Source organism: Bufo bufo, chromosome 6, assembly GCF_905171765.1.
Source record: "Bufo bufo chromosome 6, aBufBuf1.1, whole genome shotgun sequence".
Taxonomy (NCBI): Eukaryota; Metazoa; Chordata; class Amphibia; order Anura; family Bufonidae; genus Bufo; species Bufo bufo.
The window spans coordinates 405,821,797-405,890,048 of record NC_053394.1 but is presented as its reverse complement, the minus strand read 5'-3'; the positions used below and the strand labels follow the sequence as shown (position 1 = coordinate 405,890,048).

General features: G+C 44.2%; 1 protein-coding gene and 1 long non-coding RNA gene across 2 annotated transcripts; both read right to left on the bottom strand.

Moving 5' to 3' along the window:
- Window positions 1–31,925: 31,925 nt before the first annotated feature.
- On the bottom strand, window positions 31,926–33,810 carry LOC121005786 (zinc finger protein 271-like). Its single transcript, XM_040438551.1, has 4 exons — window positions 33,801–33,810; window positions 33,632–33,754; window positions 33,380–33,547; window positions 31,926–33,295 (listed from the first exon to the last, which is right to left on the bottom strand). Exons 1-4 carry the CDS (start codon window positions 33,808–33,810, stop codon window positions 32,550–32,552), a joined length of 1,047 nt encoding a protein of 348 aa, XP_040294485.1. The 3' UTR covers window positions 31,926–32,549.
- Window positions 33,811–33,837: 27 nt separating this feature from the next.
- LOC121004549 lies at window positions 33,838–50,266 on the bottom strand. Its single transcript, XR_005779745.1, has 3 exons — window positions 50,075–50,266; window positions 48,901–49,003; window positions 33,838–34,156 (listed from the first exon to the last, which is right to left on the bottom strand). It is a non-coding gene; the product is annotated as an uncharacterized LOC121004549 (long non-coding RNA).
- Between the last annotated feature and the right edge of the window lie 17,986 nt (window positions 50,267–68,252).

Genomic DNA, 68,252 nt, shown 5'->3' with positions numbered 1-68,252 from the left:
GCCGATTGTTGAGCAGATTATCAGGGACAGACGTTCCTACAAACACTTGTTCCCGATAGTCTACCTATCTAAAGGTGCAGCCAATGCATGAGATTATATTATTTAAAAATAATAAAATATGTTTTATTTCTGACAGATAACTGGACCAGGATCTCAGAGGAACATCTGATATCGCCATATTTTAAAGCAGTCGATCATGGTGTCACAGAGGATACATATGAAGAGCATGCCAATATTCGAAATGTGCCTTCGGCCTTTCACAGCAAAGATCTAACATCTGATCCTTTGGACCAAGTCCACTCTAATGATTCATTACGGACCATTAGGCAAAATAAAAGTCACAGAAGGAGTGTTCAACATCATAGAACTCACACAGGGAATAAACCATTTTCATATTCACAATGTAGGAAATATAGTGCTAAATCAACTCACACAGAGTTGACACATCAGAGTACTCACACAGGGGAGAAGCCATTTTCATGTTCAGAATGTGGAAAACGTTTCAACTATAAATCACATCTTGTTAAACATCAGAGAATTCACACAGGGGAGAAGCCTTTTTCCTGTTCAGAATGTAAAAAAAGTTTTATCCAGAAATCAGATCTCGTTAAGCATGAGAGAATTCACACAGGGGAGAAGCCATTTTCCTGTTCAGAATGTGGAAAATGTTTTAACCAGAATTCACATCTTGTTGTACATCAGAGAATTCACACAGGGAAGAAACTGTATTCATGTTCAGAATGTGACAAATCTTTTAACCGCAAATCAGATCTTGTTAAACATCAGAGAATTCACACAGGAGAGAAGCCATTTTCATGTTCAGAATGTGGAAAATGTTTCACAAATAAATCGCATCTTGTTACACATCACAGAATTCATACAGGGGAGAAGCCATTTTCCTGTTCAGAATGTAAGAAATGTTTTGCAACTAAATCACATCTTCTTAGACATGAGAGAATTCATACAGGTCCAAAACCATTTTCACGTTCATAATTGTGGCAAATGTTTTAAACGCAAATCAAATCTTGTTAAACATCAGGGAATTCCCTTATGTCCTCACCTGCAGCACAATTTCCACCCATGTGTTCTAGAAGTACAGATGGAATTTTTTATTTAATCAAATTAATTACTAGATAATCAGACCCCTGAGACTATTTAAGGATACCTAGCCCCTCCTACCCTATGTTTTTTTAATGTCTTTTGTGGATTTGGACAGATGATTAGCTTCTGGTTTTCTTGTCATGTTTCTGTTTTTATTCAGTATGCCGGACTTCCTAGATTCTGGGAGGTGTTTAAGGGGTTGCATTAACCTTATACTGGTTTCTGAACCTTGAGAGATGCAGCTGCCTGCTATTGAGTATTTAGTTTGTACTAATAATCTTACATTTCCTACCCTCTAGGCAGCCTGATTTAGCGTCCCTGTTGGGGTGAAAGCACCCTTCATTTTCAGCATTTCTCAGATAAACATTACTGAGAAGATCACTATGTGTCTGTATTGTTAAAAATGCCTATCAATCTGGGAACTCTGTTTTCTTTGGTGAGCATGCTACAAGTGAAGCTTCACCACTCTAGCTCATGTTCACACTGTCTTCAATACTTCTTTGAGGGCAGTTTATACTTAGTTTTATAATTTTATATGTAATTGAAGGCATCTTGCTGCAACGATTGATATATTTCTGTCTAATAGCTAATTTCTAAAGCCCCCCAATGTCACATTTGTGATCTTGCTATGGACCATCACTGCATTTTTGACTGATTTGAAAACCCAAAATGACAGGAGTCAGTCTCCATTCTTTCAGGAAAGAGGGGGATATTCATTCTGAGGGACGAAAACAAAAATAGAAAGTGTCAATGTCCATCAGATCAAGGGACCAGGAAGTTGACTAGAGGATGCTCAGATCTCCACCTCTATGGGCCTAGGGCCTTCAAAGTGATTGAAGCTTTGAAAAAAAGCTGTAATGGCAGAATGGAAATATCCTGGAAAAGATCATTACTAACCGATTTAGTCCAGATTCACTATGGACACCATCTTAATTCTTAACAGGTCTAGCTCTGCCTAATGTGGGAAGCCAAGCATAGAGGGCCTGTGTTCTGGTCTAGATAGGGGATCTAAACCTATATTAGGCAGATGTGGTACTTGAGAGAAAAGGCCAGAAAGTCATCTGCTCACTTTTCTGTGGTGTAAGTGTATACTTCATCAGATCTTTCTTCTGGCTAAAGTGAATCATCTATTGAGGTGAATGTGTCTGCCCTTATTGGAGTGCAAAGTACAAAGCTTGAGGCCTGTAAAGCACAACTTAGCGGGGTCCTCCCAATATTGATACATCTATAGCCAGATTATCCTGGAATTCTTTTGCACCTGCTGGGGTGGGGCTAAGAGTTTGATGCTTCTCTGTGGGTCGCTTCTCTGAGCTGAGAGTGCTCTTAGAGAACCCTACCTTCAGGTTCCTATGATTGCTTATAATGACTCCAAAGCCATAAGGGAATGAATCCTTCAGGTCTACAGTTCTAGCTATGATACATTTGCATTGACGAGCTGTCAGCAAAAACTAGATTACCATAGGTAACTTTCTCTCTGGCTTAGACCAGTTATAATTCTTCCAGGTAAACCTCTGTAGGTTAGAGTATGAGTCAAGTAGACACTCTGAACCAGGGTCAATTAGACTTTTTGGTTCAGAGCTGGATAAGATACTGTAATGGAGATCTTATCTGATATGAATTGAGAATCATACAGGGAGCATACAGTCAGCGGGCTTTTGGAGTCTCTTGAAAGGTCTTAAACCTTAAAGAATTTAATGCTATAGAATATGCTAACTCACCCCACAGACTCAAGGGAAGCAATCTGTGTGAGAATGGACAACATTACAAGCAGAAAAGCACAAGGTCAGAACTCCTTAAGGAAGTGGGAAGGATCATGGCATGGACAGATTTGAATCTGACTATCTGTCTACTATACTTATTTGAGGCTCCCTCAACATGGTTGCTGACCGACATGGTCAAGTTCTAACAGTTCCAGAAGAATGGTCTCTGAATCTAGAGATCTTCAAGCAAATTGCCAAGTTTTGGAGGTACCAGAGATTTATCTCAAGGCAATCAAGTTTCATGTCAAGATGGAAACATTCCTTTCCCTTTATAAGGAGGACAATCCCTTGGCAGCGGATCCCCTGTCCATTTCTTGGAGGTTCAGGCTGGCGTACATTTTTCCTCAGGTTTCCTTGATACCTAGGATACTGATAAAAATCAGGCTACACCAGGCCACTGTACAGCCATCATACCATTTTGGTCTGAAGAGGTCATGGTTCCCAAATCATTCAGATGAGTCAAGGGTGTTACTGAGACTTCCACAGTGCAGATCTTGGGTGTCTAGGGCACTTAACTATGCCAAGATCTAATAATTCAGTCCGACAGCCTGAAGGTTGACTAGACTCTCTTACTACATAGAAGCCTCTCTGATACAGTCATAAAGACCTTGCCACACTTTGGGTCTCAATATACCAAAAGTCTGATAAGTCAACGGTTCATCTGAAGACTTCTCCCAGTGCATATCGTGTGTGTCTAAAGAATTCAACTCTGCCAGGACCTGGTGAACTGGACAGCCTCTATAACAATGTATAGGCCTCTTGGACGTAGTCATAAAGAGCTTGTCATAGCCAGGTCTCAATGCACTTAAAATGCTTACACAAGAAGTGGATAGTTCCAAACCACAGATTAGCAGCCTCGTAGGCTTCCTACAGAAAGGACTTGGAAATAGCCTGTGTATTGACCTAAAAAGTCTGAATTGGTTAGGTTTATTCAAGTTTATCCTTGTCACAAAAGTCCTTGATTAAAGGGTTTCTGTCATCAGACAGCAGAACATAACTGTATGACTTATATCTTCCTGCCTGCCACCGTTCGCGCTAAATAATGACTTATAATATGCAAATTAGCATCTAGGTGTTAGTGGGGCGTTGCTGCAGTACCTAGAGGCTCTGTCCTCTCACCGTTTGGCACGCCCTTGTAAAGGTGATTGACATCCTCGGTCTCCTCCGTGCCCCGCAAATCTCGCGCCTGCGCCATCCATTTTAGTAATAGGCGCAGGCGCAGTGACTGAAGGATGCTCGCCTGCTTCCGTCCTTCACTCACTGCGCCTAATACTAAAATGGACGGCGGCAGGCAGGGAAATATTAATCATACAGTTATGTTCTGGTGACATTAGCACATCGCTAATGTCCGCCAGCTACATAACGATTTTTCTGATGACAGAAACCCTTTAAAGGTTCTTGAAAGGTTTGCTATGCTCAGATCTGTGTCAAAATAGGACTTGGCCTTAATCCTTAAAGATTTAACCTCATCTACCTTTGAAACTCTGGATGAAGACCCACATAAATACCTAGCCTAAAAAGGTTACCTCCATCTGGCTATGACATCGGTCATGAGAAGAGAAAGATCCTCAGTGGATCTGTCTTCAGATTTTTCTCTGACAAGGTTTCTGCCTCACCTACTAGCTGCAGAGACCCTAGCCTGATTCAGCCCTCACAGCTTGAGGAGTTGGCAAAAAAGTGGAGGGAATTCAGCCGAATATTCTCTGCCTTGTATAAAAAGCAAATGAAATTCCAGCTGCAATACCCGGCTAATCTGCGGGTGATCCACAAAGATGGTACAGCAACAACTTACCACGCAGAGCAGGAGGAACTGAGCAGTTTCATATACATTTTTGTGGGAAAAGATTCAGTAAAACTTGTAATTTATACATTTATCTCTCTGCTATTTCTGCCTTCATTGTTCAGGGGAGAAGTTTTAGACAGGTGTAAAAAATGCTTCTTCTAGGTACATTTACACACAGTTTTTAAGGAACTTAGCAGGGAGGTTTTTCCAAACATCTTGGAGAACTAACCACATATCTTCTGTGGATATAGGGTTGCTCAAATCTTTCTGTCTCTTCATGTAATCCCAGACATACTCAATGATATTAAAGTCTCAGCGCTCTGTGGTGATCATATCATCACTTCTAGGACTCCTTGTTCTTCTTTATAATGAATATAGTTCGTAATGACATTGGCTGTATGTTTGGGGTTGTTGTCTCGCTGCACAATAAATTTGGAGCCAATCAGACGCCTTTCTGATGATATTGCAGGATGGATAAGTTTCTGCTTGTGTTTCCTGAGGACACCGTTAATCATGATGAAATTCCCAACTCCACTTGCTGATATGCAGCCTTAGATATGCAAAGAACCTCCTCCATGCTGCACTGCTACCTTCAGACACTCATTATTGTAGCAGTTTCCAGCCCTTAAGTGAACAAACTGCTTTCTGTAATTTTGACTCATCAGTCCTTAGCACCTGCTGCCATTTATTTACACCCAAGTTCCTTTATTTGTATTCATTGGAAGCTGTCTAGCACCAGTAAGGGTATAGAGTGGGCTCAGCATGCATGTTGGTACCTGCATCCCTTGTAATGGAGGCCATTTTGGCACAAAAAATGGAAAAAGGCAGAGTGGATCCAACATGCATGTGGGTCCAACACTCCCTGAATTTTATGGCGGTCATTATGGCGCATAACAGGTAGTATTTAGTGTTAGGACCCGTCTAACAGAGATCGCCTTGACGTTCGGCAGACGGGCTTAGATGGTTTTGTACAAAATGCATTGTCCAAGCATCTCGCTTTTATAAATAAGCGTAGTATTAGCACCATAATTTTTGTAAGCATTGTTGTACTTGTCTGATTTGCAGAGTGCTGCTGCATTGTCTCTTTTTTTCCTATTTGTATGCATAGTTGAATCTCTCGAGCTTGTTTCCATGTCCATGTCATCCATGAAGACCACTCCTGATAAAACTTCTTGAATAAATAGATCCCACTGGTTTCTGCCATTTCTGAGCTAAGGTACTGCTGGAGATCTTCCAATTTCAAACGGAATTAAGCAGGATGTGCCTTTGATCTGTTTCCTTGGCATGTATAGTAATGAACATGTTCAAGTAGCGTACTCGATGCTGAGAAATACAGGCAGATAATTATCCATCATACAATGCCATCAGGGAGGTCTCTGATTGGGTCCAATTTTATTTTGCAGCTGGACGGCTCAAAACATCCAGCCAATGTCATAAAAAACATTCCTGGAAGTGATTAAATGGCCAACACAGAACCCTGATCTCAACTTTATCGAGTCTGTCTTGGATTACATGAAGAGACAAAAGGATTTGAGCAAATATCCTGCATCTGTTGTTAGTTCTCCACAATATTTGGAACTACTTCCCTTCTGAGTTTCTTCAAAAACTATGTGCAAATGTAACTAGAAGACCTGATGCTGTTGTGACGGCAAAGGGTGGTCACACCAAATATTGATTTGATTTAGATTTTTCTTTTGTTTATTCACTTTACATTTAGTTTTTGAATTGAAGCATCATTTGATTTAGGTGCACAAAAAGTTTTTACATCATCATCTGGTCTTTCACATGGGTCTTTCGCATTTCTAATGCGGTATGGTTTAATTATTTGATCAAAATACCATATTGTTATTGTATTCTTGGATACATACACAAGTGTGGTACTATGTTAGCCAGTAGAAAACAGGTTTATTTGTCTCATTAAAGGGAACCTGTCACGTTGAAGATGGTTTATGAGCTGAAGGCAGCATGGTATAGAGCAGGAGGAGCTGAGCAGATTGATATATAATTTTAGGGGAAAAGATTCAGTAAAACTTGTAATTTTATTCATTTTTTTCATGCTCATTCTGGGCTGTGATGTCAAGGAGGCGGTCCTATCAGTGATTGACAGATGTCTCTGTATACACAGTCATGGAGAGATCTGTCAATCACTGATAGGACCGCCTCCTTGACTTCAAAATCCATAATGATCAGGAACATAAATGACATGTTTTACTGTATCTTTTCTCTCTGAAAGTTTTTCCTACTGAAAACGATATATCAATCTGCTCAGCTCCTCCTGCTCTATAACATCCTCCCTGCAGATGAATTTGCATTTTGATGGCAACAGGTTCCCTTTAGGAGAAACAAAAAAGAGTCATGCAGGTCTGATACCAATTAATGGCTAACAAAAATAGGAGCAATGATGTTACATAGCGAGATTTCCAGACAGCTCAGGTCTGTTCCACAGGATTAATAGCATAGTCTGAAGAAATTTATATACAAAAAGTGCAGAGACATGGTGTAATGAATGAAAAAAAAAATGAATATAAAAAAGGCTTGAGTCCTTATCTTACACATAAGCAGTGTGGAAGTTTTATGGTCTGTAAATTCATTTTGTAGTGTGCCATTAATCCTTGGGACCAATTTAGTCCAGTTTGCCAGGTATAAAACAGTGTCATAAATTTGTATATCCAAATTCTTCTGACTCTTTGAGATTTGAAATTGCCTTTTTTATGACTACTTTCATGTGTTCTTCATTCTGTCCTGGGCTCCACAACATTGGGAATCTGTTGGGAATCTTGATCTAGTCTATAATTACTTGGGAGCAGGTTTTGTATTTCCTTTTGCTACAGGGATAAGTATCTGAAAAGTGCTAGCTTTTAGACTGTTTAACCAAAGAGTCTCACCCCCTAGTGGAATGTAGCCAGCATATGGAAACTATGAGGGTCACTGTGTATATCTTGTTAATCTGTTATTATTTTGGACCTTGGAGGTTGATTCTCAGATCCGCAGTAACTCACAATCCCAAGAAAACCTTGGCAGACAATGCTTAACTCTCTTGCACACATTTTAGACAAGTCTCTTTGTTCATTTACAGATCATAAGGATTCTAACAAATAAATTGGACAATACCTTGCACAAATATTTATTTGTTCATAAAAAGGACAAGGTCTCGCACAAACATTCATAGGTCAGGATAGTTTTCTCAGACAGAATGAAGTCCAAATGATGTTTAGATGACTGCATCTTAACATTTTATTACACCCTTGATCATTACGAATATGTTGAGTAACTAAAAGTTATCACTTTGGGATCTTTGGTCTAAAAGAAAAATATGAAGAGGGAATACACTGGATACAATAGCATATAGCTATCAATAAAACAATGACAATGAAAATCATCTATACTCCATATAGGTATCTACAAAAAAAGTAACCTATTCTACATAACCTATCAACACTGTTCATTAAAGAATTCTGCCCCTAATTGTTTAACTGGAAACCACTCTGGCACCACTGGACTGTCTTAGTGTCTATCACGTCCACCCTCACCTCTCCTCCCTCACCTCTTTTTTATTTTGGTCCAAGTTTGCAGTCCTCCCTCTTTTAATCATTTGCTTCTTATTCATATATGACTGTAAATTTTTACGGAACCCTACCACGAACCCGGTGATCAATAAATTGACGAACTTAGGGTCAGGGGCGTAACTAGAAGTGACTGGGCAAATATTTGTAAGGGTCCCTCCAGCGTGCTTCGCACCTCCCTCCTCCTGTGTAAACCCCACTCCTTTGGCACAGTGTAGCGGTATACAGTATATTGTGTGGCACAGTGTAGAGGTATACTGTACATTGTGTGGCACAGTGTAGAGGTATACTGTATATTGTGTGGCACAGTGTAGAGGTATACTGTATATTGTGTGGCACAGTGGATGCTATATGTGTATAACATAAACATATTTCACATGAAAACTTACAGTTACTTGGCTTGGCCCTTGGGGATCTCGGATGCCACTTCAACACTTGGCCGGGGGCTCGGCGGAGCTGATGTTGTGCTTTATCCTAATGAGAAAGATTTCATAATAAGGATTTGGAGAAGGGGCAGAGGGATAGCAGAGCAGGGAGAGGCTGGTGCTGCTACTAGGGGGTCATACCATGGGGGAGTAATAAAGCCCACTATAATGCCCCCCCCCCCCCCCCCAGTAGTAATAATTCTCCTTATAATGTGACAGTGCAAAAATACCCCCTTGTAATGCCCCCAGTTGAGCTAATGTCCCCATAGTGCCCCCATAATGTCCCAGTATAAAATACCCCTATATAGTGCCTCCAGTAAATTCCCCCATAGTGCTCCTCTCCCCCCTTCCTGCTAGTGCCCCCCATAATGTACCAGTATAAAATGCCCCATATATAGTGCCCCAGTAGATGCCCCTCAGTGTCCGGCCTCTGATAGGCTGCCGGTATAGTGTCCCCCATAATGCCCCCTAATAATGTGCCAGTAAGTGTCCCCATAGATGCCCCCCATCATGTGCCAGTATCAAGTGCCTCTCTCCTCCCCCCCACATGTCCCAGTATCATAGTGCCATCTCCCCCCCCCATGTGCCAGTATCAAGTGCCTCTCTCCTTCCCACCCCCCATGTGCCAGTATCGTAGTGCCAAACCCCCCCATATGCCAGTATCAAGTGCCTCTCTCTTCCCCCCCATGTCCCAGTATCATAGTTCCATCTCCCCCCCCCAAAAAAAGTGGCAGTATCAAGTGCCTCTCCCCCCATGTGCCAATATCATAGTGCCAAACCCACACATGTGCCAGTATCAAGTGCCAACCCCCCCATGCCAGTATCAAGTGCCTCTCTCCTCCCCCCCCATGTCCCAGTATCATAGTGCCATCTCCCCCCCCATGTGCCAGTATCAGGTGCCAACCCCCTCCCCCCCAGGTGCCAGTATCGGGTGCCTCTCTCCCCCCCATGTGCCAGTATCAGGTGCCAACCCCCCCTCCCCCAGGTGTCAGTATCAAGTGCCTCTCCCCCCCCTATGTGCCAGTATCAGGTGCCAACCCCCCTCCCCCCCAGGTGCCAGTATCAGGTGTCTCTCTCCCCCCCATGTGCCAGTATCAGGTGCCAACCCCCCCTCCCCCCAGGTGTCAGTATCAAGTGCCTCTCTCCTCCCCCCCCCCATGTCCCAGTATCATAGTGCCATCTCCCCCCCCCACAAAAAAAGTGCCAGTATCAATGCCTCTCTCTCTCCCCCCCCCCCCATGTGCCAGTATCAGGTGCCTCTCTCTCCCCCCATGTGCCAGTATCAGGTGCCAACCCCCCCCTCCCCCCCAGGTGCCAGTATCAGGTGCCAACCCCTCTCCCCCCCATGTGCCAGTATCAGGTGCCTCCCCCCCCCCCATGTGCCAATATCAGGTGCCAACCCCCCAGGTCCCAGTATCAGGTGCCAACCCCCTTCCCCCCATGTGCCAGTATCAAGTGCCTCCCACTCCCCCCATGGCAGTAACAGTCGGGTATTAAAAAAATAAAATAAACACTTCTACTTACCTCCATGTCAGCGATGCAGCCTCTTCCTGTGTCCCGCCCTGTATGTCCATATATGGAGTCAGTGCTTGTATTTCAGAAAAGTTTCTGCTGGGATTCGAACACACGACCTTCTGTATCAGAGGCAAAGCACCTAACCACAAGACCATAAGAGCTGCCTTGCTGCTGACAGAAAAAATATGAGACTTCTACTGTTATAGCTGGCTAAGTGTACATCTATACACATGACAGCTGCTCATGTATAGAGATATAGCAGAGCTGAGTGTGCTGGGACAGCTGTCATATAGAGATATAGCAGTGCTGGGTGTGTTGGGGCAGCTGTCATGTGTATAGATGTGCACTTAGCCAGCTATAACAGTAGAAGTCTCATATTTTTTCAATCAGTTGCAATGCAGCCTTTATGGCTGTGAGGGTAAATGCTTTGCCTCTGATACACTGATACATTGGAGGTTGTGGGTTGGAATCCCAGACACATCAGGAGACTTTAGGAGACAGTAAGATTAGATCACATTAGCGAGGGGGCCTGGTCAGCCGCTGCTGCTGTGAAGGGGCCCATTAAGACAAGAATCGATATTTAACTAACTTGAAAATAAACTGTCACACACGCTGCCGGGGCGCCTGCTTCTCCGGTAGTTACGCCACTGCTTAGGGTCATGGTGACCTTGCAGACATAACTGTAAATAATCAGTGTTTATGACACTCATGTAAGCTTCTGACTTTAATGTGCACGCTATCTTAGGGTGAGCTCTGAAACACTTCTACTTACCTCCATGTCAGCGATGCGATGCAGCCTCTTCCTGTGTCCCGCCCTGTATGTCCATATTGGTGCAGACATGAAGCAGACGACATTGGCTGTAATTACCAGCTGAGAAATTGAAGTTTCTGCAAATCTGGGATCTCCCTAAATGTTTGATAGGGTGACCTAACTTATCCACCCCTGTAAGCATTCGACGGACCGGCTGCAGGGACTTTGAAACTCGACTCCGAGCCGGCGGTTGCACAATGACACCATTCGGCCATATGAAATATAGACTGACACAGAGAACACGATGGGCCTTTAAGCCCAGCAAAGTGTCTGCAGAAGATCTCAGTGTCTATGTTGGCCCAATTAGTGGTAAACTGAAACTAAGTGCTGCCGCTGCTTTCGCAGAAAAAGAACAGTGGTAGTCGTAAAACGCAGCACCGCCATACTTATGCCCCAAATCAGTGACTCTATAAAGGTAGAGATTTAACTCCTCTCTCCTGTCTGGACGGACAGAGCAGATGACATCCCTATACAAGCTAAACGACAGAATGAATTCCGGAATCGTTAGCTTCCGATTGAGCCTCTGGTCGCGGCTCTTGAGAACTACCGAAACGTCGCCACAGGCAATAACTTTGTTATCGGAGAGATCTTGAGTGGCAATCAGTAAGGAAGCTAGATTCATGTCTCTACCCTCAAGTATGTCCTTCTTGATATTCGCGGGAATGAAATGAGCAGGTGTGACGTTGGGCACAGGGGACATTGTATCTAAGCAACCTGCGGCGGATGTGGAGGCGACAGGTACATCTGGTGGAGGATGAACGACAACTGCACCCCAAGACTCCACTGTCTCCCACCTCGCCTGAATATTGGTGATTGAGGACGTCAAGTTATTGATCATGACATGCAACTATGAAAGAGAAGTCTGTACTGTGGCCATAGACACCTCCTCTTGGCTAGGACCATCTGTACCCGCCACGAGTAAGCAGTATGGCTCCGCCTACCTAGCAATGGCCGGGCGGCCAAGGCAGGTTCTAGCGAAGTGCGCCGGCCGGCCCATGCGCACTTCGCATAACGAGGCCGCTGCCAGGAGTGAACGATGAACTGAGGTAGGCGGCTCTAATGGAAGGGAGGGCGGAGATTTCAATTCAGAAGGCGGCGCTGGGCACCTAAAGGAGATGGCTGCAGCCGGGCACCCTGCATCGTGAGACGTCCTCTTGGACACATTTTGATGTGTCCAAGAGGACACATTTTGATGTACACATTCCTGAGGTGGGGGGTAGTTCACTTGGGTGAGGGGCTATAGATTAGATGAAGTAAGCATGGGTATTGAGGAACAGATGTTGGCCAAGAAGAACATGAAGTAAGCACGCATTATCCATATATGGAGATGTCCAATGGGGTTGTAGAGAGAGTTTCACCTATCCAATGAGGATAAGATAAGTATGTAAAGTTTAGGGTGGTCATGTGTACTGTATAAGATGAGTGTGGGCCTCTCCCCTTTTGAGCATTTTCCTTTGTGCGATTGAAGCTGTTAATGCTCCCGGCAAGCCACAATAAACCTTATTCTTCCTGAAAAATGCGTTTCCTGAATGGTTTTCGACAACATTTGGTGACCCAGACGTGATCCCAGATACTCAAACCCTATGTGCTGGCAGTGTGACTATCAGGAAAATCTCAGCAGTGCAGGCCTGCGCAATTTTTGCCATTCTCAGGAAGAGTAATGTTTATTAATAGAATATTTAATATTGATGAGTAAAGGGTAACAGTCAGGTTCGCGTCACTGCTGTCCAAATCTACAATTGGATTAGATATATTTTTAATTAATTAATCAATTAATGATTAATTGATTGAATAATTTTTTGGTCCAATTTCGATTGGATTTGGTTCTAAATCCCTTAAGAAAGAAGACACAGGTAACAGATAGGGAGATCCACTACTGTCCAGGGCCCTGGTTCTAAATCCTGTATAAGAGAAAAAGATACCCTATTGGTTACGGACCAAAACCTCGGTTTCGGACCAAAGTAGGAAGAGGTAAGTTACGGTTAGAGGCACGGCTCATTGGTTACATAAACCAGTGCAAAAGACCTGTATAAGAGAAAGAGATACCCTATTGGTTACGGACCAACACTCGGATTTGGGCTAAAGTAGGAAGGGGTCAGTTACGTTTCGCAGCACGGATCTTTGGTTACTTAAACCGATGCAAAAGACCCAGAAAGCGGGCACATAATCCCTTGGGTGATGTATTCTTTTGTATATGTCATTGTAATTGTGTTGTTAATGTTGTGTTAACTGTCTGTACTAACCATTTGTTGCATACGCCGAGTGATTGAAACTCCACATTTTCGTAAGCAGACACACCTTTGGTGTGGTGTTTTGGACTTTACTGTGAGCACTGTGGAGGAGCAGAATCCGCAACTGTGTTGTTGCCTCAGCTTGCATTAAGGTAAGGGGACACTTGCTGTGTAGTGAGTGGTGTCAGTAGACTTTACCCTGAGCAAGGCAAGTGAGGTGACGTAAACTAACTGTTGTAGTAACTGGTGCCGTATTACTAGGATTGGTACCTAGCAGAGCATTGCTCATTGTTCTGCTGGTGTGTTTGTGACCTCGAGTAACTCCTCTATTAGGGATATCTATTAATAATATCTTTTATGATTTGAGATTGTGATCAGACCATGACATCTCCAATAACAGTCATGTGTCAGGAATACCCTGAAGATAAAACGGAGTTAGAGAAGTGGTGTGGGAAGTGGCACAAAGGGATGTTATCGCTTACTGTCTCCTGGCCAGAGGCAGTAAGCTTCTCTAAGGTCCATTTGAATCATTTGCATACGTATATTGAAGCCACCACATAAGGGGAAGACCAGCAACTACAAATGCAGTTGCTGGAAAAAACAACAACATAGGGAACAGCAAAAGGCTTCATGTATACCATCTACAGATGTGAAGAACAAAAGCCTACTGTAGCCCCATCTGCCCTCCCCTCTGCCCCACCCCCATATCATAAAACCCCCAACTATAGTGAATTTCTAGTGCCAGCTAAACAGATCTCTACTGACAGTGACTCGGTGGGACACATGGGAGATATCCCACTACCTGCTGAGGAATATAAGAATCCCCCAGTAATTGTAAGGGATTCTAAGATCAGACCCAAGGTTGAATTGGGAAGTCACAACAGAAAGAAAAAAAAAAGAAGAAGAGGGGGATTTGTCAGGTTTGGGGGAGTTAGGAGATAATATATGGGTTAATGTTTTTTGGTTTAGTTTCTCTTAAAAAACCCTGACACTGCTTAAAAACTGTCTGTGTGAGGGGAGAAAGCCAAATAAATCAAGTCTCCCTGGTTCAAATGTCATAGAGTTTGAAGTTACACAGACTCCTAAAGTCAAAGCCTTCTCTATGTGCTACCTCCCCCCCTCATCTGTCCCTTATTGACATCTATGACCCCTTTGCATTAAGGCAGGGGGATTGGTTCTGTGCTAGAGTCTGAAGATAAACTAAGTGGCCAGAGGAGGAGGAGGGGGAAGGAAAGAAAGCATAAGGGTTAATGATTGTAATGTTTAAGTTGTAACTGACTTTTTGATGTATTTTGCAATTGAATGTGTGGGTTCAGGAACAGCAGACCACAGCAGTGTAAGTAGAAAGGGGATTGTATGTGGATTATGAAGTGAGTGTGCGGTTAAGGTCGGCATACGCTCTACTATGGAGGTTTGATGAGTGTAGATGTAGGTGAGAGCAAACTAATTTCATAAACTGCATGCTATACTATAACACTTTTGGAAGGATTAAGGGTTAAGGGTATGCTGATTGGCATATAAGACTGTATGAGACCTGATAGTAGATTTCCCAGTTTACTATTGTGAGTTAGAGTGTCTATGGAGTTAGTTAGGTGAAGCTAGAGGGGCTTCTGTGTAGTTTGGATGCACCCCCCCCCCCCCTCCTCTCCTTGGAGGATGGGGTACGGCCGGCACAGACAGAGGAAAGAAAGAAGCTGGGGAATGAGTCATAAAGGTCTTGAAATTATGACATAGGAAAAATGCCAAATGAAAGTGCAGGTGGGGAGATGTGCTGCTGGTTGCAGAATGGTTAACAGATGGAAAGAGAGAAAAGAGCAAACCTTTAGGGCTTTGTTCTCTAGCAGGGAGTCAAAATATGAGATGGATGAAAGTAAGTGATATGGGTCGAGGTATGTGATAACCTCTGGTTAAGGGTCCATTCACACGTCATTTTGCGGAACGGAATTGCGGACCCATTCATTTCTATGGGGCAGCACGATGTGCTGCCCGGATCCGCAATTCCGATCCCGAAAATTATAGAACATGTCCTATTCTTGTCCGCAATTGCGGACAAGAAAAGGCATTTTCTATTAAGTGCCGGCGATGTGCGGACCACAAAATGTGGAACGCACATCGCCGATGTCCGTGTTTTGCGGATCCGCGGATCCGTGGATCCGCAAAACACACATGGACGCGTAAATGCAGCCTAAGGGTACTTTCACACTAGCGTTTTTCTTTTCCGGCGCTGAGTTCCGTCCTAGGGGCTTAAATCCGGAAAAGAACTGATCAGTTTTAGGCCTCCTGCACATGACCGTTGTGTGCACCCGTGGCCGTTGTGCCGTTTTCAGTTTTTTTTTGAGAAATCGGAAAATGCACCATTTTGCAGCCGCATCCGTGATCTGTGTTTCCTGGCCGTGAAAAAAATAAGACCTGTCCTATTTTTTTCACGGCCAACGGTTCACGGACCCATTCAAGTCAATGGGTCCGTGAAAGAACACGGATGCACACAAGATTGGCATCCGTGTCCGTGATCCGTGGCCGTAGGTTACTTTTTATACAGACAGATCCGTCTGCATAAAAGCTTTTTCATAGCTGAGTTTTCACTTTGTGAAAACTCAGAACCGACAGTATATTCTAACACAGAGGCATCCCCATGGTGATGGGGACGCTTCAGGTTAGAATATACTAAAAGAACTGTGTACATGACTGCCCGCTGCTGCCTGGCAGGTGCTGCCAGGCAGCAGGGGGCAGCCCCCCCCCCTGTAGTTAACACATTGGTGGCCAGTGGGCCCCCCCTGTAGTTAACACATTGGTGGCCAGTGCGGCCGCCCCCCCCCTCCATCCCTTGTAGTTAACTCATTGGTGGCCAGTGGGCCCCCCGTAGTTAACACATTGGTGGCCAGTGCGGCCGCCCCCCCTCCCTCCCTTGTAGTTAACTCATTGGTGGCCAGTGGGCCCCCCCGTAGTTAACACATTGGTGGCCAGTGCGGCCGGCCCCCCCCTCCCTCCCTTGTAGTTAACTCATTGGTGGCCAGTGGGCCCCCCCCCGTAGTTAACATATTGGTGGCCAGTGCGGCCGCCCCCCCCTCCCTCCCCTGTAGTTAACTCGTTGGTGGCCAGTGGGCCCCTCTCCCTCCCCTGTAGTTAACTCGTTGGTGGCCAGTGGGCCCCCCTCCCTCCCCTGTAGTTAACTCGTTGGTGGCCAGTGGGCCCTCTCCCCTCCCTCCCCCTCCTAATTAAAATCTCCCCCCCTATCATTGGTGGCAGCGGAGACAGGTCATGTCACTTACCAGTAGGAGGAGCTCCCGGCCGGACGCAGAGATCTCAGCTCGCAGGTAAGTATAATGGTTCTACAAATTGCTAAGTAACCATGGCAACCGGGACAGCAGTAGCGTCCTGGTTGCCATGGTTACCGATCGGAGCCCCAGCGATTAAACTGGGACTCCGATCGGTACTCTCCGCTGCCACCAATGATAGATGGGGAGATTTTAATTAGGAGGGGGAGAGGGCCCACTGGCCACCAACGAGTTAACTACAGGGGAGGGAGGGGGGGCCGGCCGCACTGGCCACCAATGTGTTAACTGGGGGGGGGCCCACTGGCCACCAATGAGTTAACTACAAGGGAGGGAGGGGGGGGCGGCCGCACTGGCCACCAATGTGTTAACTACGGGGGGCCCACTCGCCACCAATGAGTTAACTACAAGGGAGGGAGGGGGGGGGGCCGGCCGCACTGGCCACCAATGTGTTAACTAGGGGGGGGCCCACTGGCCACCAATGAGTTAACTACAAGGGAGGGGGGGGCGGCCGCACTGGCCACCAATGTGTTAACTACAGGGGGGGGCTGCAGCAGGGGGCAGTCATGTACACAGTTATTTTAGTATATTCTAACCTGAAGCGTCCCCATCACCATGGGAACGCCTCTGTGTTAGAATATACTGTCGGATTTGAGTTTCACGATGTAACTCAAATCCGACGGTATATTCTAACATAGAGGCGTTCCCATGGTGATGGGGACGCTTCAAGTTAAAATATACCATCGGATTGGAGAAAACTCCGATCCTATGGTATATTAACTCCTGACTTTACATTGAAAGTCAATGGGGGACGGATCCGTTTGAAATTGCATCATATTGTGTCAACGTCAAACTGATCCGTCCCCATTGACTTGCATTGTAATTCAGGACAGATCCGTTTGGCTCCGCACGGCCAGGCGGACACCAAAACGACTTTTTTTTCATGTCCGTGGATCCTCCAAAAATCAAGGAAGACCCACGGACGAAAAAACGGTCACGGATCACGGAAAAACGGGACCCGTTTTTGCGGACCGCAAAAAAATACGGTCGTGTGCAGGAGGCCTTATCCTAATGCATTCTGAATGGAGAGCAATCCGTTCAGGATGCATCAGGATGTCTTCAGTTCAGTCTTTTTGACTGATCAGGCTTTTCAGAAAACCGTAGCATGTTGTATTTTTACCTCCGGCCAAAAATCCTGAACACTTTGACTGAACGCCGGATCCGGCCTTTTTCCCATTGACTTGCATTAACGCCGGATCCGGCGCCGTGTGTTCCGTCAAACCGGATCCGGCTTTTGCATGTTAAACCCGAAAAATGTGAAAAAAAAGTTAAAGTCCATAAATGGCGGATCCGTTTTTTCCAATGCATTTTTTCATTGTGATCAAAATCCTGATCAGGATTCAAATGTAATCCGTTTTCACACGTTTTTCCCGGATCCGGCGGGCAATTCCGGTGTCGGAATTGAACGCCGGATTCAAACAACGCTAGTGTGAAAGTAGCCTAATCCAGTATAATGTGCGGTTTATGAATTTGATGTAATGATATTAATTAAGATGTTTGTTTTCTTACCTAGGAGATGAAGATGCTGTGACATTTACCATTGCTTTATTGTGTGAATGAAGGATGCATGGAAAGTAGGGTGTGATGTGTGGTATAACTGAGAATGTCAAGAGTACTCTCCTAATAACTATACATCGTAATCGGATATCCTAAAAATAAAAACATAAAATAAATTGGATAATAGAAAATCCATGTGGTAAAAAATTAGCCAATTTTTAAATGTAATATTGGGTGAATATGGTTCTTTAATTATGAAAATAACTGTTTGATGAGTTTTATTTTGCAGCTGTATTTAACGGACGTCAGGAACGCTTGGAGGCTTCTTGATAATTACTTTTCATTTCTCACAAATGTATGATTAGGTGAATGTTTTATTTGTAGCAATAATGAAGACCCTGACAGAATGTCTGGATAAAAAATTAGTTTGGAACTCCAATTAATATTTTTATGTTGGAAGGTGTTATGTCAAAAAGGGCCCTTTGTCTGTTTTATGTTGGTATTGTGTTATATGTTGTATGTTATATATGTTATGTGTTGGGACATCTGATTAGGACCAGTGAAGCAATACCTCCTCTCTACTGATAGATGATCCTATAGGTAGGAAGAACCTTCTTAATAACAACTGCAGGAAAGATGTTCAATCAATTGTATCTAACCCAAACACTGAGATTTCTTCAACGCAGCAAGAGTCCTTCTTTACATTTAATGATAGCATATGCAGTGACGAAACACTTCAACAAACTTACTGTAAGCACATGCTTACGTTAAGTTTCTCTCCAGGTAGGGAGTTTCCCTTCTCAGCAGCATTTTAAAGGGGAACAATTAGGTGGAAGGATGGGTTTCCAGAGTATTTGCATCAACAGAATATAAGGGGAATGCAACCTTTCCAATTAATAATCCAGACTGAGTTTCTTGTAGTTGGTTTCAGGTTATTCAAAGATGGATCATCTCAGACAGGATATGCTTCCTCTACCCAAACTGTCAAGTAAGAACTACTCTCTCCAGCAATGTCGGTGCAGGAGACGGAGCTGAAGGCACTCACTGAGGTTTGTAAGATGGCTCAGGGTAAGACTGCTAACAATAATATAGATTCTAGGTATGCTTTTGGTATCACCCATTATTATAGTGTAATCTGGAGAAGCAGAGATTTTGTTGGATCCATGGGTAAGCCCATCAATAATGAATGTTAAATGTGTGACAGGTGTTTGATTCCCTGATGCTATCTGAGGAGCTAAAGGCTAAACTATTACCTGAAGCCTACTGTAAGTGGGGGTCTATGGGATACAGGCTGGTTTAGGGCCATTAGACTTCCAAAATGTGAGTCCGATACAGGCTACAGAGGCTGAAGGGAAAAATGGAAGCAAGAAGTAGAATTGATGAGTGAGAATGAACTCTGGAGGGTTGTAAACTCTTCCTTCAGAGGGCACTCTACCCAATGAGGATGGATTTAGAGCATGGGCAAATCAAGAGAGGGAATATGTGCTTGGGTTCAGTGGTGGATGGCTCCTGGGTTCAACAATGCTGCCACTAGGTTAGTTGGAGGTGAATGCTGTAATAATGATGGGAGAACTATGGGAGTTCCAGGAAGGCATATGCCCAGGTCATCCTACCCATTTCAGAGACTGCGTCTTGACTACATTCAGTTACCAAAGGCAGAACAGTGTGAATATGTCCTTGTCTGTATTGATCTCTTTCCAGGATATTCAAAAACCTGGCCTGTAACAAAGGCAACAGCAAAGACTACAGCTACTAAGATACTGGCTGAGGAAGTATATAGATAGAGGATGGGGGGTAATAAGGGAATTAATTTCACAGAAGAACATTGGGTATGGTGGAGAGATAGAATAATGACATGATATTGAAAGATCAAGGCAAAGGGAAATAATGTCACTCCATAGTTCTGTATTCAGGAAGGATCATGCCTCAGAAGAATATCTTCTTGTCACCGTATGAGATATCTCCAACAGGCCCAGATACTGTATTTCTGATCTTACTATCTATTGTTATGGTATGTGGCTTCTGACCCATGAGGATCAGAGACACCAAGGTGGGAAAGTGAGCTATACCTTGTACAAGATACAGGCTGTACTATTAATCAGAAGACAGGTTGTGGTCTTGGACAAGTTTGTAGAGATCTGTAATAAAGTCTAGAATTTATAGTTCTTTTAGAGAGGAGCAGTGGAGACATGCTGCTAGTGTGACATCTGTATGGGAGTCCTACAAAACCAACTAATTGCTGTAGATAACTGTGTAATTCCCTTCCAGATATGAATTCAGTGGCTTTACCTTTCCACAAACCCTGTGAGCATTGATGATTGGGCATGTGTTAAGAGACATAAGGAAAACTTTGAATTACTGATTTGATCACTTCAAAATTAGTGAAGCGTTTGAAGGAGAAACCAACTGGAGACACACCGATCATTACGAATACATCTGTAACTAAAGGGAAACACAAGGAGAGTCTTCAGTCTTTGCATTGTGCTGCTTATTGGACTTCTGAGGTTTAAAGGACATTTAGGATAATACATTTATAAATCGTCATATGGCTACTATAAAAATGATCAATTTGATTGTTTGATATGTACAAATTGTTCAAATGATTCCAATGTTATGTTTTCTATTCCTGTTACTGAGGAGGAGCTGATGACACCATATTGCTGGAATTTTATACTGTATAATGTGAATAAGTGGCTGTTAGTCTTATTAGTGTTACTGATTTATAATGATGTCTATATAACATATGTATTTTAAGGTTTAACTGCATATAGATTAGGAATATTGGTAGGTTTCGTAGAAGTATTGTGGTTGTGCAGGCCAGACTCTTTGTCACTTCACTTCCGATTCCAGCTTGGTAAATGATACTAACCTGTGTAAAAAAGTATGGAGAGATTTTGTAACCTCATTAATATGGAGTGAAGATCCAGAAGAGAAAGGTCTCAAAGTCACAGAAAAGAAGGAATTTAATATATGTTATACTAATGATGGGAATGTGCAAAGGTTGGGAACAAACACACGATGTAAGTTGGTCAAATATGAGAAATATTTGAGTCAAGGGACTGCTGTACTGATGGATGTATATTGGCAATGTGGTAGTCTGGCGTATACCAGTCTCCCTGGAGACTGGTCAGGTGTGTGCTCAATGGTTAAATTAATCCACCCCTTGTTGGTAATCCCTAAGCATGCATGGGTTCCAGGTTAGCGTGTGCGAGAGAGATGGTTCCAGATGATTTTAAAATCTTTTCAAAAGCTGAAATGTTTTTTACAAGTTGGTTGACTCCTAGTGTACAAGCAGCGGCAAATGCAAAATGTATCCAGATAAACAGGTGCGAGCTATTAACCCCTTAAGGACCGGGCTCATTTTCACTTTCAGGACCAGGCCATTTTTTGCAAATCTGACCAGTGTCATTTTATGTGGTGATAACTTTAAAACGCTTTGACTTATCCAGGCCATTATGAGATAGTTTTTTCATCACATATTGTACTTCATGACACTGGTAAAATGGAGTAAAAAAAAATTATTTTTATTTATAAAAAAATACCAAATTTGCCAAGAATTTTGAAAAATTTCCAAGTTTAAATTTCTCTACTTCTAAAATACATATTAATACCTACAGGAATAGTTATTACTTTACATTTCTCATATGTCTACTTCATGTTAGGATCATTTTGGGAATGACATTTTATTTTTGGGGGACGTTACAAGGCTTAGAAGTTTAGAAGTAAATCTTGAAATTTCTCAGAAATTTTCAAAAACCATTCTAGAAACTACACCTCTCAAGGTATTCATAACTGATTTTACAAATGTCGTTAACCCTTTAGGTGTTCCACAAGAATTAATGGAAAATAGAGATACAATTTCAAAATTTAACTTTTTTGGCAGATTTTCCTTTTTAATATTTTTTTTTCCAGTTGCAAAGCAAGGGTTAACAACCAAACAAAACTCAATATTTATGGCCCTGATTCTGTAGTTTACAGAAACACCCCATATGTGGTCGTAAACTGCTGTACGGGCACACGGCAGGGCGCAGAAGGAAAGGAATGCCATGCGGTTTTTAGAAGGCATATTTTGCTAGACAGTTTTTTTTTACACCATGTCCCATTTGAAGCCCCCCTGATGCACCCTAGAGTAGAAACTCCAACAAGTGACCCCATCTAAGAAACTACACCCCTCAAGGTATTCATAACTGATTTTACAAATGTCGTTAACCCTTTAGGTGTTCCACAAGAATTAATGGAAAATAGAGATACAATTTCAAAATTTCACTTTTTTGGCAGATTTTCCATTTTAATATTTTTTTTCCAGTTACAAAGCAAGGGTTAACAGCCAAACAAAACTCAATATTTATGGCCCTGATTCTGTAGTTTACAGAAACACCCCATATGTGGTCGTAAACTGCTGTACGGGCACACGGCAGGGCGCAGAAGGAAAGGAATGCCATACGGTTTTTGGAAGGCAGATTTTGCTAGACTGGTTTTTTGGACACCATGTACCATTTGAAGCCCCCCTGATGCACCCCTAGAGTAGAAAATCCATAACAGTGACCCCATCTAAGAAACTACACCCCTCAAGGTATTCAAAACTGATTTTACAAACGTCGTTAACCCTTTAGGTATTCCACAAGAGTTATTGGCAAATGGAGATGAAATTTCAGAATTTAAATTTTTGGGAAAATTTTCCATTTTTATCCATTTTTTCCAGTAACAAAGCAAGGGTTAACAGCCAAACAAAACTCAATATTTATGGCCCTGATTCTGTAGTTTACAGAAACACCCCATATGTGGTCATAAACTGCTGTATGGGCACACGGCAGGGCGCAGAAGGAAAGGAATGCCATACGATTTTGGAAGGCAGGTTTTGCTGGACTGGTTTTTTGACACCATGTCCAGTGGCGTACCTCTAATATAGGCAGACCCCGCAGCTGCTACGGGGCCCGGAGAAGATGTAAAGCTCCGCCCCCTGATTATACTACAATAACAATAGAAACTGCTTGAGTCCCTACCTGGGGCTCCGGTGGGCCCTGCTTCCCCTGATCCCAGGGCCCCTACCCCTTACAAACTTTGTGTATGTTTCTGTGGCTGCCGTAGTTACAGACTGTCCCCGCTGTAAGCTGAGCTCTCTCTCTTCTGTCAGCTGAGCGCTGAACTGGCCAATCAGCGCAGCCGACAGATACAGAAACCAGAGAGAGTGAGGACTGCTGCTCCCATGTGAGACACCACGCTGGCCCTGCCTGTCTCAGTGAAGGCTGACTGCCGGACAGGACCCGCACAGCCAGAGACTGAGTGAGTGACAAGAAGTTCATGACCTGGTTGTTGGAGGGGGGCAGTGATTCTGCTTTCCTAAGCAGCAGAGACCAGAGTTGCTTGTTTTTTTGGGAGGGAAACACTTCTCTATATAAGCATCAGTAGCAGAGTTCATGGCAGGCCGCAGGGGTCAACCCCTTGGAACTCTGCTTGCTGCTGTTTATATACAGGACATTGTGCCCTAGACAGAATCCCCCCCCCCCCCCCCCCCCATGTACTCTGCCTGGTGCACACTAAGCATCACAAGCAAGCAGAGTTAATGGCAGGGAGGGAGGTCTGCTTGGGTAAAAAAAAAAATATATAATTTCTTAATTGAATAATAAAAAATGTTCAAGGCATTTCTATACTACCGGTACTTCATTCCTTAAAATATAAGGATTTGTGTGTTGTTTTTAAATATTTATAATTTAAGAATAGGGATGACCGAACTTCTGTTTTCAAGTTTGGTGTACAAGGTTCGGATTATCTAAGAATTCTGTTATGGATTCCGCTAACACAGACCATTAGTTATGGTAGCGGAATCCATGACGGAATTCTTAGATAACCCAAACCTATATGTATAGCGCCAATACAGAGAGGGGCATTATATGTACTGCACTGGGGGCCATTGTGTGTGTATATATATATATATATACTTCAGGGGGCATTATATATATTATACAAGGGGCACTGCAACAGGGTTTTATAAAATACTGGGGCCACTATAACTTATTACCACTAGGGGCTTTAAAGGGGAGCCTTCTTACTGCTGGGGGCACTAAAGTGGGGTATTATTATTAAGTACAATTAGAGATGAGTGAATTTCCGCTTATGAAATTCGTTCACACTTTGTTTTGTGGTGAAAGGTGAATTGCATTATGAATTCCATTACCACGGACCATAACACAATTCTATAACGGAATGCCTTTAGAGGCATTCCGTTATTCATTCCATCATAATAGAAGTCTGTGGACTGCAAAACGGATCTGTCCCGTTTCCGTTATGCAGGAGAGGACTCTACCTCCATACTCTGTCATTGTGCCACTCTGTGGCCTCCTGATGCTGCTGCCACTTCCACTCATAATGGAAACGGAACGGATCCATTTTGCAGCCCATAGACTTCTATTATGATGGAATGAATAACGGAATGCCTCTAAAGGCATTCTGTTATGCATTCCGTCATAGAATTGTGTTATGGTCCGTGGTAATGGAATCCATAATGCAATTCACCTTTCACCACAAAACAAAGTGTGAACGAATTTCATAAGAGGAAATTCGCTCATCTCTAAGCACAATATAGAGGACATTACAAATAAAGTGGTTGTTTTGTGGGGTACTGTCAGGGCCACTATTAATATTCAGGGCAATCTAAGAGCACTATTATTATGGGGGGGGGGGACTATCTTTATGGCAGTGTAATTTGTATAGTATTTGGGGGCACTGGGGAGCACATAGTCCACAATATTGGGGATGGCAGCAGGATGACAATGTCCGGGCACAAGAAGGGGAAGGATGATAAGAAAAGTGAGGAACCTAAGATGTCTGTGTGCTGAACTCTGCATTTTTACATAAATTGTTCTTTATATTTGTGGAGGGAGGGAGGGGCCCAATGCCAAGTTTTGCTATGGGGCCCCATGATTTCAATGTACGCCTCTGACCATGTCCCATTTGAAGCCCCCCTGATGCACCCCTAGAGTAGAAACTCTAAAAAAGTGACCCCATTTTAGAAACTACGGGACAGGGTGGAAGTTTTGTTGGTACTAGTTTAGGGTACATAAGATTTTTGGTGGCTCTATATTACACTTTTTGTGAGGAAAGGTAACAAGAAATAGCTGTTTTGGCACTTTTTTTTTGTTATTTACAACATTCATCTGACAGGTTAGATCATGTGGTATTTTTATAGAGCAGGTTGTCACGGACATGGCGATACCTAATATGTATACTTTTTGAAAAAAAAAAAATCATGTTTTAGTGTCTCCATATTCTGAGAGCCATAGTTTTTTCAGTTTTTGGGCGATTATCTTAGGTAGGGTCTCATTTTTTGCGGGATGAGATGACGGTTTGATTGGCACTATTGGGGTGCATATGACTTTTTGATTGCTTGCTATTACACTTTTTGTGATGTAAGGTGACAAAAAAATTGTTTATTTAGCACAGTTTTTATTTTTTATTTTTTACGGTGTTCATCTGAGTGGTTAGGTCATGTGATATGTTTATAGAGCTGGTCGATACGGACGCGACGATACCTAATATGTCTATATGTCTTTTCCCTATTTTTATTTTACTATTTTTTTTACTTTATTTTTGGAAAAGAACGCTTTTTTTTTTTACTTGAAACTTTTAATTTTTTTTGTAAAACTTAAATTTTATTAACTTTTTTTTTTCACTTTATTATTTGTCCCACTCTGGGACTTCAACATTACAGGGTCTGATCCCTGTTTCAGTGCAGCACGATACATCTGTATTGTGCTGTATTGAACTGTTAGTGTCTTACACTGTAAGACGCTAACAGTTGCCTAGGAGACCCAGCCTGGGGGCTGGGCCTCCTTACATGCCAGACCCCAAGCCTTGGAAAGGCTTGGGGCTGCCATGGCAACCATCGAGTCCCCGCCAAAGCAGTGCGGGGACCCAATGTATGATGTGAGAGAGCGCAAACCTCCCATATGCCGCGGTCCTCCCATATGCCGTTTTCGCCGATGCTGGTGGATGCAGCAGGGATCCGGCTGTCAGTAACAGACGGATCTCTGCTGCTGATCGCGGGACCGCACGGGGGGGAGGAACGACTGCAGGACGAGAACGCTCGTCCTTTAGCGCTAAGTGCCGGCGATTTAGGATGAGCATTCTCGTCCTGGGTCGTTAAGGGGTTAAAGTTTATAAATATTACAGATGAGGCCTTGAATGCCATCAAGGAGGAGTTCTGAGAATGACAGCGGTACAGAACCGATATGCTCTCGACATAATTCTCGCTTCTCAAGTAGGAATTTGTGCAGTTATTGGAGACTCTTGCTGTACTTTTATCCCAGCGAATGATGATGAGCTAAATGGGACTCTTTTTAGGGCCATCGAGCACCTCTATTCCTTGAATAAGCAAATGATTGATGAAGCTGGAGTCACAAGTGACTGGTTCTCAGGGTGGTCTTTGAATCTTCCATCTTGGTTCTTGCCATTACTGAAGACTGTCATGCTTGCATGTGTTCCAGTATTGTTATTGTGTCTTGTAGGCCTATTGTTGTTTTCATGTTGTAAAAGACTGTTCTTGAAAGCCATTATGATGCTCACCTACGCACCTGTTGCTACAGAGAAAGTCAAGGATCTGGAGTGTGAACTTCGTTCATTGGATGAGAACATCATATATTGAATTGCAGAAAGCCAAAGACATTGTGTGTGTAGTATAAATGTCAGTGTGTGTGTGTGTTGGGAAAACCAACAACAGGGGCGAATGAAGGAGAAAATGAGAAATATATAGTATAATGCCGCCTGATTATACCAGACACTACATTCCCAAATCTTATGTGTGTGTACACATTCCTGAGGTGGGGGTAGTTCACTTGGGTGAGGGGCTATAGATTAGATAAAGTAAGCATGGGTAATGAGGAACAGATGTTGGCCAAGAAGAACATGAAGTAAGCACGCATTATCCATATATGGAGATGTCCAATGGGGTTGTAGAGAGAGTTTCACCTATCCAATGAGGATAAGACAAGTATGTAAAGTTTAGGGTGGTCATGTGTATAAGATGAGTGTGGGCCTCTCCCCCTTTGAGCATTTTCCTTTGTGCGATTGAAGCTGTTAATGCTCCCGGCTAGCCGCAATAAACCTTATTTTTTCTGAAGAATGCGTTTCCTGAATGGTTTTCCACAACAAACTTAATGAGACAACCCACCTATGAGAAGAAAACGTGTATCTATATATATATATATATATATATATATATATATATATGTATATACACTGCTCAAAAAAATAAAGGGAACACTTAAACAACACAATGTAACTCCAAGTCAATCACACTTCTGTGAAATCAAACTGTCCACTTAGGAAGCAACACTGAGTGACAATCAATTTCACATGCTGTTGTGCAAATGGGATAGACAACAGGTGTAAATTATAGGCAATTAGCAAGACACCCCCAATAAAGGAGTGGTTCTGCAGGTGGTAACTACAGACCACTTCTCAGTTCCTATGCTTCCTGGCTGATGTTTTGGTCACTTTTGAATGCTGGCGGTGCTTTCACTCTAGTGGTAGCATGAGACGGAGTCTACAACCCACACAAGTGGCTCAGGTAGTGCAGCTTATCCAGGATGGCACATCAATGCGAGCTGTGGCAAGAAGGTTTGCTGTGTCTGTCAGCGTAGTGTCCAGAGCATGGAGGCGCTACCAGGAGACAGGCCAGTACATCAGGAGACGTGGAGGAGGCCGTAGGAGGGCAACAACCCAGCAGCAGGACCGCTACCTCCGCCTTTGTGCAAGCAGGAACAGGAGGAGCACTGCCAGAGCCCTGCAAAATGACCTCCAGCAGGCCACAAATGTGCATGTGTCTGCTCAAACGGTCAGAAACAGACTCCATGAGGGTGATATGAGGGCCCGACGTCCACAGGTGGGGGTTGTGCTTACAGCCCAACACCGTGCAGGATGTTTGGCATTTGCCAGAGAACACCAAGATTGGCAAATTCCCCACTGGCGCCCTGTGCTCTTCACAGATGAAAGCAGGTTCACACTGAGCACATGTGACAGACGTGACAGAGTCTGGAGACGCCGTGGAGAACGTTCTGCTGCCTGCAACATCCTCCAGCATGACCGGTTTGGCATTGGGTCAGTAATGGTGTCGGGTGGCATTTCTTTTGAGGGCCGGACAGCCCTCCATGTGCTCGCCAGAGGTAGCCTGACTGCCATTAGGTACCGAGATGAGATCCTCAGACCCCTTGTGAGACCATATGCTGGTGCGGTTGGCCCTGGGTTCCTCCTAATGCAAGACAATGCTAGACCTCATGTGGCTGGAGTGTGTCAGCAGTTCCTGCAAGACTAAGGCATTGATGCTATGGACTGGCCCGCCCGTTCCCCAGACCTGAATCCAATTGAGCACATCTGGGACATCATGTCTCGCTCTATCCACCAACGTCACGTTGCACCACAGACTGTCCAGGAGTTGGCAGATGCTTTAGTCCAGGTCTGGGAGGAGATCCCTCAAGAGACCGTCCGCCACCTCATCAGGAGCATGCACAGGCGTTGTAGGGAGGTCATACAGGCACGTGGAGGCCACACACACTACTGAGCCTTATTTTGACTTGTTTTAAGGACATTACATCAAAGTTGGATCAGCCTGTAGTGTGTTTTTCCACTTTAATTTTGAGTGTGACTCCAAATCCAGACCTCCATGGGTTGAAAAATTCGATTTCCATTTTTATATTTTTGTGTGATTTTGTTGTCAGCACATTCAACTATGTAAAGAACAAAGTATTTCAGAAGAATATTTAATTAACTCAGATCTAGGATGTGTTATTTTTGTGTTCCCTTTATTTTTTTGAGCAATATATGTTTCTTGTATTGATAACTCACTATCATTGTATTATCTCATGAACTTAATGTATAGCAGATTATTCTGTGTCTTATGCCATGTACCATGGATATTTATGTTCTAAAATACTACTGTTTTATTCTCTAGTTTCACCTTTCCTGTCAATCTACTATCAATAAAGAGAAATTTAAAGCAGTACAGTTTTCTCTTCTTATCAAGACCAAGAAGGTTTAGCTACATGTCAGATTACACACTATGCTAACGTGTATGAGGACAGTATATATACCAAGAAAATAAAAATACATATACAATTATAAAACAAAGTAAACTGCCCTCAAAGAAGTAGTGTAAACAGGAGCTAGAGTGGTGAAGCTTCACTTGCAGCACGCTCACTAAAGGAAACCGAGTTTCCAAATTGATAGGCATTTTTAACCACTTCATGACTGCCCATAGACTTTAAACGTCCTATGGGCGGTTGTTCAACTATGAATGGACGTTTTAGAACGTCCATTCAGAGATGGCAGCTGCACGCTAATCGTGCAGCTGCCGAGCGGGGGGCCCGCTGTCAGTGACAGCAGGGCAGCCCAAGGAGAAGGCAGGGACCGTTCCTCGGCGTCCCGGCCTTCTAGATCGCTGTATACACAGCGCTCAACAAGCGCTTTGTATACAGATCAGGAACGCTATGCGCTTCCTGTCCCGGCCCGGTGGTAATGTGACCGCCGGGGCCGGGAGCGTGCAGGATCTGTCGGGTCTTCCACAGACCTCAATTAGCCCTGCACTGAGGCTGTACAGCATAGTATACTGCTTTACAGCTTCTCTGGGGGGTGTATTTCCCCTGTAACTGGGGTTACTATGTCAGCCCCAGTTACAGGAGAAATCAATAGTGAGAAAAAAAAAATTGAAGTTAAATGTCCCTCAGAGGTCTTGTATGACCCTGTGGGGGACGCAGAGTGTAAAATAAAAAATTAAAAAATAAAGTGCTTTATAAAATAAAAATAGGTTTAACATGTAAAAAAAATTAAAAATCCCCAATTAAGTAATAAAGAAAAAATAGAAAAATAAAATAAAATAGACATATTTGGTATTGCCGCGTCCATGACGGCCGGCTCTATAAATATATCACATGATCCACCCCATCCGATAAACACCATAAAAAATAATAATAATACAAAACGGTGTAAAAAACAAGCCATTTTTGTCACCAAACATCACAAAAAGTGCAACACCGAGTGATCAAAAAGGCGTGTCTCCCACAAAATGGTACTAATAAAACAGTCACCTCATCCCACAAAAAATAAGCCCCTACATAAGACAATCGCTCAAAAAAAAAAAAAAAAACTATGGCTTTCAGAACATGGAGACATTAAAACATCATTTTTGTTTCAAAAATCCTATTATTGTGTTAAAGTGAAATAAATAAATAAAATATACATATTAGGTATTGCTGCGTCCGTAACAACCAGCTCTATAAAAATATCACATGACCTAACCCTTCAGGTGAACACCGTAAAAAAATTAATAAGTGACAAAAAAAGACATTTTTTGTCACCTTACATCACCAAAATTGCAAAGCTAAGTGATCAAAAAGGCATATGCCCCCCAAAATAGTACCAATCAAACAGTCACCTCATCCCACAAAAAAATTAGACCCTACCTAAGACAATCGGTCAAAAAAAACAAAAAAAACAATGACTCTCAGACTATGGAGGCACTAAAACATAATTTTTTGGTTTTAAAATTGCTATTATTGTGTAAAACTTAAATAAGAAAAAGTATACATATTAGGTATTTCCACGTCCGTAGCGATCTGCTCTATAAAAATGTCACATGGCCTAACCCCTCAGGTGAACGCTGTAGAAATAAATAAAACTGTGCTAAAACAACAAATATTTTGGTCACCTTGCCCCATAAAGTGTAATAATGAATGATCAAAAATCCTATCAAAAATGGTACCAATAAAAACATCAACTCTTCCTGCAAAAAACGAGCCCCTGCACAAGACGATCGGCAGAAAAATAAAAATAATATTGCGTTCAGAAAATGGACACAAAAACATAATTTTTTTTCTAAAATGCTTTATTATGTAAAACTGAAACAAACAAATAAAGTAGACATATTTGATATCATTGCATCCGTAATAACCTGCTCTATAAAAATAGCACATGATCTACCCTGTCAGATGAATGTTGTAAAAAATAAAAACGGTGCAAACACAGACATTTTTTTGTTACCTTGCCTCACAAAAAACTTAATATAGAGCAATTAAAAATCATATGTAACCCAAAATAGTACCAATAAAACTGGCACCTTATACTCTAGTTTCTAAAATGGGTAACTTTTTGGGAGTTTCTACTGCAAGGGTGCATCAGGGGGGCTTCAAATGGGACATGGCATCTAAAAACCAGCCCAGCAAAATCTGCTTTCCAAAACCCATATAGCGCTCCTTTTCTTCTGCGCCCTGCCGTGTGCCCTTACATCAGTTTACAACCACTTGGGGGTGTTTCTGTAAACCACAGAAACAGGGTTATAAATATTGAGTTTTGTTTGGCTGTTAACCCTTGATGTGATAAAGAAAAAAATGGATTAAAATGAAAATCTGCCAAAAAAGTGAAATTTAGAAATTTCTTCTCCATTTTCCTTTAATTCTTGTGGAACATCTAAAGGGCTGACAAAGTTCAATTAGTTTTGAGTAACTTGAGGGGTGTCGTTTTTACAATGGGGTTATTTATGGGGGTTTCCACTGTGTAAGCCCCACAAAGTGACTTCAGAACTGAACTGGTCCTTAAAAAGTGGATTTTGGAAATTTTTTAAAATTTTAAGAATTGCTTCTAAAATTCTAAGCCTTCTAACGTCCTAAAAAAATAAAATGACATTTACAAAATTATGCCAACATAAAGTAGATATATGGGGAATGTTAAGTAATAAATATTTTATGAGGTATCACTTTCTGTTTTAAAAGCAGAGAAATGGAAATTTAGAAAATTGCGAAATTTTCAATTTTCTTTGTAAATTTGGGATTTTTTCATACATAAAGGTGAAATATATTGACTCAAATTTATGACTATCATGAAGTACAATGTGTCATGAGAAAATAATCTCAGAATGGCTTAGATAAATAAAAGTGTTCCAAAGCTATTACCACATAAAGTGAACATGTCAGATTTGCAAAATTAGGCCTGGTCAGGAAGGGGATAAATGGCACGGCCTGGAAGTGGTTAACAATACACACAGTGATCTTCTCAGTAAAGTTTATCTGAGAAATGCTGAAAATGAAGGGTGCTTTCACCCCAACATGTGTAAAGTCCCAAGGGCCGCTAAATCAGGCTGCCTAAAGGGTAGGAAATGTAAGTGCATTAGTGCGAACTAAACAATCAATAGCAGGCAGCTGCATCTCTCAAGGATCAGAAACCAGTATAAGGTTAATGCAACCTCTTAAACTTCCTCCATCTAGGAAGTCCAGCATACTCAATAAAAACAGAAACATGACAAGAAAACCAGAAGCAAATCATCTGTCCAAGTCCACAATAGACATTAAAAAAAAACATAGGGTAGGAGGGGCTAGGTATCCTTAAATAGTCTCAGGGGTCTGATTATCTAGTGATTAATTTGATTAAATAAAAAATTCCATCTGTCCTTCTAGAACAGAGGGGTGTCAATTGTGCTGCAGGTGAGGACATAAGGGAATTCCCTGATGTTTAACCAGATCTGATTTGCGTTTAAAACATTTGCCACATTATGAACTTGAAAATGGTTTTGGTCCTGTGTGAATTCTCTCATGTCTAAGAAGATATGATTTAGTTGCAAAACATTTCTGACATTCTGAACAGGAAAATGGCTTCTCCCGTGTGTGAATGCTCTGATGTCTAACAAGAACAAATTTTTTGCTAAAGCGTTTTCCACATTCTGAACATGAAAATGGCTTCTCCCCTGTGTGACTTATCTGATGTGTAACAAGATGCGATTTATTTGTGAAACATTTTCCACATTCTGAACATGAAAATGGCTTCTCCCCTGTGTGAATTCTATGATGTTTAACAAGATCTGATTTGCCGTTAAAAGATTTGTCACATTCTAAACATGAATAGAGTTTCTTTCCTGTGTGAATTCTCTGATGTACAACAAGATGTGAATTCTGGTTAAAACATTTTCCACATTCTGAACAGGAAAATGGCTTCTCCCCTGTGTGAATTCTCTCATGCTTAACGAGATCTGATTTCTGGATAAAACCTTTTTCACATTCTGAACAGGAAAATGGCTTCTCCCCTGTGTGAATTCTCTCATGTTTAACAAGATGTGATTTATAGTTGAAACATTTTCCACATTCTGAACAGGAAAATGGCTTCTCCCATGTGTGAATTCTCTCATGCTTAACGAGATCTGATTTCTGGATAAAACCTTTTTCACATTCTGAACAGGAAAATGGCTTCTCCCCTGTGTGAATTCTCTCATGCTTAACGAGATCTGATTTCTGGATAAAACCTTTTTCACATTCTGAACAGGAAAATAGCTTCATCCCTGTGTGAATTCTCTCATGTTTAACAAGATGTGATTTATAGTTGAAACATTTTCCACATTCTGAACAGGAAAATGGCTTCTCCCCTGTGTGAATTCTCTCATGGTTAACAAGATCTGATTTCTGGATAAACCCTTTTTCACATTCTGAACAGGAAAATGGCTTCTCCCCTGTGTGAATTCTCTCATGCTTAACAAGATCTGATTTCTGGATAAAAACTTTTTCACATTCTGAACAAGAAAATGGTTTCTCCGCTGTGTGAATTCTCTCATGTTTAACAAGATGTGATTTATAGTTGAAACATTTTCCACATTCTAAACAGGAAAATGGCTTCTCCCCTGTGTGAATTCTCCCATGCTTAACGAGATCTGATTTCTGGATAAAAACTTTTTCACATTCTGAACAGGAAAATGGCTTCTCCCCTGTGTGAATTCTTTCATGTTTAACAAGATATGATTTATAGTCGAAACGTTTTCCACATTCTGAACATGAAAATGGCTTCTCCCCTGTGTGAGTACTCTGATGTGTAACCAGAGTTGATTTAGCACTATATTTCCTACATTTTGAAGATGAAAATGGTTTATTCCCTGTGTAAGTTCTTTGATGTTGAACACTCTTTCTGTGACTTTTATTTTGCCTAATGGTCCATAATGAATCATTAGAGTGGACTTGGTCCAAAGGATCAGATGATAGATCTTTGCTGTGAAAGGTCGAAGGTGCATTTCGAATATTGGCATGCTCTTCATATGTATTCTCTGTGACACCATGATCGCCTGCTTTAAAATATGGAGTTTTCAGATGTTCCTCTGAGATCCTGGTCCAGTTATCTGTCAGAAATAAAACATATTTTATTATTTTTAAATAATATAATCTCATTCATTGGCTGCATCTTTAGATAGGTAGACTATCGGGGACGAGTATTTGTAGGAACGTTTGTCCATGATAATCTGCTCAACAATCGGCTGTCTAAATCACCATAAATTATGTCTGTTTTTTCTATAAGCAAGATCTCCTATCTTATAAAAAATGCAACATACAGCTTGGCAGCGAATGAGAACTGATAATAAATTCCAGACGCTGTATCTTGTTATAACTGTACCAACACAAGAGCAATACCGAGAATCAATATTGTTGCTGCTGTATAGTATTAAGCAAGTATACCAGCACAAGAGCATCCCTGGCCACTCATTTCTTGCGTGGTCATACGAGCTCACATAAGGTAAAAATAAATCGCTTTCAATATGCCATATTATTAAGTTACCTTACAAACATGTCAGTGCTCAGCGCTTCTCACCACACTGTGCATTTGCTATATGGTCCTACTGCTTATGGCCAATGCACGGCTATTCACCTTAGGATAGCTTCCAGACTGCAGTATAGAGAAGGTCTTTGGCTTAGCATCTCGCAGTGTTGTCTCTGATTTCTCAGCACTGACACCGATGGTACTTTATGTTGCTTAAGCAGCCTGGATGGATGTAATACCCACTCTATCGTAAAGATATCCAGCTCTGTGGTGAAAACCATTGCATACAAAATGCAGGTCTCAGGTGTGAACAGCAAATATAAAACATGCAAATAGAAAATGTGTAGGCGACACTCAACAATCGGTGCAATTTTCTTTTATTTCATCCAGAGCTGGGTACATCATAGCTGAATACATCATTGCTGAATGCACACGGCTGAGTACATGATGGCTGGATACATAAAAGCTGAGTACATGAGATGGCTGGAGGCAGACTTACATACATGCAGTGCTGATACAGGTGATAATGGCGACGGCCGTTTTGCGCCTAAGCGCTTCTTCAGGCCAAACAACATAGTGGCGTCACTGCACCAGCCTTTAAATACCGGCGCTCATCTCACATGTGTGACCTCACCAGTGGCGCTGGGGTGCGGCGCCCGCTGATGACATCACCATGAGCCCGGCATTCCTTACCGGGTTACAAAACACACAATTTTAAAAACAAAACCCTGCATTATGACATACTAAATACTATAGAAACACACCCAACCTAGGACACCCATTGCGCATGAGCGCAGAATCCACTTGCTCTCTCTCCTGAAAAGCTCTTTATGTCTGTCTCCCCTTGTGGGGGGTGCAGTACAATTTCTATGCCTGCAAACTTTAACACATCACTGTTCAATATTGACATGGTTGATAAGGCGTGGACACCCCTTTCTTGTAGCAATTGAATTTATGTATTCACAAATTCTTTCATACAGGCATCTAATAGTTGGGGATAGGTGGTACAGGCAAAAGTTTGGTACCGCTATGGGTACCCCTGTCGCATGTACATTGAGGGGTTTTCCGAAGCCCACAGCCACCAACTCGTTATTACACTATTCCAGCTATCACCCATATAGCGTTAAAAAAGCGGTTCCATACGGTCAGTTTGTGAGACTGAGATGTATCAACAAAATAGAGGAGGCAGGCCCTAGACTTAATAACTTTTTTTTAGTTTTTTATATCGAATTGTGTGAGGGCTTGATTTTTGAAAGACAACTTGTATTTTTCATTGGTATGATTTTGGAGTAAATTCCGCTTTTTGATCGCTTGTTATTACGTTTTTTTTCGGTGGAAACTAAGAATAAATTCGAAATTCTGTCTTTTTTTATTTTTTATTTTTTACGGCGTTCACCATAGGGGATAATTTATGTAATATTTATGTAGTCCCGGTCGTTACGGACGCGGCAATACCAAACATATGGGGGATATTTTCTTTTTGCAATTTTTTTCATTGAAAAGCGTATTTTCAATGGAAAAAAAAGCCTATTTTTTTATTTTATGGAATTTTTTTTATTTAATAAATGTGTATTTTTTTTATTTTTTTCACTACTTAATAGTCCCACAAGGGGACTATAATATACAGTATTTTGATTGCTTTTAAAATGTAATGCATTATCTCTATAATGCATTGCATTTCAAAAGCAATGCTATTCGAAAAGGGACGCCTGTTGTCCAGAGGTTATCCCATAAACCTATTAAATGATGCAATGACAAAGGCCACAAACTTAGGTCCACAAAAAAACCCAGTCAGAGTAAGGGATAGTAAGATGGGATATCAGTAGGCCAATTCACCACCCTTTGTGTTTTCCTTTAAATATAGACCCACGGCTGATCAAATTAAAAGAATAATCAGAGATAATTAGGATATGTTGGAAAGTGATGATAACCTCAGAGATATAAAAAGGGACCCATCCTATAATAGCATTCAGGAGATGTCACACATTAAAAGATAGGTTGGTCCGGAGCCGTTTTACAGAGAGTAAAACTAATACATGGCTAGAAGGCTGGCGACCACAAGGAAATCGTCGGTGTGGCAATTGCTCTTGTTGTAAGTTTAACCCCCAGTGGAAAGTTCTGTCCTTTGGTGGGTTACAACACCATGTCAACACTTTGATCACATGTAAAAGCAAATTTGTGGTTTACCTGATATTGTGTATATGCGGTAGATTTTAGATAGGGAAAACTATTAGATGTCTGTACAAAAGAATTTGTGAACACATAAATTCAATTGCTACAGGAAAGGGGTGTCCACGCCTTATTAACCATGTAAATATTGAACATGGAGGAAACAGTGATGTGTTAAAGTTTGCAGGCATAGAAATTGTACCGCACCCCCCACAATGGGGAGACAGACATAAAGAGCTTCTCAGGAGAGAGAGCAAGTGGATTCTGCGCTCATGCGCAATGGGCGCCCTAAGTTTAAATTAAAAAAATCGATATGGGAGTGTTTCTATAGTATTTAGTATGCCATAATGCAGGGTTTTGTTTTTAAAATTGTGTGTTTTGTAACATGGTAAGGAATGCTGGGCTTGTGGTGACATCATAAGCGGGCGCCGCTGGTGCCGTCACGCATGTGAGATGAGCCCCGGTATTCAAAGGCTGGTGCAGTGACGCCACTATGTTGCACAGCAATAGATTGATAATAGTGCTGTATAGCCATGTTTTATCATGCTGAAATTTAAAACAGTTGTTATATCAAAAGCATAGTAATGTGGATGAGCGATTTAGATTTTCTCTCACATATTGTATACATTGTATAGACTTTTCTTTTTCCCCCCTCTGGATCAGCACTCCTCCCCATTCAGCTCAGGTGCTTTTAATTAGCAGAAGTCTGCATAGGGTTTATAACTTCCTACCACCTCTCAGTTGGTGTTCCTGAGAGGCTGTGAACAGGTGAGCCCTTTGCACCTGTTCACATTATGCGGTGCTGGACGGTGGCCGTCGCTTTTGTGCTGTGCTGGTGGAGTGATGGGGCCCAGGGCCTAGGTGGCTTTGCTGCACAGTGAGGTCGCTGTGTGGCTGCTGGGTCCCGTTTCCTGCTGGAGCGGTGTGGGGGCACGATAGTCGCCGCACAGTGCCGCGCCAAAGTTAGGGTAGATCCCCACTTGAAGAGGCAACCTTGTCGTGGTAAGTGGGCCTATGCTCTTTGATCAAACTGTATACTAATGCCTCCTAATAGTGCCCAGCAATAGATTGATAATAGTGCTGTATAGCCAGTTGTTATATCAAAAGCATAGTAATGAGGATGTGCGATTTAGATTCTCTCTCACATATTGTGTACTATGTTGTTCGGCCTGAAGAAGCGCTTAGGCGCGAAACGGCTGTCGTCTTATCACCTGTGTCAGCACTGCATGTATGCAAGTCTGCCTCCAGCCATCTTATGTACTCAGCTTTTATGTATCCAGCCATCATGTACTTAGCCGTGTGCATTCAGCAATGATGTATTCAGCTATGATGTACCCAGCTCTGGAGGAAATAATAGAAGATTGCATTGATTGGTGAGTGGCGCCTACACATTTTCTTTTTGTATCTTTTCAAGTTTACTTTCGGGCAGAGCACCGCCAGGTTGCTAGAGTTAATACCCCACTTGCAAAAAATTACATAGCCAGTATAGGCGGAGGAAGCTAAACGCAGTGCCACTGGGACTATTTTCTATCACAATTTTGTGAACAGCAACTATGTTAAGATCCACATAATAAATATTTTTTGTATACAATATTAGTAACCCATGTCCATTGCTGTCTAATTGAGAGCTATGGCAATTATTATTGTAAGGTCCATAAAGGCATGGCTAGGTGAGTTTGGTTTAAAAGAACTTGACTGGCCACAAACAGCCCTGATGAAGATCTCGAGCTGTTATCATTGTCTGACCTCATAAATGCTCTTCTGGATGAGTGGGCAAAATTTCCACTCCAAAATCTTGTAGATAACCTTTCCAGAAGTGTGAAAGCTAATTTAGCTGCAAAGGGGAAAACACCTTCATAAAAATGCCTATAAATCTAGAATGGGATGTCATATTAGATCCTGGAGGTGTCGGTGTCCCAATACTTTTCTTCATATAGTATATTTTTTGAAGTCTTTTCGACATAGTTCTTGTGTGGTCTTCCCAACATATCATTTCTCACAGCTGGACATAGCCATACAGATAATTCCTTTCATGCTGTAGTTAATAATACAGATCTTTATATCCATTAAATTTGTAAATTGTTGGATTCTTATGCATCGATTCCACCAGTTTTCTGCACATCTTTAATCTCTTAATCCTGGAACTGCACTTTCATCACACTTGCAAAAATTTTTGTTACACAATACATGTTTCCCATCCATGCCTTCATAATGCCACCATACCCCACTGGTATCCTTTGACTTTCCATGCCAAGGTTTCCAAGCTTGTTTTCGGTCAAAAACTCTTTGATGTATCTGGTAGGGCACCTGGTGTTGATTCCATATCATCATTTAGAAACCCACTTCTGCAGTGGTGGTAACAGTTTTTCAGTGTTCATCTTGTCCTCAATGGGTGTTCACTGGTTTAGTAGTTGTAAAGCACTCCCAAATCAGCTTGGTGGGTTGGTGTTTTGGGGCTTGTTGGATCAGGTGAGGTTGAAGTTCAAATGAACTTTGATCTACGCTCTTGCACCTCAAAGTGAGTTTTGTCAAGAGAAAAAAACAAAAACTTTTTCATAGTTCAGTCTTGAAGTTTCCTTGTCTATGATTACCATTCTGGCGACATTCCAGTACACGAGGCATGGACATTGACCCCATGTGAAACCATTTCTCTCTTCATAGAGCATCATCTCATGAAATTGATTTCCTGTTTCTTCCACAGCGTCCTTTCCAGAAAGCTTCTGTTGTACTCGGCTCTTTATGCAGTTTCACAATTTATGAAACTACTTTCCCAATCCCCACAACTACCTTTGTGATTTTCCAAATCAACTTTTCAGTGTTTCCTTTCAAGGTAATAATTTTGGAGCACTTTCAAGAAGTGATATCCATCTCTACACCAGAAGTTAAAATTCTTGGAAAATACAATGACCATCTCAATGAGAATCAGTGACAATCACTTTCATGTCCCAATTAATGTACGCGACTGTAATTGCGGGACACAATGTTATCTGCTGATAATGTAGCCCCTGTTTCTGTGAAATCTGATGCAGATTTCCATTTTTTTTTTATTATAGATCCCCCAGCATGCCGAAAATTCAGCAAAATAAGTTGGGTTAGGGTACTTTCATACTTGCGTTTTTCTTTTCCGGCATAGAGTTCCGTCACAGGGGCTCTATACTGGAAAATAACTGAGCAGTTTTATCCCCATGCATTCTGAATGGAGAGTAATCCGTTCAGTTTGCATCAGGATGTCTTCAGTTCAGTTGTTTTGACTGATCAGGCAAAAGCGAAAACCGCAGCATGCTACGGTTTTATCTCAGGCGAAAAAAACTGAAGACTTGCCTGAATGCCGGATCCGTCCTTCCGGTCTGCGCATGCGCAGACTGAAAAAAAAGGTGAAAAAAATAAATGCCGGATCCGGAAAGACGGATCCGGCATTTCAATGCATTTTTTTGACTGATCAGGCATTTTTAAGACTGATAAGGATCCTGATCAGTCTTACTAATGCCATCAGTTGCCATACATTTTGCCTGATCCGACAGGCAGTTCCGGCGACGGAACTGCTTGCCGGATCTCTCTGCCGCAAGTGTGAAAGTACCCTTAGCCGACAGTGTCTGTGTAATTAATGATTTTACTTTATATGTAATATACCAGACAGTTATAAAACATTTTTACTAAAATAATGAAAGTTACATTATCATGCAAGACAACAGTTAGAGATTAATAGTTTTTTGTATACTGGATGTAGTCTATAGGTGGCTGCAATATTTCCCCCTCCCTGTTTGGGTGATAGCCCGAGGAAATCACATGGTGGATGGCAAATATAGAACTGCTCACCTATAAAACCGCTCTGTACATACAGCAATTCTATATGATTGTCATGTCACACCATGACTATCCTCAATGTGCTCCCTGAGGTGTAATCTGGGGGACCATTAGACAGCTGCCATCAGATATTTTCATATAGTGAGATTGATCAGAGCCCAGAAGGAGGGTGGGGGATAGCAATGAAGTCTTTAACAGGAGGTAGTGAGAACACCACAGCAAGCTGTCACTGACCACTGGGGATTGATTCCTGTGATTACCTCCTTACACCAGGACATTGTTAGATCTTTACTGACAGACAGGCAGCTGCTAATGATCAGCGGTGGATCTTTTTATTCCCCCTGTTTACCCTGCCCCGGTGGTGGCTCTGCCATAGGGCTCTTCCCGATTCCCCAAAATTCAGAATTGTAAGTGAAACCTTTAAGTACTACTGAAAGAGGGTTCATAGAAGTTAGAATAATAGATGATAAACCCAAACTTCTGATCAATACTGTGGAACCCCACGTAGTGGTAAGAATTATGTGCTAGCAAAGAGAACCTGTTAGAAAGTATGTGCCCCCCAAACTTCCACCAGTACCTGATAGTGGAATGAGGAATCAGTATTTAGTGAATGAGTAGAATCTGTGAGTCTTCTCTGCTTTATTTAGTAGTTACTACTAGAGTTGAGCGGACACTTGGATGTTCAGGTTCGGCCGAACTTCGGAAAAAAGTTGAAGTCAATGGGGACCCAAACTTTTGAGTACTAAAATGGCTGTAAAAATGGTTTCAAAGTGTGGTTAAGAGCATGGCAAGTGCTCTGCAAACAAATGTGGATAGGGAAATGACTTAAAATACCATAAAATACGTTAAAAAAAAACTTGATCTAGGAGGACCAGGTCCATATGGAGTAGGAGGTTGAGGAGGCGGTGGATGTGGCGGTGTAGGTGGAAGCGGCAGTGGAAGAGGAGGTAGCCTACACTGCTTTTTGGTTTTGAATTTTATTTTTAAAATTTGGGTACACCCCAAAACATTGGGAAATATAACCTGTGATAACCCCCTCCAGTCATGCTAAACACACGTTCAGACAATACACTGGCTGCAGGGCAGGCCAGCACCTCCAAGGGGTAAAGGGCAAGCTAAGGCCATGTGCCCGATTTGGAGACCCAAAAGTTGCAGGAGCTGACCCCTGTCAGTCAGTTCGTGTAGGCGTGTGCACACTTAGTGCCCCACCATGTCGCACGTCCCGTGATGTTCACGATCCAATTTGATATCTGCTCTATCAGCTTTCGATGTTCTTTTATGCGTCTACCATGGTGATCGGGGAATCAAGGTTCCAGGCCAGAGAGGGTGCATGAGAAAGAGAGACCACATCCAAGGTAGGATTAATTTTTTCAAATTTAAAATTATAGAGTTGAAATATGGGAGAAATTATTAAAGCGTAAAAGTGTGACAACTTTTCAAAGTTTAAAGCATTGAATGAAAGGATGTGGTGCGCATTAATTACTGAATAATATATAAAATTTTGTTCCCTGTCACCTATGCATAGCAGGTGTTTATTCACATCTAAAATTGTATAATGTCAACCCAAGAATGTAACAGAAAAATTATTGAAATTTATTAAGCTGTCAACTAGGTAGAGGAGTGGTACATCACACCCAAAAATTGGTGAATTTCGACAGAAAATGTAAATGAGAATTTTTTATTTTTTTTACCGGCCTACTAGGTATAGCAGTGGTACTATACACCCAAAAATTTGTGAATTTCACCCGAAAATGTAAATGAGAATTATTATTTTTTTTAACCGGCCTACTAGGTATAGCAGTGGTACTATACACCGAAAAATTGGTGAATTTCACCAGAAAATGTTAATGACAAAGTAGTGAAATGATATAAAATAAACACGTACAAAATAAAAATGGATTTAAGAGGTGGAGTTCCATATGGAGTAGGAGTTTGAGGAGGCGGTGGACGTAGCGGAGTAGGTGGAAGCGGCAGTGGAGGAGGACTTGTCTGTGATGACACCCCCTTCCGTTCTAAACACGTTCAGATAATACACTGGCTGCAGGGCAGGCCAGCACCTCCAAGGCGTAAAGGGCAAGCTCAGGCCATGTGCCCAATTTGGAGACCCAGAAGTTGAAGGGGGCAGACCTGTCATTCAGTACGTGTAAGTGTGTGCACACATACTGCTCCACCATGTTGGTGAAATGCTGCCTCCTGCTAAGACGTTCCATATCAGCTGGTGGTGCTGGTTGTTGTGGCGTGCTGACAAAGCTTTTCCACATTTCGGCCATGCTAACCCTGCCTTCTGAGGTGCTGGCGGTGCCCCAGCTGCGTTGGCGACCTCTGCCTTCACCTTGTGCTTCCACTGTGCCCCCGCTGTAAGGTGGGAATGCCACCAGCAGCGCATCTACCAGCGTGCGCTTGTACTCGCGCATCTTACGATCACGCTCCAGTGACGGAATTAAGGACGGTACATTGTCCTTGTAACGGGGATCCAGCAGCGTGGCCACCCAGTAATCAGCACAAGTTAGAATGTGGGCAACTCGGCGGTCGTTGCAGAGACACTGCAGCATGTAATCGCTCATGTGTTCCAGGCTGCCCAGAGGCAACGAAAATCTGTCCTCTCCTCTGTGGGAGGTGTATCGTCTGTGTCCTCTGTATCCCCCCATCCACGCACCAGTGATGGCCATGAGCTGGTCTGGGTGCCACCCTGCTGTGAACATGGTTCCTCCTCCTGCATCTCCTCCTCCTCATCCTCCACCTCCTCATCCTACAGAACTGTGCCCTGGCTGGACAATTGTGTACCTTGGGTTTGTGGGTGCAGGAACCCACCCTCGAAGCACCTTGGGAATGACTGGCTGGAAACCCTACGAAATGATCCCTCTCCCTCCTCCTGTGCCACATCCTCTTCCATCATCGCCAGGAGCGTTTTTTCAAAGAGTCATAGAAGTGGGATAGTAACGCTGAGAACTGCGTTATCGGCACTGGCCATGTTGGTGGAGTACTCGAAACACCGCAACAAGGAACACAGGTCTCACATGGAGGCCCAGTCATTGGTAGTGAAGTGGTGCTGTTCCGCCGAGCGACTCACCCGTGCGTGCTGCAGCTGAAACTCCACTATCGCCTGCTGCTGCTCGCACAGTCTGGCCAGCATGTGCAAGGTGGAGTTCCACCTTGTGGGCACGTCGCATATGAGGCGGTGAGCGGGAAGGCCGAAGTTACGCTGCAGCACTGACAGGTGAGCAGCAGCAGGGTGAGAACGCCGAAAGCACGCACAGACGGCCCGCACTTTATGCAGCAGCTCTGACATATTGGGGTAATTTTTAAGGATTCTCTGCACCACCAAATTCAGCACATGCACCAGGCAAGGGATTTGCGTCAAACCGGCTAGTCCCAGAGCTGCTACAAGATTTCGCCCATTATTGCACACCACCAGGCCGGGCTTGAAGCTGACTGGCACAAACCACTCATCGGTCTGTTGTTCAAGGCCCATCCACAGCACCTGCGCGGTGTGGGGTTTGTCCCCCAAACAGATACGTTTTAAAACTGCCTGCTGTCGTTTACCCCTGGCTGTGCTGAAGTTGGTGGTGAAGGTGTTACGCTGACCGGATGAGGAGCTGGTAGAGAATGAGGATACAGAGTAGGAGGAGGAAGCAACAGGAGGCAAACTGAAGCGCCCTGCAATCCTCGGTGGTGGAAGGACATGCGCCAAACTGCTATCCGCCTCAGGCCCAGCCGCCACTGCATTTACCCAGTGTGCTGTTATGGAGATATAACGGCCCTGACCGTGCTTACTGGTCCACATATCCGTAGTCAGGTGCACTTTGCCACAGATGGCATTGCGCAGTGCACACCTGATTTTGTCCCCTACTTGGTTGTGAAGGGAAGGGATGGCTCGCCTTGAAAAGTAATGGCAGCTGGGCATGACGTACTGTGGGACAGCCACCATGAGAAGGCCTTTAAAACTATCAGTCTCCACCAGACGGAATAACAGCATTTCAAAGGCCAGTAATTTAGAAATGCTGGCATTCGTTGGTAGGGGGGTACTTCCTCTTCCTCTCCAGCGTTTGGGATATGGAGAGGTGAACGCTTCCGTGGGACATTGTGGAGATGCTTGGTGACCCAGGTGTTGGTGTTGCTGGCAGATCCTCTGTTTGCGGGGTGGCAGGTGGCACTGTCACTCTAGAGGTGGATGAAGAGGCCGCGACTGCAGCAGAAGAGGAAGCAGGAGGAGGCCTGGTCATGCAGGTTGTGCTCAGGTTGAGAACATTTATGAACGCAAAATACAAATGCAATAGCACTCTGCAACCAGCATTCTGCCCTGCCTCTATGCTGGATGAGGCATTGGTGTACATTTTGGCCAAAGCGTAATAAGCCACTCACCACGTCAAGGTCGCCTCTATGGAGTGGTCCCTAACACTAGTTCCTACCTGTTTATGGGCCATCACAGCCACACAAAGTCCAGGCAATGCAGGTGCAGCATGCACGCCAAGCACACTCTGCTTTTAACTCCGTCCGGTGCCATTACAGCTTTCATCGGATCCAGGGATGCAAGTACCAACATGCATGCTGAGCCCACTATATACTTCTCCTGGAGCCAAATGGCTACTGGTAGGTGCTATATAAGCAGACTCAGTTTTATACTGACTTTAAAACCAGCCTCCAGGACAGATTGACTGGTCAGGTGTGCATGACTGCATGGAGATCGCCACGCCTCCAATATATACTACAAAGAAAAAATGTGGGGGGTTCAGTCAGCACAACCCTGTATGCAGGTGCACATCACTATGGCGAAATACATATACAAACGCAAAATACAAATGCAATAGCACTCTGCAACCAGCATTCTGCCCTGCCTCTATGCTGGATGAGGCATTGGTGTACATTTTGGCCAAAGCGTAATAAGCCACTCACCACGTCAAGGTCGCCTCTATGAGTGGTCCCTAACAGGTAGGTACTAGTGTTAGGGACCACTCATAGAGGCTACCTTGACGTGGTGAGTGGCTTATTACGCTTTGGCCAAAATGTACACCAATGCCTCATTCAACATCCAGCATATAGGCCTAAATTAAATATTTCTTTGCCCAAAATGGCTGTATTTCAAATGGCTGTATTTCAAATGCCTGATTCAAACCCCTGTATGTAGAGGGGGTATCTCACACGGTCTGAACCAGTGTAGGCCTGAAGTAAATATTTATTTGCACAAAATGGCTGTATTTCAAATCCCTGTATGTAGAGGGAGTATCTCACAGGGCCTGAACCAGTGTAGGCCTAAATTAAAAATTTCTTTGCCCAAATTGGCTGTATTTCAAATGCCTGATTCAAACCCCTGTATGTAGAGGGGGTATCTCACACGGTCTGAACCAGTGTAGGCCGGAAGTAAATATTTCTTTTCACAAACTGTCTGTATTTCAAATGGCTGTATTTCAAATCCCTGAATCAAACCCCTGTATGTAGAGGGAGTATCTCACACGGTCTGAACGAGTGTAGGCCTGAACTAAATATTTCTTTGCCCTAAATGGCTGTATTTCAAATGCCTGATTCAAACCCCTGTATGTAGAGGGTGTATCTCACAGGGCCTGAACCAGTGTTGGCCTGAAGTAAATATTTCTTTCCACAAAATGGCTGTATTTCAAATCCCTGAATCAAACCCCTGTATGTAGAGGGGGTATCTCACACGGTCTGAACCAGTGTAGGCCTGACGTAAATATTTCTTTGCCCAAAATGGCTGTATTTCAAATGCCTGATTCAAACCCCTGTATGTAGAGGGAGTATCTCACAGGGCCTGAACCAGTGTAGGCCTAAATTAAATATTTCTTTGCCCAAAATGGCTATTTCAAATGGCTGTATTTCAAATGCCTGATTCAAACCCCTGTATGTAGAGGGAGTATTTCACACGGTCTGAACCAGTGTAGGCCTGAAGAAAATATTTCTTTGCCCAAAATGGCTGTATTTCAAATGCCTGATTCAAACCCCTGTATGTAGAGGGGGTATCTCACACGGTCTGAACCAGTGTAGGCCTGAAGTAAATATTTATTTGCACAAAATGGCTGCATTTCAAATGGCTGTATTTCAAATCCCTGAATCAAACCCCTGTATGTAGAGGGAGTATCTCACAGGGCCTGAACCAGTGTAGGCCTAAATAAAAAAATTCTTTGCCCAAAATGGTTGTATTTCAAATGCCTGATTCAAACCCCTGTATGTAGAGGGGGTATTTCACATGGTCTGAACCAGTATAGGCCTGAAGTAAATATTTATTTGCACAAAATGGCTGTATTTTAAATGGCTGTATTTCAAATCCCTGAATCAAACTCCTGTATGTAGAGGTGGTATCTCACACGGTCTGAACCAGTGTAGGCCTGAACTAAATATTTCTTTGCCCTAAATGGCTGCATTTAAAATCCCTGTATGTAGAGGGTGTATCTCACAGGGCCTGAACCAGTGCAGGCCTGAATTCAATATTTGTGCACCAAATGGCGGTATTTAAAATCTCTGAATGTAACCCAAATGTATTAAGGGTGTATCTCACAATGACATCTGCATCAAAGGCTGCCAACTAAATTTTTTGTGCCCAAACGAGTGTTTGTTTAAGAACTGAATTTGACAGCAGTATATAAGCCTGTAATTTCACACGTGCTGATGCTGCAAGGCCTGAAAATAGTGTTTTTTGTAAAAAAAAAAATGTTTTTCAAACCCCAGAAAATGATGGGTGTATTTCTACCTTAAATTGCACACTGACTAACCAAGATGTTGTAGATTGCCAAAATTGTGTTTTTTTGGTAACAGAATATGAAAGCTGTATACACTCACCTAAAGAATTATTAGGAACGCCATACTAATACGGTGTTGGACCCCCTTTTGCCTTCAGAACTGCCTTAATTCTACGTGGCATTGATTCAACAAGGTGCTGATAGCATTCTTTAGAAATGTTGGCCCATATTGATAGGATAGCATCTTGCAGTTGATGGAGATTTGAGGGATGCACATCCAGGGCACCACATCCCAAAGATGCTCTATTGGGTTGAGATCTGGTGACTGTGGGGGACATTTTAGTACAGTGAACTCATTGTCATGTTCAAGAAACCATTTTTCCAGTCTTCAACAGTCCAATTTTGGTGAGCTCGTGCAAATTGTAGCCTCTTTTTCCTATTTGTAGTGGAGATGAGTGGTACCCGGTGGGGTCTTCTGCTGTTGTAGCCCATCCGCCTCAAGGTTGTGCGTGTTGTGGCTTCACAAATGCTTTGCTGCATACCTCGGTTGTAACGAGTGGTTATTTCAGTCAACGTTGCTCTTCTATCAGCTTGAATCAGTCGGCCCATTCTCCTCTGACCTCTAGCATCAACAAGGCATTTTCGCCCACAGGACTGCCGCATACTGGATGATTTTCCCTTTTCACACCATTCTTTGTAAACCCTAGAAATGGTTGTGTGTGAAAATCCCAGTAACTGAGCAGATTGTGAAATACTCAGACCGGCCGTCTGGCACCAACAACCATGCCACGCTCAAAATTGCTTAAATCACCTTTCTTTCCCATTCTGACATTCAGTTTGGAGTTCAGAAGATTGTCTTGACCATGACCACAACCCTACATGCATTGAAGCAACTGCCATGTGATTGGTTGACTAGATAATCGCATTGATGAGAAATAGAACAGGTGTTCCTAATAATTCTTTAGGTGAGTGTATATTAAACTTGAATTTAACACTTGCAGATCTGGAAAATACAGTTTTTTGAAAAGAATAGTGTGTTTTTAAAACCCCAGAAAATAATGGGTGTATTTCTAGCTTAAATTGCACACTGACTAATCCAGATGTTGTAGTTTGGCAAAAAAATGGTGATTTGCAATGTCCCAAAAGCTCAGATGCAGTGCTGGTGCACTGAGCTTGCATAAATTGGCCGCCGCCACCCACCTAACTAACAGAATTATAAAAGTTTTTTTTTTTTTGGTCAATGGCCTCAGAGCAGGGTAAAACGATAGTGCCCTGCACCCACACAACTATTTCTCTGTATAATCGCTGAGTTAGATTCTCTCCTATTCTCTCCCTGAAATCACAAGTCCAGCAGCATCCTCTCCCTACACTTGTAACAGCAGAGTGACGTGCAGCGCTATGTGACTCAAGCTTATATAGAGCCTGGGTCACATGCTGCTCTGGCCAATCACAGCCATGCCATTAGTAGGCATGGCTGTCATGGCTTCTAAGGTCAGACAGTTAACCGCTTGTTGATTGGCTGCTGTGCAGCCTTTCAAAAAGCGCCAAGAAAGCGCCGAACACCGAACCCGAACTTTTACGGAAAAGTTCGGGTTTGGGTTCGTGGTCTAAAAATCCTAAAGTTCGGTACGAACCTGAACTTTACTCAACCCTAGTTACTACTCACCTGGGCGGTTATCTGTAGGAATGTCCTCTATAATCTGCTCATCATCCCTCACATGTGTCTCTGTAACATATATCATGTTCAGATCTTCACCCGGATTCACAAACTATGAAAGAAATATTGTAAAAGTCATCAGACATTTGGAGAAGTCGAGTGGAATGTTTAATATGACCAGAAAGCCAAAATGACAGCAGTCTTTTGTTATGGTTGCAGTATATGCTTGCAGACACTCCTCTTCTGTTGGTGGGCATGCCTGCTGCCTGTTCACCCGATTTAAAGCTTCAAGGGTCTAGAGTCTTGTCCCACTGGAGTTCCTCTCCCCCTGCCTAGTGATTCTGGCTGCTGGAGAAACGCTGTCCTTCCACATAGGCTGATGTCTGCTTTCTGATGACAGTGGCACTCGTTGCCCATAGGGCACACGCACGTGTTTTCACCAACTCTTAAAGGTTAAGTACACATGCACAATAATCTCTCACAGCCATGGGAAGGCACCTGAGCAACAGTTTCTAGTACACTAAAGTTGTGACATTAGCTTGCTTGCCTGTTTTCTGTATAGTCTTCTGCCTGACTTCTAGATTTGACCCTTAGCTGTCTGACCTGACTCTTGCCTGATCTCAGTTCTGACCCTGAGCTGCCTGCCTTGACATCTGACTGTTTACCATATTGCATGTACTCTGCCTGCCCTCAGCCTCTCCTTGACTATGGTTCTACAAGTGTCCCTTGACCACAGTAGGGGCAGCTTTACAGAGACTACTTCAAGAGTTAGAGTCCTGGTGGTTCCTCTGCAGCAGAGTCAAGATCCTTGTACAGGAGTTAAAGGGTGAAAACCAGGAGGCCACTTGAATAATGCCTTTAGAAGTTGTTCCTAGTCAAATCTTTGTAAGAGACAAAGCGGATCCACTTCCACTTCGTTTCACACAATTATCTGCAGGTTTTCTGTATAAATCCAACCTGTTGGTTCCTTATTTCAGTCAGCAGTCTCCATAGCCAGAAAACTGTAAATAGATTCAGACACCATGTAATGTCTATGGTCAGCTGTACTCCTGCCATCTCCACCTTTCTCATTATACAAGGATAAAACATATAATACTGGTGGATAAAACAAGACTGAACACAAGATCTTCACAGTCTTCTAAAGATCATGGGGGACATTTCATGAGACCTTATCTCCATCTACCTGATCATCCTGTGGGACATTGTGATGTTCTTCTGAACCATCTTGTGGAAGAAGAGGACTGGGACATCTCTCCGGTGTTCTTCTCTCTTCCTTAACTGTAGGAAACACATCCAGTGACTGAATTCATTCCTTACATACAGATCATGAGAGGACATGTGTACTTAGTCATGTCTATTACCTGGTGATGTGAGGGGCTGGTGGTCCTCCATCATGATGTCCTTGTACAGATCCTTGTGCCCTTCTAAATACTCCCACTCCTCCAAGGAGAAATAGACGCCAACATCCTGACACCTTATAGGAACCTGACAACACAATGGTACAGTCATCACCCAGATCCCTTCATAGTGTTCCTGTATAATGTCCCAGCATCCCCAGCAGTGTCACCTCTCCAGTCAGCAGCTCAATCATCTTGTTGGTGAGTTCTAGGATCTTCTCTCTATTGATTTCCTCAAGTATCAGGGGGTGAGGTGGAGGCCCTGTGATTGGGCTCAGGGTTCTTCCCCATCCTTCAGACACAGGGGCCTGACAGCGCCCACTAGATGTCTTCTTCACTACTGTGTAGTCCTGGTTATGGAGAGACACAGTAATAAATATCACTCCATACATCTCCAGAGTCCCTCACCTCTCCAGTCATGTCCATCTGTTAGTAACATAGATAAGATGATGTAATGTGACATCATCAGAATCTCTCACCTCTCCAGTAAGCCGGAAGAGGATCTCTACGGTGAGATTTATTATACTCTCCGCCATCTTGTCCCTGTCCCTATCCATTCTTGACGGGTCAATCAGGAGAAGGATCTTATATAGAAGATCTCCACTGAGCGGATCCTATATTGTAGGAACCTGTATGGAGAGAAGATAAGACGATGTAAAATCCTACAAAATCCCATGTAAAATACAATTACTGGAGATAATAAGAGGAGACATCGGAGGAAATAATAATAATAAAGTGTAGATGCTGAATATCCAGTTAAGGCCGTTCCTCCTCCATACTACCATTATAGTCAATTGCAGCGGTGATGCAAGGATAAGGGTGCTGCCACATGTTGCAGCTTTGCTAGTTTTTGGTACAGCAACAAAAAACACATAAAAAAATGTGTTTTTAGCAGCAATGTACCTGCATTTATGGCACTTTTTCTAGAAGCAAAAAAGAGATCATGCAAACCACACACACAGCAAAACTGAATGACATTAATTACAAAATAGAATTAGATCAATGTTATTTATGTCTGCTGTGATTTCTTTTGTTGGAAGAAAATGCAGCACAACCATGAAGTCAGCAGCCTAAGGCCTCTTTCACACTTGCGTTGTTGGGATCCGGCATGCACTTCCGTTGCCGGAGGTGCCTGCCGGATCCGGAAAAACGCAAGTGCACTGAAAGCATTTTAAGACGGAACCGTCTTCCAAATGCTTTGAGTGTTACTATGGCACCCAGGACGCTATTAAAGTCCTGGTTGCCATAGTAGTAGTGGGGAGCGGGGGAGCGGTATACTTACAGTCCGTGCGGCTCCCGGGGCGCTCCAGAATGACGTCAGAGCGCCCCATGCGCATGGATGACGTGATCCATGCGCTTGGGGCGCCCTGACGTCACTCTGGAGCGCCCGGGGAGCCGCACGGACGGTAAGTACACTGCTCCCCCGCTCCCCACTACACTTACCATGGCTGTCAGGACTTTAGCGTCCCGGCAGCCATGGTAACCACTCTGAAAAAGCTAAATGTCGGCTCCGGCAATGCGCCGAAACGACGTTTAGCTTAAGGCCGGATCCGGATCAATGCCTTCCAATGGGCATTAATTCCGGATCCGGCCTTGCGGCAAGTGTTCCGGATTTTTGGCCGGAGCAAAAAGCGCAGCATGCTGCGGTATTTTCTCCGGCCAACAAACGTTCCGTACCGGAACTGAAGACATCCTGATGCATCCTGAACGGATTTCTCTCCATTCAGAATGCATTAGGATAAAACTGATCAGGATTCTTCCGGCATAGAGTCCCGACGACGGAACTCTATGCCGGAAGACAAGAACGCAGGTGTGAAAGAGCCCTTAGCTGTAATCTGGTAGGTGACGTCATAGATCCAGAGCTCAGACTACCCTCCTCCTATCAGCTGGGATCTCAGGATTTACCCCAAATACAGATCGTCTTGAGGATAATAAACGCACAGTCCTGAGCACTGAGATTGTAGCGGTGGAATTCTGGAAATCACAGGATGGACAGATATGTTAATGATATGCAAATGAGAAAAATGGAAACAAAATATTGAAAACCTCTGGATGTATTCAGTATGGAGTAGGAGCTCCAGGCGGAGAAATCCCCGCACTTACACACCTCGGCCGCTATCAGTGAGGTTATTAATGGTTGTCTGAGGAATGTTCTGCCATGTCTACATCTTATGGAAACCTCTTTGAGTGTTTGAAACATGCAAACCTCCAGTACATTGATAGTGTATTGAACGTATATGAGCCCGATATGAGCATGTACACTAGCAAAGAGTAATATATGTGTATATGGTTATATTTTGCAAAAATAACCACTCTGCAAAAACTACTACTTACTAACACTCAACACCTGCCTGCATATGGTGCAATCTACTACCAATACCATGTTTTAACCATATGATTCCCTTATACAACATGGAATGCAACCCAATGGATTTATTTATTTGGTTTCCAATATTAGGTTCCCATATATATATATATATATATAGTGACAATATATGAACATCACTCTATATTTTATGGGAATATTTTATAAGATTTCTATGAGGATTCCTTAATGGAAAACCCTTTTTTTAAATATTTTTAAATGGTATTCCTCACAGCACTGATATATCCAAGTTAAACGCACAAAAAACCGCAATAAAAATCAAAATGAATAAATAGTGTCCAAATATATGGATATATAAGATATTAAAGATATCATTATATATTTTTAATAATGGAACTATACGACCAGACTATTTAGGAATATAGGATACACAAAGCCGCAATTTATTGATACAAGACCTGTCTAAATATTATAGGTTTAGTAATTATTGTCATCTAATTATACTTTTATATTATAAAATTTGTTATACTATAGAACATTTTATGTAGGTATTTATATATAAAAATACTGCCAGCAAGGGGTTAAATGATCGGCCAAGCCGAATCCAAGCTTCCAGGTGTTTTCACTAAATCATGTCACAGCCCTAAATGGGTAAAGGAATTCCGCCCTATAAAAACAGCCATTCAATAGATGAGACTTGACCACTGAGGAAGGAGTCGTGTTAACTCCGAAACGCGTCTGGTGTACACAAGTCTCTACAAAAGGAAGAAAAACCGCAGTTCACTATCTGCGCATCTTTACTCAACTTGCAACAATATCCGAATATATTTTGTAAAGAAACGAAAGTCCGGTATTGTCCTGGGAAAAAAGATATCAAGCCACTACAAACTTCAAGCGGGTGTAACCACACACCTACCCCGGCACCCAAACGGACTGTTTCTTTGTTTGCAAGCTCATAGCTCACATTTAAAATTGATCGGTGGTACGACTACCTGTGCTGATAATTCGTGGGACGCCACGTTAAGCGCAAAAATACACTTTACTGCTTCCAAACAGTGAGTAATTTTTCATTATATTATCACCGTGCACTAGCCAAACACCTTTTTGAGCTATAACTGTGAAAGATCATATGCAAGGAATTGCAAAGGACAATATTTCTATCTCAGCAAATTCCCATATTGAAAATATCGCTGACAAACTGCGGATTAACACAGAGACTGCATTCACTATCATTTTATAAACTGAGACTCGGTAGTATTGAAATAGACATTATATCCACTACTGAAATCTCAGATTGAAGTACGCGTTAACCCTTGGCATGGCTATATTTTAAGCATGTATTTTATGATTTTAGAGCGATAAGGTACCATATTCAGCATATTATATTAAACTGTATTTAATACATTTTTAAATATTAATACTTGTCACGGAACCATGAACCAGACGTACAACAAGAGATAAGTGAAAATAAGAAGGCTTTATTGAAAATAAAGCTGTAAAGCAAAAGTCCAAACGGATGGTGAAACCGAGCAGAGTCTTTGCGAAGCCAGAGGTCAGGAACCAGAAGGGTAGTCAGACGAAGCCAGGATCAGGAACCAGCAGGGTAGTCAGACGAAGCCAGGATCAGGAACCAGCAGGGTAGTCAGACGAAGCCAGGATCAGGAACCAGCAGGGTAGTCAGACGAAGCCAGGATCAGGAACCAGAAGCAGCAGCAGTCTTAGAAGCATGTGAACACAAGAGGACCAAGCAAGGAACTGAAGCCACAGACCTCCTATATATATGAGCTAGGCATCCAGCTCCTCCCAGTGGGAAGGAGGAGCCGCAGGGTGGAAGGCTACAAGAAACCCAGAAACCAAGATGGCCGCCAGCACATGTCAAACGAAGGAGAACAGCAAGAAGGTAAGACCATGACAGTACCTCCCCCTCAAGGGCCCCTCCTCCGCGGAGCACAAAACGGTTTCTGAGGGAAGCGTGCGTGGAAGGCTCGGAGCAAGGCAGGAGCATGGACATCTGCGGAGGGAACCCAGGAACGCTCCTCTGGACCATAACCACGCCAATGGACCAAAAACTGCAACCGACCGCGGACCAGGCGTGAGTCCAGGATATTGCTCACCTCATATTCCTCACGATTGCCCACTTGGACCGGACGAGGCCGAGGAACCGAGGAAGTGAAACGATTACACACCAGTGGCTTCAACAGGGAGACATGAAACACGTTGGAGATCCGCATGCCAGGAGGAAGCGCAAGGGCATAGGCTACCGGGTTTACCCTGCGAAGCACTCGGAAGGGACCAACAAAGCGAGGCGCCAGCTTGGGAGTGGGCACTCGAAGGTTGAGGTTGCGGGTGGACAACCATACACGGTCTCCGACCTGGTAGGAAGGAGCAGGCGCTCGTCTGCGATCAGCCTGGAGTCTCTGGCGCTGCGCAGAGACCTCAAGGGACTTCTGGATCTGTACCCAAGAAGCACGTAGGACGGAAAGGTGATCCTCCACAGCCGGAATATCCTGGGGAGAGAATACCTCCGGTAACACGGCAGGTTGGAACCCATAATTGGCCATGAAGGGAGACGTCCCAGAGGAAGAGTTCACCGCCGTGTTCCTGGCAAACTCAGCCCAAGGCAGGAGGTCAACCCAATTGTCTTGGTGATCGGAGACATAGCAACGAAGGAATTGTTCCAAGGCCTGATTGGATCGTTCTGCGGCCCCATTGGACTGAGGGTGGTAGGCCGAGGAGAAGGAGAGATGAATCCCCAACTGGGAGCAAAAGGCGCGCCAGAACCTGGACACAAACTGACTCCCCCGATCCGACACAATCTCCTTGGGCAAACCGTGCAACCGGAAGACCTCCCTGGCAAAAATCGTGGCCAACTCTTGTGCAGAGGGTAACTTCTTGAGAGGAACACAGTGGCACATTTTGGAAAACCGATCCACAATCATGAGAATGACCGTATGGCCTCGGGATGCAGGGAGGTCCACAATGAAATCCATCCCCAGGTGTGACCATGGGCGCTCCCCGGTGGCTATGGGTTGCAGAAGGCCCAACGGAAGGTGCCGAGGGGACTTACTCTGGGCACAAACGGAGCATGCCGCTACATATGCGGCGATGTCGGAACGTAGGGAAGGCCACCAGAACAGACGTGAAACAGCCCAGGACAGCTGATTCTTTCCAGGATGCCCCGCGGTCTTGGAGTTATGGTAGGTTCGCAACAACCGAGTGCGCAACTCCTCAGGCACAAAACATCTGCCGTTGGGTCTCCCAGAGGGAGCACCAGATTGAGCCGCCAAAATCTGCTCACCCAGGGGAGAGGTCAGGCTGGTGCGAATGACTGCCAGGATCTGATTCGGAGGTATGACCGAAGTCGGAATCGACTCCTCCCTGGACAGCTCGGAGTACTGCCGTGATAAGGCATCCGCCCTGATGTTCTTGGAACCGGGTAGGTAGGAGACCACGTAATTAAAACGTGACAAGAACAGAGCCCATCTGGCCTGACGTGGTGTCAATCTCTTGGCCTCAGAAAGGTAGGTCAGATTCTTGTGGTCCGTCAGGATGAGAACCGGAACCACCGAACCCTTGAGCAAGTGCCTCCATTCTTTAAGGGCCTGCACGATGGCCAATAACTCCCTGTCACCAATCTGATAGTTGCACTCCGCGGAGGACAGTTTCCGGGAGTAAAACCCACAAGGAAGCAGAGGACCCTCTGGTGTTCTACGCTGAGACAGAAGGGCGCCTACTCCCGTCTCAGACGCTTCCACCTCGAGGACAAAGGGCAACCCAGGGTTGGGATGCGACAGAATCGGAGCCGACACAAAGGCGGACTTTAGGGCCTCAAAAGCTCGGATGGCCTCGAGCGGCCAGACCTGGGAATTACTGCCCTTCCTGGTCAGATCCGTGAGAGGCTTGGCCAGCATGGAAAAGTCCCTGATGAACTTCCGATAATAATTGGCAAAGCCCAAAAAGCGCTGCAGGGAACGAAGACCACTGGGCTGGGGCCACTGTAAGACAGCCGAAACCTTCTCAGGATCCATGGAGAACCCCTCAGCGGAAATGATGTAACCTAAGAAGGTTACCTGGGATCGGTGAAATTCGCATTTCTCAAGCTTACCGAACAGCTTGTTCTCTCGTAACCGTTGCAACACTCGTCTGACATCCAGAATGTGGGCCTCCATGGATTCAGAATATACCAAGATGTCATCCAAATAGACCACCACACACTGCTGCAACAGGTCACGGAAAACATCGTTGATGAATTCCTGAAAGACTGCGGGCGCATTGCACAACCCAAAGGGCATAACCAAGGATTCGTAATGACCGGTCCTGGTGTTAAACGCGGTCTTCCACTCATCGCCCGCCTTGATCCTTACCAGGTTATATGCCGCCCTCAGGTCGAGTTTGGTAAAGACCGTGGCCCCTTTAAGGCGATCGAACAGCTCGGAAATCAAGGGTATCGGGTAAGCGTTCTTGATCGTGATGCGATTGAGACCCCTGTAATCGATGCAAGGCCTCAACTAACCGCCCTTCTTTTTAACAAAGAAAAATCCAGCCCCTGCCGGGGACGAAGATTTGCGAATGTGTCCGCGTGAAAGCGCCTCCCTCACGTACTCCTCCATGGCCTCATTCTCCGCTACCGACAGTGGATAGACTTTGCCACGAGGAGGAACGGCACCAGATTGTAACTCTATGGCACAATCGTATGGGCGGTGCGGAGGTAGGGCAACCGCGCGCACCTTATCGAATACATCCCGGTACTCCTCGTATTCAGGAGGCAACAGAGAGTCCGAGGAAGTACACAGCAACTTGACAGACCCATGGATGCAACTAGCCCCACACTGCGGTGACCACGAGAGGATCTCGACCGATCTCCAATCGAAAGTCGGATTATGCTTCTGGAGCCAGGGGTACCCCAAGACCACCGAGTAGTGTGGAGACGAAATAACCTGGAGGCAGACCGACTCTCTGTGAACGGCACCAATGGCTATCCCCACTGGAAGGGTCTCATGAGTCACGTGTGGCGGCAGAAGGGGTCTGCCGTCTATCGCCTCGAGCCAGTGGGGAACCTCGAGCCTGCAGAGGAATGGAATTGGCGGCAGCGAACACACTATCAATGAACAAACCACCAGCACCAGAGTCCACCAACGCCTGGGTCGTCACCGAGCCCCCGACCCAGGAGAGGACAACAGTGATCAGTGGTTTGTCAACACGGGAAACCGGGGACGAGGAGACTCCACCCAAGATCTGCCCCCGACAGGATCTCAGGTACGAGCGTTTTCCCGGACGGTTCGGACATGCCAACCGAAAATGCCCACCGAGACCACAGTACATGCATCGGCCCTCGCGTCTCCGGAGTGCCCTCTCCCCCTCGGACAGGCGAGCAAACCCCAGCTGCATGGGTTCACCCCCAGACAAGTCATCCCCAGGAGGCGTGGGAGGAGAGGGAGGCACGGGTGGGACAGCAAACGTAGGCACCAATCTGTTAGAAGACCTCCGCAGGTTCTCCTTAAAGGAAGGTCTCTCCCTGAGTCTGGTGTCAATCAAAATCAGGAAAGAAATAAGAGACTCGAGCTCAACTGGTAGGTCCTTAGCTGCAACCTCATCCTTCAAGGCATCCGAGAGACCATGAGAGAAAGCAGCGACCAGAGCCTCATTATTCCAGCCCACCTCTGCTGCCAGGGTACGAAACTCAATGGCGTATTCAGCTACGGATTGTGAACCCTGTCTGATGGACATAAGGAGCTTCGCAGCAGAGGCAGCACGAGCCGGCACATCGAATACCTTCCGAAGAGAAGCAACAAAACCGGAAAACTCGGCAACCACCGGATTGTTGTTCTCCCATAAAGGGCTGGCCCAGGCCAAGGCCTTGTCCGAGAGCAGCGAGATCAAGAAGCCCACCTTTGATCTCTCAGTGGGAAAGGCATGTGGCAGCAACTCGAAATAAATGCCCACCTGGTTAAGGAAACCTCGGCACTGAGTTGGCTCTCCCCCAAAGCGCTGTGGAAGAGGGGCAGAACCGGTCATACCCCGAAACACCGCAGGCGCAACAACAGGTGTCGGGGTAGACTCTGGCGCAACAACCGGAGCGGCAGTAGGAGCGAGCCCAGGAGCGACAACCGACCCATCGGCAACGGGAGCGAAATGAGCCGTGCGTTCAAGCAGGGTTTGCAACGCCACAGCGAACCGACCCAACAGGTGATCCTGCTGATCAAGTCTGGCAACCAGCGTGGGTAGCGAGGATGGCCCTGTACCGTCAGAATTCATGGCTTGGTCCTAATGTCACGGAACCATGAACCAGACGTACAACAAGAGATAAGTGAAAATAAGAAGGCTTTATTGAAAATAAAGCTGTAAAGCAAAAGTCCAAACGGATGGTGAAACCGAGCAGAGTCTTTGCGAAGCCAGAGGTCAGGAACCAGAAGGGTAGTCAGACGAAGCCAGGATCAGGAACCAGCAGGGTAGTCAGACGAAGCCAGGATCAGGAACCAGCAGGGTAGTCAGACGAAGCCAGGATCAGGAACCAGAAGCAGCAGCAGTCTTAGAAGCATGTGAACACAAGAGGACCAAGCAAGGAACTGAAGCCACAGACCTCCTATATATATGAGCTAGGCATCCAGCTCCTCCCAGTGGGAAGGAGGAGCCGCAGGGTGGAAGGCTACAAGAAACCCAGAAACCAAGATGGCCGCCAGCACATGTCAAACGAAGGAGAACAGCAAGAAGGTAAGACCATGACAATACTAAACTTTGATTAGCGTTTGGTGTGAATCAGATGTAGGTGTGCCCCTCTTACATATTTGCATACTTGATTTTTCCCTAAGGGTTTGGGGGAGCACCCTTTTCCTTGCAACTTGGAGGGTGAGCCATCCCAATACTTTCTACATGTCTACATCTCACCTCCCGATGAGGGAGAAGACCAGACGGGAGGATAGCGCACTGCGGCACAGAAACAGTTGTCAGCGTGACATACCTCAGCCGTTCTGGGACTGCAGGAAAACCACCAAACTCTGGGACTGTCCCACCGGATCTGGGACAGTTAGGAGGCAGTCTCACCACTGCACCTTCACTGCTGGAAAGAGCCTGAAGAAGGGACTGGAGGGCAGTGTCAGCCCCAGAGGGAGAGCGGATCCGGGGAGAGGGCTGGTAGTGGAGGGGTTAATGACGCCTCTGCCCCAGTAATCCTGACAGACAATGGCGGTAACTGTACACATACCTCCATCTGCACCGCTGGACACTACCTGTATGGGGACGGGGAAGCTTCAAGCTAGTGGGCTAAAGGACCTTTCATGATGTCATGACCATGTGATCATGTGTGGGAGGAGTCAGAGTCCAGGCTGTTCTGCTGGAGGATGTAAAGGACCTATGATGATGTCATGACCATGTGATCATGTGTGGGAGGAGTCAGGCTCCAGGCTCTGTTCCCTTATGAGCAGGCAATAGAGATGTGTACGCTTCATGAGCCTGATTTGCACAGAGGTCTCTCCCAAGGAAGTGCCCAGCCCGCCTTAATTTGAATTCCAAGAACGCCTCCTGATCATCAAATAACCTCCCATAGCCCCGGCAAATGGTTCCGCCCCCTCCCCACGTCATAGTCTACCTTATAGAAATGCCCCGTCCTTCTTCCTGTCTGCGGCCAGAAAACTCGCGCAGGTGCAGTACTGCCAGCGGACTGCGCCTGCGCGATCATCAACGTACTGAGGGCAACAGCGCTCAGGTCACATCACTGGGCTCGGCGCATGCCCAGTGAGACTTTTGAGGCTGTTGCCCTCAGGACGTTGATGATCGCGCAGGCCGCTGGCAGTACTGCGCCTGCGCGAGTTTTCTGGCCGCAGACAGGAAGAAGGATGGGGCACTTCTATAAGGTAGACTATGACGTGGGGAGGGGGCGGAACCGTTTGCCGGGGCTGTGGGAGGTTATTTGATGTTTAGGAGGCGTTCTTGGAATTCTAATTAAGGCAGGCTGGGCACTGCAGGGGGGCGTCACTGGGCTCCGGAGAGGAAAAAAACGCCCCTCTGGGCACCTTGGACCCTAATTAGCATAACATAAAAAGCGCTTTTATATCAAAACTAGAAAACGAAATGGGGCGTGGCCTAAGAGCGCATGGAGTAATTCGCACCGCTCATAGCTCCTGCCAGCATCCTGATTATTAGAGTGGTAGCAACCCCTGAATCGCTGATTTTACCTTACCTGGTGGGTGAGAAGTAACCGGAGGGTGCGGTGGTACCTTTGTGAGCTCCGACATGCCGAGGAAGTCCAGCAAGGGGCCGCGATCCGACAGGCCAGAGGTGAGCCAGCATGGCGCCGAGGAAGAAGAGGGGCCAGCCTTACAGCCTAAGCTGAGCCAGAGTGCGGCCGCAAAGCTGAGCAAGTTTGCTCGCACTGACAGCGGTGTGGGCGATTGGGCCGAGGGAAAGGAGACAGACGCACATACCTCCTCTAAAGAGGAGGACTGATCCATTGATGGGGAGGCCCTGGATGCGGTGAATTGGCCGCCTTTGACCCCTGCACGCCCAGCTAAAAGCACGGTAGGCCCTAAAGCTGTGGCCAATGAAGAGCCTACTTTAAAAGATATCATGGCCGCTGTGGCCAGCTGTAACAGCACCCTGAAGGTGCTTACAGTGCAAGTTGGCAGCCTGAGGTCAGATGTGTCTATAATTAGGCACGCCCTACACAAGATTTCTGAGCGCACCTCTGAATTGGAGAAGAGGGTGTCCACCATAGAGGATGATATTCAGCCTTTGCAAATGGCGGCAAAAACAACTGCTAAGGACATTGCTGCTTTATATGCCAAAACAGATGATCTGGAGAACAGGTCCAGAAGGAATAACCTGCGGATTGTGGGTATGCCAGAGAAGACGGAGGGGGATAATGCCACAGAGTTTGTGGAAAAATGGTTGCATCAGCTATTTCATGAGAAAGGTCTATCTTCCCTGTATGCGGTGGAGCGGGCGCACAGAGTCCCCATGCGGCCGCTTCCGCCAGGCAGACCTCCCCGTCCTATACTGGCGAAGATCCTGCATTTTAAAGACCGGGACACTATCCTGCGGCAATCAAGGGACAATGAGGAGATGGTCCTGAATGGGGTTAAAGTGTCCATATTCCCGGATTATTCCAATGAGGTGCAGCGGAGGAGAAGCAGATTTATGGAAATAAAGAAAAGGCTGAGAGGTCTACAAGTCCAGTATGCTATGTTGTTTCCTGCTAAACTGCGTGTGGTGGCACTGGGATCCACCAGATTTTTTGAAGATCCGGAGGAGGCGGCGCAGTGGCTGGACGTCCACGAGCGACAATTGAGAAGTGGGGCCCTGAACACTTGAAGGAGGCAAAGATATGGCTTCTTATGTTCACTCTATATATGCATTTGCACTCTAAGGTTGCTTTAAATGTTGCACCAGTTAAGAAGTGTACTATGTAATGCTACCACAGGGTAGATCCTGTGGAGGGAGTAGGTGGCTGAGAGAGGAAAATGTTTTTCTCAGATGTGGGGAGGATTCTCTACCTGAGGGATGTTGTTATAATCTGTTATGATTATTATATGTTGGGGGGCAAGGTGCTCTCGGATTGCCCTGTTTTAATGTGTGAGGTTGATACCAAAGGGATAGTGATCCCTAGTTACAGCAATCTGATTAGGAGAGGGAGGGAGGGGGGTGGGAGGGTAGGTAGAAAGTTGGGGGGAAGGGATATGGTCTTGAACTATGAGCAGAGGGAGTCTGAGTGGGTCGTGAGATTCAAGTATGGTCTGAAGTTCTATCATGTCACAGGTGATTAGAGTTTTAAGCTGGAATGTGAGAGGAATGGCAGATGCACGAAAGAGACAGTGTGTTTTTCAATACTTGGGCCGGTTTCAGCCGGCTATATGTTGCCTTCAGGAAACGCATCTGATTGGAGATAATTTACACTGGATGAGTAAAAATTGGGTGACTCATGCGTTACATTCAACTCATTCCTCTCACTCTAGAGGTGTAAGTATGATTGTGCATGGTAGCATTAGGTATGAACATATGCAGGAATGTGTGGACGCGGATGGTAGATATGTGTGTGTTGTGTGTAAGGTGGATGGAATACAGGTGGTGCTGGTGTCCGTGTACGTGCCCCCACCATTTGCTTCCCCATTGATAAGAGAGATTATGGACTTTGTGGCGGACTTCCCTGGGTTGCCGTGGCTACTGGTTGGGGACTTCAATTGCACGCTGAATGACTCCCTAGATAGATGTCGGGTGGAAGGAGCAGGTGGCTTACCGGGGAGCGTGGCTCTCAGGAATATTATGTGTGAAATAGGTGTACATGATGTATGGAGACTGCGTAACCCTGATAAACGTGAATTCTCGTGCAGATCAGCCACGCATCATTCGCTATCGCGTATTGATTTGGCCCTTGTTAATGATATAATGCTGCCATTGGTTAGAGATGTTGTCTATCATCCTCGGTCGTTGTCTGACCACTCTCTGGTGCAGATAGACTTGTGCCTGGGGGTGCTCAGACAGGGACCTAGGCTGTGGAAATGTAACTCACATTGGCTGAATGTGTTGGGTGACCTATCTGGGATCTCTCTGGAGATTAAGGAATTTTTTGCTATCAATACAGGGACGGCTTCGATACCGGGTGTCTGGGACGCCATGAAAGCATTTCTGAGGGGAGTCTTGATGAAAGAAATTAACAAGCATAAATCTAGGTCTAGGGAGGCGGATGTTAAGGCGCATGTCCTAGTGGCTGAGGCTGAGAGAGAGTTTGGTAGATCCCCCACCCTGATTAATAGTGAGGCGCTGGCGGTAGCTCAGGAGCAGCTGAGGTGTCATTTAGTGCAGGCCGCAGAAAGAAAGAGAAGTTTTTATCGTCAGAGATCCTTTGAAGAGGGTGAGAAGGTGGGGCATCTGTTGTCGGTGGTTTCACAGGCCCAGAGAGGCTCCTCTTGTATTCAGGAACTGAGAGATGACATGGGGAACAGTAGTCAGGACACAAAAGGAATATTAGATATTCTAAAAAGTTTTTATGTATCTCTATATGCTTCCACCGGCTCTAGTTCTGAGGAGGCTCTGAATGATTTCCTAGTGGAGGCACAGTTAACGGTGCTGTCAGAGGAGGATAGAGAAAGGCTGGAGGAGCCGATTTCACTTGAGGAACTGGAAGCTGCGCTTGGGGATATGGCGAATGGTAAGGCGCCTGGAGCTGATGGCCTCCCAGTAGAGGTATATAAAAAGCTGCAGGGGATATTACTTCCTGAATTACTTAAGGTGCTTGAGCACTCATTGGAGGCAGGTTCGCTACCACATTCGATGTAGGAAGCTATAATTGTGGTTATACCTAAACCTGGGAAGGATCCTAAAATACCGGATTCCTACAGACCAATTTCGCTTCTCACGGCCGATGTTAAGCTCCTGGCGAAGGTATTGGCGAACAGGCTGTCCAAGGTGATTCTGACTATTGTGCACCCGGACCAGACGGGTTTTATGCCTGGGAAATCAACGGCTATTAATCTCCGTAGGCTATATGCTAGTTTGAATATTCCGGCGGATAATTGTGGAGACAGGGCCTTGCTTGCTCTCGATGCCGCCAAGGCGTTTGATAGTGTGGAGTGGAGCTACTTGTGGGGGGTCTTGAGAACCATGGGCTTTGGAGCGCGGTTTATTCAGTGGGTAAAGGTCCTGTAGTCTAGTCCCAAGGCGAGAATCAGAGCTAATGGAGGGTTGTCAGACTGTTTCGCCCTGGCCAGGGGCACCAGACAGGGATGCCCATTGTCGCCCTTATTGTTTGCTCTTGCAATAGAGCCGCTTGCGGCTTATATCCGCTTATCAACAAATATAGAGGGGTTTAGATACGGTGGGCTGCACAATAAAGTGGCTATGTACGCTGATGACACTCTGCTTTTTATGGGCGATACTGGTGCGTCCCTGGATGCGGCCATGGCATTGATTGACAGAATCGGTGGCTTCTCTGGGCTTCGGATAAATTGGCAAAAATCCTCTTTGATGCCAATCGATGGGCAGGCCCTGTCAGGCAGACAAGTAGATAGTCTGGTTCCTTGGGTGGATAAATTTAAATACTTGGGACTGTATATAACACCTAGACTGTCGGAATTTGAGGACCTTAATCTGTCTCCGTTGCTGGCTACTTTCAGGCTTAAGGTGAGGTCATGGTGTAGGCTCTTTCTTTCGGTGGTAGGTAGAGTGAACCTTTTAAAAATGGTTATGATGCCCCAGTTGCTCTATGTATTGAACAATGCTCCCGTATGGATCCCCCTGGATAGATTTAAGAAAATTCACTCTATATTTAGGGATCTTATTTGGAAATATGGTCAGGCTAGGATTAAACTGGAGACATTGCAGTACCCTAAGTCTGAAGGTGGCCTGGCTGTTCCTAATGCATGGATTTACTTTTTGGCTTCTCAATGTCAGCATTTCAAGGGATGGATTAGCTTCCAAGTGCCGGATATGACAGGGCAGATATTGCAGCATTGGTTGGGCAGTCGTGACCTCATGGGTATTCTGGAAGGGTCAGGTATGCATGCTGGAAGGGGGAAAACTCCCTCTTATTGAACTTATGAAAAAAGTTTGGGCAAGGGTGAAGCAACTGAGAGGTGTAGGTGGAATCAGTGAGCTTTCCCCTATTAGAAATAATCACCTATTGCCTGAATTTTTTGCCATGTCAGGACTTCGGAACTGGGAAACTCATGGAGTGATGAGAATTGGCCAATTAATTGAGGGCAAGATATGTAAGTCATTTCAGAACCTGCAGCAGGAATTTAATATCCCTAGGGGGTGGTTCTATAAATATCTTCAAATGAGGCATGCCCTTGAGGTCACGCTGCGGAAAGGATGTGTGATAGCCCAAATGGAGGTGGTTCATAAGCTTGTTCTCCCGACAGGGGGGGAAAAAGAGGGCTGATATCACAGGTGTACGCTCTTCTACTTGATAAATTCTTAGAGGGGTTTCCGCTCTCAAGAATGAAGAAATGGGAGGCTGACTTGGGGGATATGTCTAAGGATAAGTGGGATGATATACTGGAAGGAGTCCCCAAGGTGTCCTTGAGTGAACAGGGCAAACTGTCCCAATTATTTATCATACATAGAGTATACAAAACACCGGTGTTCCTAAAAAAAGGTTGGAGTAAGAATTGATGACAAATGTCCAAAGTGTATGGAAGATGGTGCGGATTTGTTACATATGCTGTGGTCTTGTCCAGTAATTGGTAATTATTGGGAAGATGTAAGGAATATGATTAATAGTAAAATGACGTTGAAAATTCTAAATGACCCCAAGGTGTGTGTATTGGGGTATGTGGCTGAGATTGGAGGGACTGAATCGGTTAAGGTTGCAGTAGGGAGGTTGTTGTATGTGGCCAGGAAGCTGGGGGCTATGAGGTGGATCCAGGGAAGTCCGCCTACACTGGGTGAGTTTGAGCGGAAGGTGCATGACATACTGATATTGGAAAAAGGGGTGTATGTGAAGAGAGGGTGTCCTCAGAAGTTTGAAAAATTGTGGAGTGATTGGTTATCTCATACTCACGTGGTTATATAGGCTCGGGAAGGTTCATGACTAGTTAGGGTGGGGAGGTGGTAGGGAAGGGAGGGGGGGGGATGGGAGGGGATCTGAGATTGTTAGGACATATACAATTCTTTGTCTCAATATTTGTTTCTACATGTGTACACGCTATATACAGATACATGATATAAATGTGTGTTGGTATTTCTACGGATACTGCTGTACACCGATTCCACAAGGTGGATAAAGTAAGAAAAGACAATGTATTGTTTTTGTAATATCCTGCATTTATTGGTTCAATAAAAACGATCTGATTTAAAAAAAAAACTACAAAACGAAATAAAGTAAAAAGAAGACTGCTGGAAATAAGGTACTTTAGTCAACATAGCGATGGTGCCAGCTTAAAATGGTAAAAGCAGGTGACAGAATCCCTTTGATATTGTTGATAATATAATAATAATATGAAATATTGTCTAGATATTAAAAGTATTTATTTAGTTAACCATGCATTAATAAATGTAGAGTAGGTAATACAACAACCAGGAGTGTGCCCCCACAGAAATATGCCTGGCTGTGTCCCCCTGACAGAATAGTATATACCTAGAATCAGGGGCGTCGCTAGGGCTTTTATCAGCGAACTGTGAGAGCTAGGGGATAAAGGACCTTTGATGACATCATCACCATGTGACCAGTAACATAGCAATATTACTGGTCACATTACTGGTCACATGTCTATGAGGTAATCAAAGGTCCTTCGACTGTTTTCTTTTTTTTTCCAGGACTCCTTACTTGAACCAAATCACTTACTTTCTTCAGGGAAATCACTCCACAGAGATGTTATTTTAAACATTTTCCGTAAATTGATCATCTCCATTAGGGATCTGATCAAATCTCCATTTTCATCATTTCCCTGCGACAGTGCTCTTACTACATGTGATAACTGTATATGATTTGTACAGGCACTGTGTTGCCGACTTATTACATTGTAATTGCTCTATTTTTGGTGCATTTATGCTTACTGACAAACTCAGAAAACTCAAATAAAGATTATTGTTGAAAAACAACAACTGATTTTACAAACTTTGTTAACCCTTTAGGTGTTCCACAAGAGTTATTGGCAAATGGAGATGAAATTTAAGAATTTAAATTTTTGGGCAAATTTTCCATTTTAACCACCTCAGCTCCCCTAGCTTAAACACCCTTAAAGGGGTTGTCCCACTTCATTAATTGTGTTTAACTCAATTTACTATCCCCAATGAACATTTATTGCCATCTATGTGATTAAAAAAAATGCTTTGCTCTTCTGCAAACAGCTTCTATTAGAAGCTGTTGTTTACCTTGGTGTCCCATGGATACGGCCTGCGAAAAGTCGTTTCGCCGCGCCTGCGCACTACAGGCAGAGAAATAAGCGGCCGGCCTCTCCATTACATGAACGCGCACGACCGCGCATGCGCAGTATATCCACCGCGTCTTAGATAGAGCTGCGCATGCGCGGCCATCCGAACAGTTCGGGCGAGACAGCAGAGTGAGCGGACGGACGTCGGAGGAACGGGATACTGTAAGTATAATATCTAATGGCCCACTAATCGATTATTGAACTCTGCAATAGAGGGGGTTCATAGTGAATTCAATGGGGGCATATTTATATATAGAACTTTGGGCAACTATATTATGTCTATTCACACTGGGGGCAACTATATCAATTTTATGCACAATGGGGGCAACTATATTATAACTATGGACACTGGGGGCAACTATATTATAACTATGGACACTGGCGGCAACTATATTGATTATATGCACAATGGGGGCAACTATATTATATCTATGTAAACTGGGGGCAACAATATTATATCGATGGGCACTGGCGGCAACTATATTATATTTATGTAAACTGGGGGCTACTATATTATAGCTATGGACACTGGGGGCAACTATATTATATTTATTGAAATTGGGGGCAACTATATTATATCTATGTAAACTGGGGGCAACTATATTATATCTATGTAAACTGGGGGCAACTATATTATATCTATGGGCACTGGGGGCAACTATATTATATCTGGGGGCAACTATATTATATCTATGGGCACTGGGGGCAACTATATTATATCTATGGGCACTGGGGGCAACTATATTATATCTATGGGCACTGGGGGCAACTATA

What these genes read in the sequence shown, in the direction of transcription:
- LOC121005786 (XM_040438551.1), bottom strand. An exon ending in CTGTTTAGAATGTGGAAAAT is followed by an intron (nt 33,548 to 33,631) that starts GTTTCAACTATA and finishes AATGTGAAAAAG; the next exon opens with TTTTTATCCAGAAATCAGAT. An exon ending in CTGTTCAGAATGTGGAAAAT is followed by an intron (nt 33,296 to 33,379) that starts GTTTCAACTATA and finishes AATGTGAAAAAG; the next exon opens with GTTTTATCCAGAAATCAGAT.